A 60,948-nucleotide genomic window follows, 5' to 3' on the forward strand; every position below is an offset into this window, starting at 1 on the left:
GGCGTGGGCCGGAATGTGGAGCAGAGAAGAGTCCGGACTGGCCACTACTTGGTCTTGCGCAATCAGCATGGTTTGGTCTTCAAAGGAGTGGTAGAGTTTCCGGTGTCTTTGCCGGAATCGGATTTCTAAGACTCCTCCACCTAAGAACTCCACTGGATGCCCTTCAACCCTTACGTCAACCCAGGAAGGGAAAGCCGAAGACATGATCGAACTCAAGTTGCAAAAAAGGAAGTAGTATTGTTGATATGTGATTTTGTCTCGGAGAATGCTGTAATATAAAGGAGGTTTGGGTCTCCTTCAACGACTGTGAATCCCAATCCAGTAAGGAGAGAGTTTATTTCAAATTTTAAGTTTACCAAACCAACTGAAATTAATACTCTAACCAAATTTTGACAGAGCCGAAATATTTTTCTTTGATTTTGATTTTACCGTTGGATCTTATTGTCCAACCTAAATTTTTGTTCATTCAACTTTTTCTGCATAATATTAATTGTACATTTTATAATAATAGGTTCAGAATAAAAAAAATTTAAAAATCATAAATGTGTTTGTTCCAACGTTTCTCCATCACTGCATGCTAATACTCTTCTATCGTATAACAGTAATGTTAGGTAGCCCATATAGCGGTAACTCATGGGAGTCCGAGTCTTTTAAACGAAATTTTAAAACATTTTAACTCTCAAAATACATGTTAGACTTTAAAAAAAAAAATTACATATTCAGAATTAGTGAATAAAACTCTTTCTAACAAAATCCATTGTCGATGAGTTTTCACAGGTAAATCTTAATTCCAGTGTTTTTTTAAATGAAATTTCAAAAACAAATGAATTCATAACTAAAACAATGAATTCTACACTATTCCATTGATTAAATCAATGAAATAAACCTGTTGGGCTCCTATGCGATACCAAACTGATGGACTACATGTCATTTTCCATTGTATAAAGTTATATTATTTGGAGTAATTAAAAATACGCCCAAACACAATATTGAATCATTATATGACAAATTGTACTATATATAATCTTATCCTATACACTTGGGGCAGCTTAGAGGAGAGGATAAGCCTTCGTATAGTATAAAATTATTTTTTAACGAAGTTATTGGGTGTTTGAACAATTTATCGGGTGTTTGGATGATTTTTAAAATATTCGGGATAATATAACTTTATACAAAAGTGGTTCTTATACGATGTCGGCCGTATAATATTAAAACACCTCCAACTTAATTTTATTTTATACATGGTGCTTAGTATAAAAAATAACATGTCAAATGACAAAAAAAGACTCTCGCTCCCACTTTAATTGGGGGTATTCTAGACATATTACCACAAATCTTATAATATAGAAGCCTAATATTAGATTATTTCCAAACATTGAATATGATTAAATTATATATAAACTTATACAAGGATTAAATTACACATTGGATAGCAAAATTATATTATCCTATACGGAGCCCCAAACGGAGATGGTCCATTTAGAGGAGAAGATAAGGCTCCGTATAGTATAAAATTATTCTTTAATGATGTTATAAGGTGTTTGGATGGTTTTTAAAAAATACAGAATAGTATGACTTAATGCAAAAAAAGGAAAAAAAAAAAAAAGAAGAGCCCTTGCAACTCCTCTAATATACTAAGACATCCATGGTCAGCTACACCTTCTCACATCTCCAGAGGCCCCATCTCATCATCATTCTGACATGGAGAGATTACAACCCAGGAGTGAGTAAAGACTCAGTCGGAGATTATACTCAAGTAATGTAAGATGACACCGCACAAGTAGGATTGAACAATTATCCTATATATAACTCAGAAAAAAATTGAGAAGAATAACAAGTAAGTACAGTTCTATGTAGCCATAAGAGACGAATAAAAATAAATTGAAAGTTTATTTTTAATTCTAGTGGATTTAAATACATATACATTTATACTTTAGAAATTAACAAATACCAATTAGTAATGAACTACTACACACACTTACATAATCCACCAAATGCATTACCCAGGTGACATATTCACACAAGGGACCACACATGGTACACGGGCTATAGTCACACACATTCGCACTTAGGAGGATCCATTTAAGGAATTTGCACTCCCGACAACCAGGATATTCGGACACCTAACAAAGATTGAGCCGTAAAACCCAATCTCAACTAGCGACCAAGTACCACCACAATAACATATTCTCACCAAAACAGAGCACAGATATATATATATATATATATATATATTCATACATACACATATACATATACACTCCCAGAACATTACTTTAGCATCGATATATCAATATAAGTAAGACCTTTGAATGGTTCAATAAACAAGTCCACATCACAACTCATTCGACACCAGATCATTGTATACTCGAGCAAGTTCCAATACCCAATCACACACATACAAAGTATGGCATCTTTAGTTCACAAAATTCAACTGCAGAACTCACATGTCGTACCCAAACAAGTTTCAATACCCGGTTGTACACAGAAAAATTTCGCACTTGTTGTTCACAAAAAGTTCACACTGCAAAATGTAGGCATCGACCGAACTTTCAATATTCTAACAATGTCACTAAAAAAAAATATCACAAGACAAATTTCAAGAAGAGAAAAATAGGGATTTGGAGTCCAAAGAAGCCACGAAATTTCTAAGGATTTACAGAGGCGTCGCCATGTATCAATTGATGGAAGACTGTCAATCTCCAGTACTTGACAATCCAATAATAAAGATAGCAATTTCATGAGATGCCCCAAAAAAAAGAAAGTGAAGACCTCCAACCTCGATCAATTTTCATGGTTTCACCGTGATTTCCAAAGTACCGAACCCCAAACTAGATTTTGGATAAGGAAATGAATGAACAAATAAGGTTCAGCATCTTAAGAGAATAAAGGCCCTATTCAATGAAGGAATTCACGAAAGAAAACTTTCTTGCCTCCAATAAAAATTTGAAGGTTCTGAAGAACAAAAACGAGACCACGCGAGATGTATGGGTTTTTCTGTGTTTTTGAGAAGGAAGGTATTTGGCATAGCGTGAAAGTCTCTTCAGACGTATCGGTATTAGTTTCACTTGAAACCCTAACATTTAAGTAGTCAAACTAAATTAATGAAATTTAAGACCTACTCAAAATATAGCGATTTCAAACCCAAATTATACTCACAAGTGCACGAATCAATTATAGTATAGAAGTGGTAAATACGAGTGTCGTACCCACAAGGACTGAATATTAAATATATGCAATTCCAACTCTTCGTAATTATCAGTAGAAACAAAATGAATAAAGATTAACACAACTAGACAAACACTAGGGATCCGATTTCACCAACTCTATTGTATTTAAATTATTTAGCCAATAATTCTCATTTCATTCATGCATGTCAAAGATCAAATCCCCTAATTTATGTAATAGTCATGGGCATCTGACTTACCACGTCTATTCTCAACTGCAACCATCCATGGGCATATGGATTGGCTAGGACAATAAAAAAAATGCATTAGGACATATGGTAACTTATGTAGCGATCACAGATATCCTAGCATATGACATTTATGTCTAAGTAACTCCGGTATCAACTGCAAGAAGCTGGTCTCAAATTGGACATGGGCATATGTCTCAAGTTACATCATGGTAATCAACCCTAGATGATAGCTAAGCATCAGGATTTAATTATCAATAAAGAATAGCTAATTAACACTTGACATAGCATGAATAAACTAACAATTAATCAAACCAAATTTATTTAAACATAATAGAGTGGATCCATCATCACCCTAGTAAGAGGATTAGTTCCTCGTACTAGGTTACACAACCAACAATTTATCTCACAAAATTCTAGAAAGAATATGTGATAGAATTGCTGTAAAAGAGAAAATGAAACTCCAGAACTCTCTCTATGATTCTAGCTAACTCTCTGATATTTTTTCTTCTCTTGCTCTTTGCTTTCTCCAGAGAGACTCCTCTCTTTTTGTCTCAGTGTCTGGTCCTTTTATAGAAGTGAAAAGTTACTGATAAGCTTCACGAATGCCGTATTTTGAAGACTTTAAAGGAAAGTTGGGCTGCATACATGAAATATCAATACAAAGATCATTTATTAATGTCAGACACTTATATACATATACATATATATCTATACGTATAACTATTACGTTGGACTTTTGCATATATATATACACACATACATATATATATATCTATATATATAACTATTGCTTTGACTTTCTTACCACACACACACATATATATATGCAACTATATATATAGACTTATATATGTATATATCTACCTATAACACTGTTTATATATAGACTTTTATACATTTATCACAACCCCCAACCAGCTTATTGCTAGTCCCTAGTAATTCAAGCGTTCGGAAAATTCATGCAAAAACTGTAAATAATCCAAGTATCTCGATAATATGAATATATTCAAGAATCCATCAACCCACTATCACTAGAATAAATCATTCTGACTAAATTTCATACCACTCGTTCTTTCTTAGCGTGAGGTGTAGTGCGTAGCGAATTTAACATAAATATGTGGCTTTAATTTAAGCTTAACACAAACACTGCAATATCACAAGAATCATCAGACTCAATGAACAATTAATATCAAGGGATTTTTTTTTAATAATATATATATTTTTTATGTGACTTGTGCAATGCTTAGTTTTATTAAGCTTTCTAATTGACCCTTGTAACAAGCGTTCAACCAATGACTCCCAATCCAGTTGGCTCAGGGCATTAGGTGTAAAGACACCCCAACGGGTTTAATAACTCGAGTCAAAAAGGCTACAAAACTTCGCTTGCCACATAGGTTGATGTCTTGATTTTTCTACCTTTTTACGCGAACACTCACTGCTTACTGAGGCAAGAGGCCCGGTTACTCAGCAGAGAAACTCATAGACACTCCTGTTATTTATAATTACTTTTTTATATATATATATATCCCAAGATATAAATATTCAAAGAATTCCAAATCAACTCTAGAAAATCACAATATTCATAATTAATCTCAAATATCATACCCCACAAATAAGTAATTTTGTGCAATTAATCCAATTATTAAATAGTATAGGTGAGACAAAACTAAAGTTAGAATAATCCACAAGTGATTATGGGTTTTCAACTCAAATTATTATCCATACTTTAGAGATATTTAGACCAATTCAGAAATATGGTAAAATCATAACTTCCAAATCACAAACAATATATATATATATTTCAAATAACTAAACGGAATAAACATTTAACAACAAACGGTTCTAAGACTCAATATTCCCAAAGCACCGCAAACAAACGGAATTTGTCTCAACACCAGGATCCTTGAGACTGGATGCTAGGTTACTATCAACCTAACTAAAGAGATGTACCCCGTAGCAAAGGGTAAAAGGATAACAAGGCCTTACAATAGGTTGTCATTCTCTAAGAGTTTCTGGTCGGCTCAATGGAACCCAAGCCAAGGTCAACAGTCCTTTGTATCTCCACTGTGGGGCTTTACAATTATTGACATTTCGTTCAGTCCATGCTTAGGACTCCCAAATACCTTATCGGTGGTTGTTTCCTGGACAAACTACTAATTACTTAGCTGGTTGAGTTGGCATCCCTCCAAGAGATCAACTACAAGTGTTTCAAGCTTGCACCTAAGGTAGCATAGCACTTGCCTCCTCTAGCTACATTTTTTTTTTATATCTAACAATCATTTCCTCCCCCACTTAAAATTTCGCATTGTCCTCAATGGGAAAAGACAAAAAAAAAAACTAAATATGAAAATTAGATATGCTAAACTGTGGTTCAGAGAAATACAACCCGATGCAAAAAATTTGGACCATTGGATTGCTATGTTTTCAATGCCGTATCATATCCATGATCACGGACAACATGTGCTCTAGCCTCTGTTGTCCAGCCTATAATGTTTGTAGCCCCATCTCAAGCCGGGCTATAGCTACACTCACGTGATCTGGTTGTTGAGACACTGCAACTGCTGAGGAGGACTCTTCAGGTGGTGATGTTAAGGGTTCTTCTTGGGGCTGCTTCTTTCTAGAAGAAGATGTTTTCAAATGGTTAATGCTTTGACGCCATGTCTTTTTTTCCAGCATGGTGACCTGATATCCCGAAGATGCCTGAGGCAAAGGAGGTCGAATGCTTTTGTACGAAAGCAACCTTGTGATAAGCCGTGGGAAAAATAACTTTCCTGCCTTTGTTGGCTTCTTCTCGACGAAAGATTTGGCTGTGAAAATTATGGCCAAATAGATCTTCCCAATGTCAAACCAATACCCTTTATACATAGAGTATAAAACTGACAAGAATTTCCCCCGTCGTTCTTGCTCATGGCCAATAGGACACAGATTTTCCCTGATAGCATCATCCAACAACCACATCTTTGGTGGCAAGTAGGCTCGGCGTGTAGCATTGGTGTGTTTATTCCTCTTTCCGCTACACATATCATCAATCATTTCCTGCTTTGATGCAAAGATCGGTTGTCGAAATCCAATGGTCTTATCATATGCTGGTGGATACCCTAAGCAGCAACACAGATCTGTTGTTGTGAATTGAACAGTCACACCGGCTATAACAACCTGGTAAACAGGTTGATTCCCAGTCCACTCACTTCGTGGTAGCTCGATGAGAGTGTGATAGAAAGAACGAATGATTTGAGGATACACTAGTAAATTATCTTCTGGATCTGGATCTACGAGAAACAACAAGGAATGCTCCCTTAGGTAGTGCATCGCCCATCTGTTGATGACATCTCGCTGTATCTTTTCATCAATTCTACACTCAGGAATGATTTCGGCTTCGTTGAATAATGCAAACCTGGACTGGGATTTTGATAAGATGGTGCGTAGGCGTCTCGGCATATTTTCTGATCTTTGCTAGAGAGAAAAAAACACACTAAAAAAATTGATTTGAGATTTCGATGAATCGAGAATAATAAAGAAAAACATACTACAAGTATGGAAGAAATTTGGGGTGCCTGTCACATCACCAGTCTATTTACCATCACGCTCCACTGTTTAGTTCAATGCTCGATGAAGACCAAAATACTTTTGTTTTTCAAATAAATAATAATAATATTAAACAAAAATAAGAACAAAAATAAGACAGAAATATGGGTTGCCTCCCATAAGCGCTGTATTTATCTTCTGGGCAAGACGAAGTGTTCCCAACACTCAATTACCTTGGTCTTGGAGAGTAATGCTGGACACTGTTGTGTCATAATTAACTTCCAAATAAGGTTTGAGGCGATGACCGTTAACCTTGAATTCATTTCTCGTCTCCAAGTTTTTAATGTCAACAGCTCCATGGGGATGTGCTCGAACAACTTGAAATGGGTCATACCATCTTGAACGTAACTTCCCTGGAAAAAGTTTTAGACGAGAGTTAAACAAAAGTACCTTTTGACCAGGAAAAAATTCTTTCATTGTGATGCGTTGATCATGATATCTTTTTGTCTTTTCCTTATAAATCCTCGCATTTTCATATGCCTCGTCACGTAGGTCGGCAAGTTCATTGAGCTGCAGTTTCCTTTTCTCACCAGCTACATCGTAATCAAAATTCAACCTTTTTATTGCCCAGAATGCCTTATGCTCGAGCTCTACAGGAAGATGACAAGCCTTGCCGAAAATCAAACGATACGGAGACATGCCAATTGGAGTTTTATATGCAGTGCGATATGCCCAAAGAGCATCATTCAATTTTATACTCCAATCAGTTCTTTTGATATTCACAGTCTTCTCCAAAATTCGTTTAATTTCTCGGTTAGAAATCTCTGCTTCTCCACTGGTTTGAGGATGATAAGCAGTGGCAATCTTATGCGTGATATTGTACTTGGCAAGAAGTGTAGACACACTCCTGTTCAGAAAATGCTTCCCTTCATCACTGATTATAGCACGTGGAGTGCCATATCTTGGAAATATTACACCTTGAAGTAACCTAATTACCACCTCACTTTTGTTGGTTGGGCTTGCAACAGCTTCAACCCACTTGGACACGTAGTCTACTGCCACTAGTATATATTCATTCCCATGAGACTTGGGAAATGGCCCCATGAAATCTATTCCCCAAACATCAAAGATTTCAACCACCAAAATATTGTTGAGTGGCATTTCATTCCTGCGAGAAATGTTGCCAAGTTTCTGACAATTTCCACAGGTGGAACAGAAAATGTGGGCATCCTTGTGAAGAGTTGGCCAATAGAAGCCTGATTGTAAAATCTTTGCAGAAGTTCTCTGGGTACCAAAATGACCACCACAGGCGAATGTATGACAAAATTGTAAAATACTCCGTTGTTCTTCCTGTGGCACACACCTCTGAATGATTTGATCAGCACAATGCTTGTATAAGTAAGGCTCATCCCAGAAATAATGCTTGGCTGTGGAGAAAAATTTCTTCCGTTGTTGGTGAGTCCAGTTTTTGGGAATAACACCTTTTGCAAGGTAATTGGCAATATCAGCATACCAAGGTATCTTAATTTGTACGGAGAAAAGCTGTTCATCCGGAAAAGTTTCATTCAATGGAAGCTCCGTCTTCTCACCATCATTTGCTTGGACAATACGAGAAAGATGATCTGCTACAACATTTTCTGCTCCTTTTTTATCTCTTATCTCCAAATCAAATTCTTGGAGTAATAACACCCAGCGAATCAACCTCGGCTTTGAATCTTTCTTAGACAGCAAATATTTGAGAGCCGCATGATCACTATAAACAATCACCTTGGATCCAATCAAGTACGATCGGAATTTCTCCGATGCAAAAACTACCGCCAACAATTCTTTTTCTGTTGTTGAGTAATTGAGTTGGGCATCATTGAGAGTACGACTTGCATAATAAATGACATGTGGTAGCTTGTTGACTCTTTGCCCCAATACTGTTCCAATTGCATAGTCACTGGCATCACACATGAGCTGGAATGGTAAACTCCAATCTGGTGCCATCATGATAGGTGCAGATGTAGGTAATTGCTTCAATTTGAGGAATGCTTGCAAACACTCATCGTCAAAGTGGAAACTGGCATCCTTGGATAGAAAATTGCACAATAGCCTGGAAATCTTCGAGAAGTCTTTGATGAAACGACGATAGAACCCCGCATGTCCGAGAAAAGATCGCACACCTCTTACAGAAGTCGGAGGTGGCACTCTAGAAATAACTTCAATTTTTGCTTTGTCAACGGCAATCCCCTTCTCGGAAATAAGATGACCAAGAACAATACCTTCGTGAACCATAAAATGACATTTCTCCCAATTAAGCACCAAATTAGTTTTCTGGCATCTCTCCAGAACCAAGGCAAGATTGCACAAGCAAGTATCAAAAGATGATCCGAACACGGAGAAATCATCCATAAATACTTCAATAATGTGGCCCACCATGTCAGAAAATATACTTGTCATGCACCGTTGAAAAGTAGCTGGTGCATCGCAAAGCCCAAATGGCATTCTTCTGTACGCAAATGTCCCAAAAGGACATGTAAAAGTTGTTTTCTCTTGATCCTCCAGTGCGATCACAATTTGATTATAGCCAGAGTAGCCATCAAGAAAGCAATAATGGGAATGACCTGCCAGTCTTTCCAGCACCTGATCAAGAAATGGTAAAGGGAAGTGATCCTTTCTTGTGGCAGAATTCAGCTTCCGATAATCAATACAAACACGCCACCCTGTCTGTTTTCTTGTTGGAATGAGCTCATTGTTGTCATTAGTAATCACCGTGATTCCCGATTTCTTGGGAACCACTTGAACAGGACTGACTAATTGACTGTCGGAAATAAGATAGATGACTCCTACATCCAACAACTTCAATATTTCATATCGAACTACCTCCTTCATCGCTGGATTGAGGCGTCTTTGTGCTTCACGTGAGGATTTTGAATCATCTCCCAGTAAAATTCAGTGCATGCACATAGTAGGGCTGATGCCTTTGATGTCAGCAATGGAACAGCCAATAACACTTTTGTATTGCCGTAGCACCAGCAAGAGACTTTCTTCCTCCGAATTGGTAAGATTAGCGGCTACAATGACAGGTAACACTTCTTCAGCACCAAGATAAACATACTTCAAATGCTCCGGAAGTTGCTTCAAATCTAACTTTGGTGGATTTGCAATTGAAGGAACCACTTTCGGAAGTGGAGGACCGAGAGCTTCAAATGTACGGATCCACCTATGATTCACTGGTTGGTGTGCTTGCAAATATACACAAAATTATGCAACTTCACCATCTTCTTCAACTTGCAGTTCAGGAAACGCAAGGCAAGTTTCCAAATGGTCAGTAGATTGATGCTCCAAAAATGATTCATAAATTGAGCCATCAAAAACTTCAATGCTAAAACACTCCCCTATATCTGAAGGATGTCGAGTAGCTTCGAACAGATTAAATTCCACCGTTTGTCCTTGCACAGTCATGGACAAACAACCCTTTTGTACATCCACAATAGTTCCCGCAGTGGTCAAGAAAGGCCTCCCCAAAATGATTGGTATGTTTCTGTCTTCCTCCATATCATGGATAATAAAATCTGCTGGAAGGAGAAATGTGTCAACTTTGACAAGAACATCTTCTATGATACCTTGTGGAAATTTTATTGACCGATCCGCCAATTGCAAAGTGGTCGAAGTTGGTTGTAATTCCTTTTCGATACCAAGTTGCACAAAAACTGAATACGGCATCAAGTTGATGCTAGCACCCAGGTCTAGAAAAGCTTTCTCGAAAGAAACTTGCCCAACAGCACAAGGGATAGTGAAACTCCCTGGATCCTTCAGTTTTGGTGGTAGCTTCTTATTTAGAACAGCACTGCATTGTTCAGACAGCATAACCTTCTCGTATGGTGCCAGTTTCTTCTTTCTGGTGCAGACGTCCTTGAGAAATTTTGCATAGGAAGGAATTTGTTGAACTGCGTCAAGGAGAGGAATGTTGATCTCCACCTTTCTGAATATATCCATTATTCACCGCATCTGGTCAATCTTCTTCTCATTCACCAACCGGCTAGGGAAGGGCACATGAGATTCATTCATTTTATGCTTTGATAAGTCAGCCGGCTTGGGCTGAGTTGCATCATCAGGCTTTTATTCATCAGTTTTTGTTTTCTTCTTGGCCTCTTCACCATCATTCTCTAAAAATCCCACAGTTGTTCTACGTCTGGTGGTAATGGCGTTGATTTGTTCCTTGCCTTTTGGATTGACTTCTGGTTGACTCGACAATCTGCCCAGTTCTCTTTCACTTAATCGCTCAGCAATTTGACCAACTTGAACTTCAAGTTTCTGAATAGATCCATGTATGTTGCTAAATTGTTGGTCGTACCTGCTATTTTGCTCCGTCATTTTCTGAATAAAATTGTTGGTGTTGACAGCTAGAAAAGCCATTTGCTCCTCCAAAGAAAACTTCTTTGGTTCGGTAGGGACTTGTTGCATCATCTTCTGATTGTATTGCTTACTCTGGCCTTGTCCTCCCCAACTGAAATTTGGGTGATTTCTCCATCCTGGATTGTATGTATTTGAAAATGGATTGTTGTTGGGTTGGAAACCACCTTGCCCCACATAATTGGTATGTTCTTGTTCAAAGTTGGAAGACATAGGACATGTTTCCATGGTGTGGTTAGGTTGAGAACAAATGGCACACATCTCAACTTGGCCTACTTGTTGGGAAGATGAAATTGCATTCATTATCATGTCAATCTTCTTCTCCATGGCTTGCAACTGAGGTTGATTTTCTGCTCTGGTGTGAACTTCATACAAAGCTTTTGGAAGCTTTACCCCTTGCTTTACTCTAGATGAAAATTGTTGAGAATTTTCATTTAAAGTTTCAAATAGTTCAAAAGCTTCTTCACTGCTTTTCTCCATTAATATGCCTCCACAAGCTGAATCTACAATGCTTGTGTTTGTTGCGTCGAGTCCTTCATAAAAAGCTTGAACTTGATCATCTTGTGACAAGTTGTGGTGTGGACACTTGAGCAGTAGCTGTTTAAAGTTATCCCAAGCTTCATAAAATAAGTCCCCATCTTTTTGCTGCCATGTTTGAATTTCCCTTCTTAATTGCTTCGTCTTCTGGGCTGGGAAAAACTTCTTCAAAAATTTTGTTGCCATTTCCTCCCATGTAGTGATCGATCCTGGGGTCAAAGAATTGAACCACAATTTTGCATTGTCTTTGAGAGAAAATGGAAACAATATGAGTCGTACTTCTTCCGACGTCAAACCTTGAACAGATTGTGTCTAACAGAGTTCAAAGAATTCTCTGATGTGAAGGTAAGGGTCATCAAATGTTGTGCCTCGAAATTGTGGGACTGCATTAAGTAGAACTGGAGAGAATGTGACATTGCCTTGAACATTGGGTTGAAATGCTATGCTGGATGGTTGCTCCATATTCTGAGGTACAAATGAATTCTTCATTGCCCTCCGAGCAGGTTCATTGATTGGTGGATTTGCAATTCCAGCAAGAGCATTCTCAGGATTCTCTTATGCCATTTTTCCTCTTACTTCTCTTCTCAGTTGTGCAAGAGTTTGTTCAATCTCTGGATTGTATTTAAGAAGATTTGAACTTTGAGATCGACGTCGTTGCATAAAAGAAAATGTAAGCAATAATAATCCTTTTTTTTAACAAAATTAAAAGAGTGAAATACACAAAATAAGAAATTAATATAAAAAAACAATAAAATGGGGCATAAAGGCCAACCATAAGTATTAATAGAAATAAAAAGTTATATTAGGCGGCTCAGCCGACCACATAAGCATATATATATATAAAGGTGGGGCAGTGTAAAGCCAACCACAAATATAAATAATACTGTAAAAGAAATAAATAAATAAACGTTACTGTTAGTGGCAGAAATTTAAATGTTAGTAAGTTAGTAAGTGTTAGTGACAGTTATTATAAACAGATATAGGCGGTAGCAGTAAAACCAACCAATAATATATAGTTAGATGGGGCGGTTAAGCCATCCACAAAAAAAAAACTGAAAAACCTTCCATTAAGGAGGTGTAGGATACTAATATTAATATATATATATATACAAAAGTTAGATAACAATATATTAAATCAGTCCCCGGCAACGACGCCAAAAACTTGATATGAAATTTAAGACCTACTAAAAATATAGCGATTTCAAACCCAAATTATACTCGCAAGTGCACGAATCAATTGCAGTATAGAAGTGGTAAATACGAGTGTCGTACCCACAAGGATTGAATATTAAATATATGCAATTCCAACTCTTCGTAATTATCAGTAGAAACAAAATGAATAAAGATTAACACAACTAGACAAACACTAGGGATCCGATTTCACCAACTCTATTGTATTTAAATTATTTAGCCAATAATTCTCATTTCATTCATGCATGTCAAAGATCAAGTCCCCTAATTTATGTAATAGTCATGAGCATCTAATTTACCACGTCTATTCTCAACTGCAACCATCCATGGGCATATGGATTGGCTAGGACAATAAAAAAATGCATTAGGACCTATGGTAACTTACATAGTGATCACAGAGATCCTAGCATATGGCATTTATGTCTAAGTAACTCCGGTGTCAACTGCAAGAAGTTGGTCTCAAATTAGACATGGGCATATGTCTCAAGTTACATCATGGTAATCAACCCTAGATGATAGCTAAGCATCAGGATTTAATTATCAATAAAGAATAGTTAATTAACACTTGACATAGCATGAATAAACTAACAATTAATCAAACCAAATTTATTTAAACATAATAGAGTGGATCCATCATCACCCTAGTAAGAGGATTAGTTCCTCATATTAGGTTACACAACCAGCAATTTATCTCACAAAATTCTAGAAAGAATATGTGATAGAATTGCTGTAAAAGAGAAAATGAAACTCCCGAACTCTCTCTATGATTCTAGCTAACTCTCTGATATTTTTTCTTCTCTTACTCTTTGCTTTCTCCAGAGAGACTCCTCTCTTTTTGTCTCAGTGTCTGGTCCTTTTATAGAAGTGAAAAGTTACTGATAAGCTTCACGAATGCCGTATTTTGAAGACTTTAGAGGAAAGTTGGGCTGCATACATGAAATATCAATACAAAGATCATTTATTAATGTCAGACACTTATATACATATACATATATATCTATACGTATAACTATCACGTTGGACTTTTGCATATATATATACACACATACATATATATAACTATTACTTTGACTTTCGTACCACACACACATATATATATACAACTATATATATAGACTTTTATATATGTATATTATCTACCTATAACACTGTTTATATATAGACTTTTAAACATTTATCACCCTTCGTCCAAACACACCCTTTCATCAAAAATTTTCTTTAACACTTCAATACACGATTTCATATTAACATACTTTTTTCAAACAATTGCTTCAAAAATAAAAATAGAAATTCGGGATGTTACATCCTTCCTCACTTAAAAAGGTTTCGTCCTCGAAGTCTTGCTATATATAACATCCCTCCTCACTTAAAAAGGTTTCGTCCTCGAAGTCTTGCTATATATAACCTCTAACGTAACAAAGATAGTGTTAAACAATCATACAGAGAAGAGTTAAACGTCTGTCTTTGACCACACCGGATGCCACCTTACATTCAGATACTTTCTGTATCCACAATTACTTAGGACGCCACTAGTGAAACATATCATATAAATCCACACATAAAATCAGATGTGCATTAGATTTCAAGGCAACACACGCACGTGCCATTTTCGTTAAATAGATGGGGATAATTCTCTCGAATGGTAGATTCTAATTCCCATGTGGCATTCTCAACTCCCTGGTATTACTAAGACGAGAATTGTTTTACTAGATATTGGAAGCGCAAATTTGAAAATTGTGTCGCACACGCGCATTGTTTTATCCTTCCCGTACTTGGTGTCAAATGATAAACTATCTTCATTCTTGGACCAATCGTTACTTGATGAAAGCGAGGGTACTTACTTTCTTTCCAAAGAGTTCGACTCTTTTCTGTTCCATTAAACTAGTCCAGTTAGTGGTTTCATTGGCCCTTGACCTGGCCCCTTAACTCTAAGCCAAATACGGGTAACTTCACTTGCTCCCAACATGGAAAGTTATTATTTTCTATTTTACAGTTAAAATAGACGAGAAAGATTACAAATTTTGATCTTTTTTTGATCTTTTGTTTCATTTTATAAAAAAAAAGAAGATCAAAATGTGATACAAAATAATAAAGAGAAAATGAAAATAGTACAATTTTTTTTTTTTTGTTTTGGCAGCTCCATTTCTTCATGCTTACAAGTGATTCTAATGAATTTACAAAATAAAGAAACTACTAATTTGAGGAAAAAAAAAAAAGCTTTACAAAAAGTAACCCGTAAGCTCTAACCACGAGCCCTATGGCGGGTTACAAGCCCAAAACAACATGATAATATTTGGTTACAGATAATATTTTAACATAACATACATACAAGATCAAGTTTTAATCTTTTGTAAATATTCCTAACATACTTCTAGGTTTATATCTATAAAAAATTATATCTATATCTAAGCATACAAGCATGACATCAAGGAGTTTAGAAAACTACCAACTTCTTTAATATTGAGATCCCATACTTTCTTCTTTTCTTGATCACGAACTCTACCATCTTAGAAAACCTACGTCATTTTCTCGATATTCCCCTTAGAATATCTGCAAAAGTAAACAAAAATCTCCTAGAGGTTCAGCCTATTAGTCACATAGCACAAGCTCTTTTTTTTTTTTCTCTCCAAAGACTTTCTTAATTTTTCAGTATTTTAGTACTCTGAAAAAGTGTTAGTCTTGAGAGGAGAATAGGATGTATTTATATAAAAAAACAATTAGGAGTAGAGTTTTTAGGAATCAACTCATAATTAGAATTAGTAATTCTAATAAGGTTAGAATTAGGAGAAGGAGGAAGGGAAGTGGGAGGGAGGCTTCCATGCAGCCCCATTTGTATGCACGGCACAGCTGGCCGTGGCCCAACTATTGCCTGGCCTTGGGCACTGGCTTTATGCCAATGCTACTGTGAGTGCAATTACAACATTTTCAATAATTACATTGGCAGTGTAATTATAATATTTTCAGTCTTAATGCATCAAAGACTATTAGAACATTATAGTAATTCCTTACCGACATCCAAAAACACACCCCGTGACTTTTTTTTGGCTTTTTTTCTTTATATTCTTCTTAATTGATTTCATAAGGTTATGAGCCATGATTTTTGACTGATTGTAGTTCTTCACGTGCTCCAAATCATCAACAAATTTTATGAATGCCAATAAGATGACATCAACTCTTGTTGAAAAGAATAATGTCACACGCATAGAACATGAAATGTTTTGAAACATCATATATTTCTTGTTTGTCTCCCATTGCAGTGCTTATTGTAATGCTTGCTTTTGTTTACGGATTTCATCATCTTAATATTGTCAAACCACCTTCTATTGATAAATTCTGAATCGGTTGGCTTCTTCAATCTTCCTACCTTCATTGATTGCTATCAGGATAATTAAAACTTCAAAAATCAGCGAGATGTCGTTTTATGTGAGTGGGACATTCTCAGTTCCAAGAACGAAAGAACCATGCACGTCATGTAAAAACATCTTTATTTAGAAGGTTGAAGATCTGTTAATTGAGGGTTATGGTTTGGTATGATCAATTTTATAGTTGGTTACAACAATGGAAAGTTCAAATCTACAAGACATAAGTACAAGTTGAATTTCATGGCAATGACTGATGTTTCATCATCGATAAAGTTGAACTATCCAAATGAGAGTTTTCTTTTTGTTTCTTTTGCAAAGATAATTTCAAAGAATGATGAAGATAAAGAGTGAAAGGACTACAATGTAACATTGGAAGAAGTAAAACTAGGAATTTATTAATCTTCGGTACTTTACAAACTTATGAAGTGCATAATTTATATCATTAAGAAACCAAAACTCAACTGATTGCACTCCACAGATATCAACTATATCCTTCTGTTAGGTTGTTTGTTGGCATGTGATATTGACAAAGTTGATACATCATATGTGAAGTGCACAATCTGTTAACAAGTGATGATAGAGACTGAGTACAGAATTGAATTATCTGATGCTTCTTGTTGGTATTAAGATGAAGCTAACACTTGACTTAAGGGAGTTTCACTTGAACCAACATCTTACTCAGAGAGCTTGATTTATCATGTGTGATGTCTTTCTTATCTTCACACGGTTTTTATAGCATAGCCAAATTTATGGTGGCTTCAAGTTGTTGGCTATTTCCCTCCCGCAAACTATGGCGAGGCAGAAGACATAGTTTGGGGTTGAAAGTAGAAGAGGGTATTTTTGGACGTCGGTTTGGTTAAGATGTATGTTACTTGGTCAGTGGTCAAAACAAACTGAGTAATTAATTGGTCAAGTGATACCCGCTCACATACAAAATGATAGTGTGGTTCAATGTAATTTGTTCGTGCATGAAAGACAGGATTGATAATCATGTATAAGGCACTTAGATTGTCACAGAATAAGACCGGAGTAGAATGCAAAGGTACACCAAGATCTTTCATGAGTTAGGTAAGCCAAATGAGTTCAGCAGTCGCATGTGTCATGGCCTGATACTCAGCTTTGGTACTTGAATGAGAAAACATTTTCTATTTTTTTGAACACCAGAAGATTAGGTTACGACCAAGATATGTGCAGTATCCAGTTGTTGATCATCGTGTCGTAGGAAACCCTGCCCAATCTGCATCAGAGAAAGTACAAAGATCAAGTGTAGTATTTGAGGTAAAATGCAAGCCTAGATGAACTGTGCCTTCGACATAGTGAAGGATACGTCAGCCGTTTTTAGGTAGGCTTCTTTTGGAGCATTCATGAATTGGAAGATGTAATTGCACTGTACGAAATATCAAGATGGGTAAGAGTTAAATATTGGAAGGCACCCACTATACTGCGGAAGTAAGATGGTTCAGTGATGGCCAAGTGAGTGGAAACACCTTTTGTTTTGAACTCAATTGGTGTGTCCATGGGTTTACATTCATTCATATTTATTTTTTCTAAAATAGTTAAAGCGTAAGGAGTTTGAGAAAGATGTAACCCAGAGTTGGTAGTTGTAACTTTAATGCCTAAGAAATGATGAAGCGGCTCGAGATCTTTCATGGGGAACTCCTTGCTAAGAAGCTTGATGAATCGGTCAACAAGCTGAACATTGGACCTTGTAAGAAGCATGTTATCCATATAAAGAAATAATATTAATGAATCATTTCCTACTTGAAGGATAAATAAATATAGATCTGCTAAACTACAAGTAAAACCAAGGTTACATAAAAAAAAAAGTGCTAAATCGGTCAAATGAGGCCCTTGGTGCTTGTTTGAGTCCAAAGAGTGCCCTTTGGAGTTTGTAAACATGGTGTGAACATTGAGGGTCCTTCATTCCAGAGGGTTGAGCCATATATGTAAATTTCCTCAGTGATATGGCCATGTAAGAAAGCATTTTTTTTTTGTCCAATTGTCGTATTGATCAATTTTGAACTAGAACGACAGTGATGACCATTTGAATGATCCATAGTTTAATCACTGGTGAAAAAGTTTGTGTAATCTATGCCATCAACATGATGATATTCTTTTGTAACTAAGCGAGCCTTAAGTCTGTCTAAACTACCATCAGTCTTGAGTTTGGCTTTATATACCCACTTTGAGCCAATCACATGCATGTCAGATGTGCGTGGGACTAATGTCTAGGTGCCATTTTCATGTAGTGTAGTTAGCTCCTCAAGCATGGCTTGTTTCCAAAAATAATGAGAAAGTGCAGAACAAGCTGAGTTTGGTTCTCTTAGTATATTCTGAGTTGTGATACTCAAAGCATATTTGGAATTTGATTTGACTATGCCAACTTTTGAATGAATCATCATGATGAACATCGTTAGTGTCAAAATTAGTGTGTGAGAGACTAGAAGTTGTAACCATGGGCATAAGGGTCTCGTGAATGTGTTGTCCTATCACGTATGGGATGCTTGAAGTTGATGCAGTTGTTGGCGCATGGACAATGTACTTGCGGTATAAGGGGCAATTGGAATTTTCCGTTCATCATCACTGGTATGCCCATGTCTTGTGGTAGTGGGTTGTACAACCGAAACTTGCAGATTATCATCACTGGTATGTCCGTGTGTTGTGGCTGTATGTTGCACTGCTGGAACGGACAGAACATCATCAAGGATATATTCTGGTGTCATGGCAGTAGGTTGCGTAGGTGCTTCCTCAACCGAGGTCTGGGATTCCACTGGTTTGACAGTGGACGAGTAGTCAAATATTGATGAGGAATGTATTGATGAAGCTGTCTGGTCAGTATTTTATGTGGAATTATTACATATATCATCCATCCACTCGTTGAATATGAGGGAGTGTCCATTGAGTTGTTCTTGTTTGTAAGGGAAACTTGGTTCATCAAACACAACATGTCGTGAGATCAACAATATTTTGCTAGACGGATGATAACATTTATAGCCTTTGTGTTGCAGACTATAACCTACAAAGACACAAGAGACACTTTTAGGGTCAAATTTGCTTGTTCTTTTGACCCATGTATATGAAAAACATTTAGAGCCAAAGACACGAAGAGAGGAGTAGTCAGGCTATTTACCAAGCAGTCTAAAAAATGGAGTGTCAAAGTTTATACCGGATGATGGCAAACGATTGATTAATGTCGCAATCAGGGTCATGACGCGGACCGGCGATGAAAGGATGAAAAATGTTTAGAGTCGCCACCAATTGATATGAGTGCAACTGGACACTAAAAATGTGGTCTACGAACCAGAAAATGGGCAAGGGTGTCTATTGAGGGTGGGAAAGGTGTTAGGCACTCTACAACTCCTTAAAAGGTTGCCTAGATTGATCTATGTGCTTTTTCCTGAAAATTTGTTTGTCCCAATTTGTTTTAATGAATTTTTCATATGCCCGAAAAATCATGTATTATCAAATGGGGTGGAATATTTTCCATTAATGTTAGACCAAAGCTTTATTTTGAAAATCCCATTTTGATAGGTTTTATTGGAAATTGATAAAAAAAAATCCCACTTGAAGTGAGTTTTGAAATCTTAAAAATGGTGCACAGGATCACTATGGCCATTCCCGGCTTGACCGAAAAATGTTGTTTTGATTTGGAATGAATTTGGTGGAATTTGCAAATGGGCATTGGTTTTTATACCAAGAGGACTTCCACAATTACAAAATAAAAGTGGCCTAATTTTATTTGACGAATACAAATGGTATTTTAATTTGAAAAGATAACATGATTAAAGCCTAGGCAGGAGTTGAATGTCATCAAGTCCTCCTCCTAATTAACTTTAATTTAGTTACCATTATTTTTACGAATACAAATGATACTTTAGTTTGAAGAGATAGCATAATTAAAGTTTAGGCAAGAGCTGAATGTCATCAAGTCCTCCTCCTAATGAACTTTAATTTAGGTATCTAGTAAATTAAACTACCATTAATTTAAGAATACAAGCGATACTTTAATTTGAAGAGATAGCATAATTAAAGTTTAAGCAAGAGATGAATGTCATCAAGTACTCCTCCTAATGAACTTTAATTTAGCTATCTAATAAATTAATTTATCATTTGCTTTTCGTTTAAATGAAGATATCATAATTAAAGTCTAGACAGGAGATGAATGTCACCAAGTCCTCCTCTTAATTGACTTTAATTTGGGTATCTATTGTTTTCCGTATTTTTGTTAAAATGAAAATTTAGTGAATTGACAAATTTACAAAACTAAGCATACAATCTAACATATAATTATGCGTTGTAAATAATTTATCAACTATTCCTACTCAAGCATCTTTGATATTCTAAATTTACCAATCCCTAAACATGCATACTAATCACATTAAACATGCATAAAACTAAACTATACTACTCTACACTACTTTTTCATTATTTTCACTACCCTATTACATATTTACATTTACAAAGATATATACATATCAAAAAGAATAAAAATATAAGAAACATATACAAGGAAAATTTAAATACAAATATTATATATACAATACAAATATGGTCCATGAAGCCCATTAATTGCTCAAACCCTGTCCAATTTCCAAATGCACATTCCGACCCAAATAAGGTCCATCGCGGTCCAAGTCCACAAATCAAACAAGAGAATGAGCAAAATTAGAGGCTTAAATGTAATCAAGATTCATATTAATAACAAGCTCCCATTAAGAGTTTCTCTCATACGAACATATTTTTTATTTTTACAAATAACCAAAGCATCAAATCCGATATGAACCATAAGAGAAATATGAACTTCATGTCCAAATGGAAGTCTAGCCGAATGATAGGAACAGGAGCCAGAACCAACTTGCATCATACCTCTATAGCATATCATAGATTCAAGCAAGTATAATACCAAACGACATAGCAAAGACCATAGAATATCAACCAATAACAATAGCCAATACCATTGAAGGAGATCAAAACAAGCATGATCAAAATACTAGCAGAGAACCAGATCCCATTCCTTATACACAATACATGTTCCATTACATCATACAAAAACAAAACAACAAATATGTGGTATCACAATATCGATCTCAGCTGAAAAACCAATTACATCACAAGAATAATACATTTATCAGCAGGATACAAACTAATAGAATTCCAACCAGCATATTGTAACTCATTTCATCATTACTAATCTCACAAGGCAGAACATCGAACCACATACAAAACAAAATCAAAAGTGACAAATTATTACAAGTATAAACGAATTATTACCCTGGAGACTAGATTCGATTTGCACGAGACCCTCTTTCTCCCGGTTTCTTCTCAGATTTGCAACTGCCTCTCTCCATTGAGAAATTTGTTTCTCATTGGAATCGAGCTTTGGGCACACATATCCCTAACTCAACTGATTGTCAACTAAGCCACCTCTCGTTGGTAAATTTGATCATGATTAGAATTTTTAGCTATGTAAATGTCAATTTCATATTAAATTACCTACGTAAAACAATATGGTTTTTTTTAATCCTTTTAATATTTTTAAAATTAAATGAAGTACACATGTTTTAAATATAAAAATTTGATAACAATTATAATTTTTAGTTATGTAAATATACCTTAAAAAGATGATCTTTTATTGAATGTCATTTTTTTTTATTAGTATGCTAGGGATGGATGAAGCATGGGTATACTAATTGATTTCCTCTTTCTCCTTCTTTTTTTGCATTAGTTTTATCAATGCCAATAAATTCTTATTTTCGTCTCTTTGCAAGTTTTTGAATAAGGATTTATCATTTTGTACTTGGCATTGGATTTAGGGTTCCTGACAAAAGGCTAACAAGTACACATTCTATAAGTTCAAGTTCATTTTATATGCTACATATTTATCCGAATGTACTGCATATGGAAAAGCCAAGAAATTGGTGTGTTTATTGACTTAGATTCATGTGTTCTACTAGGGAAAAAAAAAAGAGCTAAATTGTATGATATTTTGCATGAAACAAACTAAGAGTAATTGCATGGAGTATTCTATTGATTTAAGCAAGTTCGATTTTTTATATAAATTTTTGTTTACCCTTCTAGGTATTTGTTAAAAATATTTATTTTTTGTTATAGGGAATATCCTTTTATTGTAAACTTGAACATGACATTCTAAAAATATGTTTTTTGAACTTGGTTTACCCGATTTATGTCTCTTCCTTCTCAAAACCTAATCCACAAGTTTATACATTTGTTTTCATTTGTAAATATTAAAGTACATTAACAACTCTATTTGAGTATGTTTTTATTTATTTTACTTGAAATTTTATGTTACGTGCTCAAGAAAACTATATACTCATAACTCATTTCGTATATAGCAATATTTTTTTGGATCAATATTTTATGGCAAACATAGTTATCCATACACACTTTTCTATAATTCACTTTGTGTTGGTTCTTCTATAATCAATTATTTTAGTGAAACTATAAATATTTTTTAAAAAAATTTTATTTGCACACTATCAAACTACTAATTTTACACCACTTACTCCAACCTTATAAGTTTATATTAAAATTTTATAAGTTTACACTCAAAATTTAATGAATAGGCCAAAACGCACTTGACTTGTAAAATACTAGATGGTGAGTTGGTAAGTTTACACACATGAAAACCAAAACCCACAATTATCCCCTCTCCTACTGATTTTTTCAAGATAGGCAACATCACCAAAGAAAATCTTTGTAAAGGGTTTATATGTCATTCTAAACACATTAATTTTTATTAACAAAAAAGGGTTTATATGTCATTCCAAATAGGAATATATATGTAAAAGAAAAAAATAAAAATAATGTAAACTTAATAATTTTATGGTGTGCAAAATACAATTTTTGTATCATTTATCATTAATACATAGCGCGAGTCCAAATACTAGTCACTACCGATATTACATTGATATGGTTTCCTTTGGCACATATATAGATTAGGAAATAGACACTCGTTAGCGCTAATACTCAGGCATGCATTAGTGCTAATCACTACAATTGAGTTTTTCACGACGCTTTTTATCGACGCTTCTTAGGAAGCGCCGACGCTTGTTTCATTTTACGACGCTTATTTAATAAAGCGCTGTAATGCGAAAACTCAATTGCGACATTCAAAATAAGTGTCGTTATAAGTTGTCAATAGCGGCGCTAAAGTAAAATGTGTCGTTTTGCTAAAAAAAATTCACGCTAATTAGTTGGTGCAAAAGATGTGGCGACGCTTACCAAGTACTGTCGTCAAATTTCAGCGTTTTAAAGAAGAAACGCCATCATATATATTCTATTTAGCGACATTATAATAAACGTCGTAAATAATAAAATAGGACGACGCTTATAAAAGAAGCGCCGTCAATTAAAGATATTTTACGGCGCTTTTGATACAAGCACCGTCCAATAATATGAAAGCATTATTTTATATAGTATACATTATATAATATTTTCTGATAATATATATAGGTATATATATGTATATGTACAGCTAGCTAGTGTATATACGTACGTACACGTATTAGATGTACATGCATATGATTAGATAAATATTAATTGCTAGCTAGCTATAATATATATAACTTGTTTATTTAGGTACAAGTTTATATATGCAAGGGTTATCAATTGCGGTTTAATTAAGAGTAAGACCGTCATTTAGAGTTTAGGATTTACCATTAATATTATATATTAATATTATATAAGTTTAGGGTTTAGAGTACGTATATTGTGTTTAGAGTTTAGGCCAATTTAAGGTTTAGGGTTTGGGATTCCAATTTAAGGTTTAGCATTTAGAGTATTTTTTTTAGGGTTTAGGGTATAGATTTAGGGTTTATGGTTTAGCGTTTAGAATATATTGTGTTTAGGGTTTAGGTCAATTTAGAGTATATAAACTTGAGGTTGATGTGCTTTATAGTCATAGGCGACGCTAAGATGGAGCGTTGTAATATCATATAATTGAAATGACACCGGTTTGGTTTTATATAACGACACTTATTTAAGAAGCGTCTTAAATAATGATATGTTACGGGGTTGGTAAAACGCTGTAATATCTTGGAGACAAATACGACATAGTTTTATGTTCAGATACAAGCTAAGTTTCTAATTCTGTTCATTTGCACACTACGACACCCCTCTTCGACGCCGCTACTACGGGCTCCTTCACACCGTACAACCGCGCTCCGTGGCCACTGCACACAGTGCACTTATTCGACTACCAGTATTGCTCTACGCGGGATTCTTGTTTGACGAATTGGTTCTTGGTAATTATTGTTTCGTACTTTCTAAGTTTGTAGACGATTGTTTGGATTGTCTATTGTAGCAGAATGCTTCGTGCATATTGTTCCCCCATTGTTTGTGGTTCCTTTTCAGCTATTGCAAAAGCGATAGGGTTTTTAGTTTAACTTGGGTTTTATGTTGTTGTTGGGCTATTGAATTTTTCTTAGAGGTTTTTTTCCTGGTTGAAAATTTTTATGGGGAATTCTTACCAATGTGTAGGCTTCCAGTTTGTTGAGCTCTAGCGAAGCCATATTCTTTGTTCTCTCTGTGAATCCAATGTCATTTTTTCTGTATTCTTTTCCTGTTTTTTGCTTTGATTTGATTTCACAGCAAGAGAGGATTGGTAGTTCATATAATGTTATTTTTGAAACCTTGTTCCCTTGGAGTGGTTCATCTCTTTAGGGTAATGGTTTTGTTGTGTTCTTTTGTGTTCAGTCCTTTCAATTTCTTCTCAAGCATCTTTTATGTATTTCAAATGTTTTACTAAGAAAGTGATTGTAGTTTTAGCTTGCTTGCTGGCTGGTAGTATTTTATATGAAAAATAAGTTATTTTTCTTAATAATTTATATGAAATATGGCTTGCAGTTGTAGCTTACCTGGTGGCTGGTGGAAAGGGATTGTAGGTTGGAGTTCTTAATCTAAAGGTAAGAAACCTACAACATTTCATGGAATTTCGTATTTGAAGTTTTTTTTTTCTTTATTTTTCTGCAAGTTTGCAACTATCGGAAGAAATTGCATTTTTTGTTTATCTAAATATTTGAAAATGGGGTAGTAGCAATCTTTGTTCATTAATGGCATTCTTGGGGGAAGACTATACGAAGTTGAGCAGGGGATTGTAGTTGTAGCTATACATAATTCATGTTGGTTTCTTTGAGGGATCTTCCAATGTTTTTCTTGTTACTGTGTTGTTTCCGGTCATTACATTAGGCTAAAAGGACGTGCATGCATGGTTAGTAGGTAATTATGTGTGTCAAATTTAAATATATCTAAGGTGTGGGTATTAACTTCTCCAGAGAAAAAGTTTACTTGCTATAAGTCTAGTCTATATGTAAGCTTGCACCCAATGCCATTTGGTTTTTGTTTTTTAAGGATTTTGTAGATGGGTATAATGTTTAGAAATCATGGTTACTTAAGTTAACTTGTTCACTTTTATTTACTAGATGGCCACATTGGACAAAGGTTGGATGAATATTGACAACTGTTTGGACCCTGATTATATTAGGGGAGTCGATGAATTTCTTGATTTTTCTTTTCAACACCCAAGTGTAGGAAATCTCATATATTATCCGTGTAAAAGTGCTTCAATGGCCATATCAAGAGTAGAGAGAATGTTAAGGAAGATTTGATTATAAGGGGCATAGTTCATACTTACAACTTTTGGAACTTCCATGGGGAACCACGTCCTGCTATTGTGGAAGTTGAGGATGATGAGCTTGGGCTTGAGGTGGAATGTGATGAAATTGATGAGTTGATAGCGGATACCTTATCAAGTCTTAATCCAGAGGTTTTTGTAGACGATGTATATGATGCGGACAATGCTAGCGGTAATGTGTCGCAAAAAGAGGTTGAACGAATTTACAGGGTTCTTGAAAATGTCAAAACTAGCCTATATCCTCGTTCATCTTAAAACTCTTGCATATTAAATGTGCTGGGGGATGAATAATAATGTCTTCACCATGTCGCTTAAGGAATTGAAGAAGGCTTTTCCTAGAGGTGAAACACTCATATAATAAGATAGATGTTGTGTTAATGATTGTGTTATATTTCGCAAAGAACTCACAGAAGCAGATAATTGCCCCACTTGTGGAGAGTTAAGGTGGAAAATAAATAGTGGTAGAGATTGCGATGATGATGATGAAGATAGGTATTCTAATTCTACTAAAAGAAAACGAGTCCCAAGAAAGATATTACAACACTTTCCTCTAAAACCAAGGCTTCAGAAAATGTTCATGTCTTCTAAAATTACATCTGATATGCGATGGCACAATGACAATCGCATTAGAGATGACAATCTAACACATCCGGTAGATTCAGAGGCTTGGAAACATTTTGATCGATTGTATCCTGACTTTAGTATTGAACCACGAAATGTGAAACTTGGATTGGCAAGTAATGGATTCAATCCCTTCGGCAACATGAGTCTATCATATAGTATGTGGCCTGTTATTCTTATACCATATAATTTGCCTCCATGGATTTGTATTAAACAAACAAATATGATTTTGTCTTTGCTTATTCCGGGAAAGAGAGCTCTCGGGAACGATATTGATGTTTATCTACAACCATTGATTGAAGAGTTGAAGGAATTATGGGAAGAAGGTGTCGATACGTTTGACGCATCCAATAAGACAAGCTTTCGGATGAGGGCAACTTTGTTATAGACTATAAGTGACTTTCCAGGCTATGCAGTTCTCACATGATGGAGCACCAAAGGACAGTTAGCTTGCCCAGTTTGTAATGTGCAAACATATTCAAAAAGATTAGTGCATGGAAAGAAACAATGCTATATGTGTCATCGTAGATTCTTGTCAATGGATCATAAATGACGTGATAACAAGTGCAACTTTGATGGCGAGAAAGAACAAAGACCTCCACCGATGATGTTGTCCAGTGATAGTATGCTCGAACAAATGGAAGACATGGGACAAATAGTATTTGGTAAGGGGAAAAACAATTTGAGGGAAGTCGACATCACAATTGGAAGAAAAAAGTATATTCTTTGATCTTCCATATTGCAAAGATTTGCTCATTTGTCACAATTTAGATGTTATGCACATTGAGAAAAATGTGTGTGACAATGTGATTGCAACATTGCTCGGGATTTCATGAAAGACAAAAGACAATCTCAATTCTCATCTTGATTTACAAGAAATGAATCTCAGAGAAGATTTGCATCCAATTGAGAGAGACGAGCACACTTATTTACTACCTCCTGCTCGTTATACTTTATCATCTGTTGAGAAGCTTCGTGTACTAGAATTATTGAAAGGTGTCAAGGTTCCAAATGGTTTTTCTTCAAACATCTCTAAGTGTGTTAACTTGAAAGACAAGAAGTTGATTGGCTTGAAAAGTCACGATTGTCATATTCTTCTCCAACAACTACTTCCACTTGCTATTCAAGATATATTGCCAGATGATGTGTGTGATGCCTTGATCGGTTTGAACAATTTCTTTGTCGATTTATGCTCAAAAACACTTCGTCCGGAGCAACTCGAAAGAATAGAAAGAAACATTGCATTAACATTGTGCGCTTAGAGATGATATTTCCACCATCTTTCTTTGATGTGATGGTGCATTTATTAACTTATAAGTTAAAACGCAGGTACTTGCACACATTGAAGTCTTATGTTCGGAACAAAAGTCGACCTAAGGGATCCATTGTTGAAGGTTACATACTAGAAGAGTGTATGAATTTCTATTTGAGATAATTACATGACATTGAAACAAAGTTTAAGAAAGTTCCTAGAAACTTTGAAGGTCCTGATACACGGCAGCGGGGTGGTCTGCCTATATTCTCAAGGAAGGGGCGTGCTCTAGGAAGGTCAATTATGAAAGAGATAACTAATCCAGACTGGACTCAAGCACACTGGTACATCTTACAAAATTGTGAAAATGTGATACCTTTTATGGAGTAAGTAAGAAGAATTGTTGATAAAAGTGTTTGTAATTGTCTCACATGTTAGAAATTACCTTACATGTTCACTTATTGGCAGGGAACATAAAGAATTTTTGAAAAAGTCACATTCACATTCGAGGAACGTAGATCTTTTTCATTGTCGACAGTTCTCAAAGTGGTTTGAAGATCGCGTAATCTCAAAGTAGTTTATATTCTTCTAAATTTTACTCGGATTCATAATGTGAAATTTTTAAAAATGATTGCAACTTTTAATTGTATAGATGACTACATTATGTAGAAGCACAAGGGATGAAACACTTGAAGAGCTTGAGGAGTATAAGAGAACGTCTGATGAGAGAGCAAGGAAAATGGAAGAAGATTTGACTAAGCTTACGCAGGCTTTGATGAGATTTACTAAAAGGGGCAATGGCGATAACATTTGACATGGTAAGTTTTGCTTTATTCCTTGGTAATTGTGAATTTATGATGAACTGGCTTGCCTTGTGAACCTTTTCCTATAGTATAGTGATAATGTCCTTGTATTTTGTTGATAATGAGTGTACGTTAAGGTCTGTTAATGTTTCTTCCCTTGTCGATTGGAACAGTAAGATATTGATGGTGGCTTTTGGGTATAAATCTTATCAGTAGAACCATTGCACACCTCCGTCTGCAAGTGTATCGGCAAAATTTTCCCATATATAAACATTGTCCCTTTCATTGTAATGGCAGTGAGATTCATAGCGTTAAACTTTTTTGTTTATACTTCGAAGCATTTACTCATGTTGTTGGAATTAATTTACGGGCTATCAATATCTTTAATTTTCTTGTATCTGCAGGAGCAAAGGAACAGCTACTACACAAGCTTTGGAGGATTGAGAATCTGGCAGAATTGGATCCAGTAGAACTAGTAGTATTATGTATGTTTTTGGGAACAAGCTAACTAGTTTAGTTTTCTTTATATATGTATGTTTTTGGGATATTATCAGTACTTCTTGAGAAGAGAATTGAACAATGAATATTGTTTTTCTATTATGAAGTGGAGAATGGTTTTAACTGTAATATTGTCCAGTATATTTTGATTTCAGCTGCAATTGGATTTCCATTAAATCTGCTATTTTTGGTTACATGTTTAGCTATTTACGACGCTTTTAAAGTGTCGGCAAATTTAATTTAAAATTTATTTTATTTATTATGACGCTTATACACCGTCACTAAATTTTAAATTAACAAATAAAAAAACTTTCGCGACGCATGAAAAGCATCGTCACTGATATTCCCAAAATACCCCCACTAATGGGAGAAGGCCACGTAGCAGAATAAGTTCCGGTGAGGACAATACGGGTGACGTACCGAAGGGTACACTTCGGTACTCGACCGAAGTGTATACTTCTGCACTATCAGACCGAAGACCACACTTCGATAACCGTACTACAGAAGCATGTACGCACGAAGTCCAACTGATGGAGAGTCCTCATAGGACGCCAATTCTAGACAGAGTCTTACTCCCCTTTGGAAAGGTATACGGATGGAATTTACCATCCGAGAAACCCTCTGGAAAACCAATGAGAGAGAGTCTGACTCCTACTACAACTCAAACACTTCAAACTCATATAAAAGGGGAACCTCTGCCCTCAGGTAAGCTATCTAACTCCTGCACTCTAAAATACTTACTGAGCAAGAGGCAACGCTCGAAGCAACGAGCCATCCTCCCAAGTTTAGTACCGTACTGACTTGAGCGTCGGAGAGGTCCCCCCGAGTACACCCTCGGGGCCCTACCGAAGCTTACGTTCGCTCCTTGTGTAGGAAGGAAGGAAGAGATCACGTACCAGCAAAGGAGAAATTAGTTATTTCAGCTCAGTCTGACTTGGCTGATTTATCTGATAGGGTAGACCTGTTTTAGACTTCATCAGTTTGGCGCCGTCTGTGGGAAGGAAGTACACTTCCCTAAAGAAACTCACAATGGTCAGATTGAGAAAGAATGTCGCTTCTACTTCAGAAACAAGCCGTCGAGTTAATGACCCTAATGCTCCCGACCGGGGGCAGGGTGAACACCCCCATCATGAGGAGGTAGAACACCAGGGGGATGTTGCTGACCGAACCAACCAGCATAACCAGGACGCTGGACCGTCCCAAGTACCTTGCACTCAGGAACAATTCCAACAACTTTCCCAGCAGGTGCAAATGTTGACTGAACTAATCATGAACCAACAGACACAAGTGAACCAAGAAATCCCGCACAATGAGGAGGTGCGAAGTTCACACTCAGGTAGGTCTAGAGAACCAAGCCGAAGGGTGAATCCCGATGGTACCATTGGAGAAAGTACTAAAAGGGGAACTACCTACAATGAAGATGTCGGTCGACACCTAGATGAGATGAACAAGAAGATTGCAGCACTACAAGGAGTGTCCCCAATGGAGGGAGTGTGGGACAGTACGTTGACCCCTTTAGCTCCTGAAATACTTGAAGCTGAAATGCCGCGTCACCTTATTGTTCCAAAGCTGGAGAAGTATGAAGGGTTAACTGACCCCTGTGATCATATCCAGGGTTTCAAATCAATGATGGAGTGTCGGGGGGCAAATGCCCTGATAATGTGTAAGATATTCCCATCAACCCTTTTTGGACCAGCAAGAACTTGGTTCAATCGATTACCGAGACACAGTGTGACTAGTTTTGGAGACTTGTCCGAGAAACTTGCGCTTCACTTCTCCGCCGCACGAAGGACGGCAAAGACTAGTTTGGATTTGATGAATCTTGACCATGAGCATGGAGAATCACTTCGATCATTTCTTGCAAGGTTCAATAGAGCATGCTTGGAAATCCCACATGTCCAGGTAGAAGTAGCTATTTCGGCCCTGGTAAGGACAGTAAGGGATGAAGCGTATGTACGCTCATTAACGAAAAAACGCCCGAAGACTATGGGAGAACTCTACGCTAGAGGAGATAAGTTCATGCAGTCAGAGGACATGATGAAAGTTTCTCAGTTCTCTTCTTCCTCGGCCCCTGCCAAAAAAGGCTCGAGCGCCCTGGGAAAGACGGAGAAAGACTTACCCCCTCCAAGCAAGAAGCAAGGAAGAGTAGAAGGAAAGAATGACAAAAAGAAGGATGATCAATCTAGTAGGAAGACTGACCAGGGTCCAGTCCCTCGGTATAGTTCCTATACTCCTCTTAATAATTCATTGCATAATATCCTTCTTGAAATAAGTAACAGGGATATACTGAAGTGGCCTAAGAAAATGAGGGCCCCGGCAGAAAAGCGTACTTCAGATAAGTATTGCCTGTTCCATAGGGATCATGGTCATGACACTGAAGAATGTAGGCATCTCAAGGATGAGATTGAAGGCCTCATAAGGCGAGGCTACCTGAAGCAGTTCACTTCAGATAGAGAAGAAAAGAGAAGAAGAACCGATGGTGATGATAGGGATAACGACCGAAGGAGACAAAGAAGAAGGGATAGGTCTCCTCGTCACCAAAGGGGGACTGCTGGGACAATCGGAGTTATTGTAGGAGGTCTGGCCGCAGGAGGAGAAAGCTCCTCCGCTAGAAGGGCTTATGCTCGAATAAATGCAGTAAGTAAGGAAAGAAAGAAGCTGAGAAGGGATGAAGAAAAAATTATTTTCTCAGAAAAAGATGCTGAAGGTATCCAGGATCCACATGATGATGCCCTAGTGATAGAAGCAGTCATCGCAAATTTCACAGTGAAAAAGGTTCTGGTGGATAATGGAAGTGCAGCAGATATCTTGTTCTATCACGCCTTCAAAGAGATGAAGATCTCAGAAGAAAAATTGAAGAACTTTTCGGTTCCTTTATATGGGTTCGCAGGGGAATCCATAGTTCCCAAGGGAGTCATATCCCTACCTGTTACTCTGGGAACCTATCCAATGACGGTTATGCATATGATCGATCTTCTTGTAGTAGATGTTCAATCCCCCTACAATGCCATCATTGGCAGACCATTGCTGCACAAGGTTCGGGCGGTGGTCTCTACTTACCACCTCAAAATGAAGTTTCCAACTTCTAATGGGGTAGGAGAAGTGAGTGGGGATCAGAAGTTAGCTCGAATGATGTACTATACGGACTTGAAGGACAAGAAGAAGACCTCCATATCAGTTGGAAGCTTAGATGTTCGGGAAGAAGAGAAGATACTGAAGCCAACACCGGTTGAAGCACTTCTTCCAATAATTGTGGAGAAAGGAACTGAAAAGAAGTTATTTCTAGGGTCTCTGTTAAATAATAAGTTAGCTAAGGAGGTAACCAAGCTCCTCCTCTCTAACATAAAGAACTTCGCATGGAGTGCGCATGAGATGCCAGGAATTAGTAGGGAAGTCATCTCCCACAGTTTGAGCATCATACCGGGGACTAAACCGGTCAAACAGAAAAAGCGTAACTTCGCCCTAGAGAGACAAGCTGCTATCAAAGAAGAAGTGGGGAAGTTACTTGAAGCCGGTTTCATCCGAGAGGTGCGGTATCCAGATTGGTTGGCCAATGTGGTCATGGTAAAGAAGGCAAATGGAAAGTGGCGTATGTGCGTTGACTTCACGGATCTAAACAAAGCTTGTCCTAAGGACTGCTATCCTCTTCCTAAGATTGATCAATTAGTGGATGCAACTTCAGGCCACGAACTCCTTAGCTTCTTGGATGCTTATTCGGGGTACCACCAGATCAAGATGAACCCAAGAGATGAGGAGAGCACCTCATTCATAACTCCAGAAGGGACATATTGCTATAAGGTTATGCCCTTCGGACTTAAGAATGCTGGTGCCACTTATCAAAGGTTGATAAACCATGTCTTTGCTGATCAGATAGGAAAATCAGTAGAAGCATATGTAGATGATATGGTCGTGAAGAGTAGAAGGGCGGAAGATCATCCTTCAGATCTTCAAAAAGTGTTTAACACTTTAGATAAGTTTCAAATGAAGTTGAACCCAGACAAATGCGCTTTTGGAGTAAGCTCAGGAAAATTCCTGGGCTTCCTTGTCACTAGTAGAGGAATCGAAGCAAACCCAGAGAAGGTTGAAGCCATTCTTCAGATGGAACCTCCGAAGTCTCCGAAAGAGGTTCAGAGATTAACGGGAAGAGCAGCGGCACTTGGGAGATTCCTTGCTAGGTCGGGTGATAAGTGTAGACCCTTCTTCCAGGCCTTAAAAAAGGCCAAGGAATTTCAATGGACTGAAGAGTGTCAGAAGGCATTTGAGGGTTTAAAGGAATACCTCGGACATCCTCCTCTACTAACATGTCCAAAAGATGGAGAGGTATTGTACTTGTACCTTGCTACGACAGATCAAGCAGTAAGTGCAGTCCTTATCCGGGAAGAAGATAAAATTCAGAAGCCAGTGTATTATGTCAGTAAGGTCATGATAGATGCTGAGACTCGTTATACCGAGGCAGAGAAATTTGCTTTAGCATTGGTTACTGCGGCTCGAAAATTAAGACCCTACTTCCAAGCCCATACTGTAGTAGTTCTTACTGACCAACCATTGAAGAACATACTTCAGAAGCCGGACACATCAGGAAGATTGATAAAGTGGTCCATTGAGTTGAGTGAGTTCGACATTCAATATAAACCAAGACATGCGATTAAGGCTCAAGCCTTAGCAGATTTTGTTGCTGAATGTCGTCGCCCAACCTTAGTGACACTAACCGAAGAGGACTACCCAAAATGGAACCTTTACGTTGATGGTTCTTCTAACCAAGAGGGTAGCGGAGCCGGAGTACTCCTCTTTGGTCCGGGGGGCATATGTATTGAACATGCACTTCATTTTCACTTCAAAGCGTCAAACAATGAAGCAGAATACGAAGCGGTACTAGCTGGATTGAGACTTGCTGTCGAACTTGAAGTTAAGTATTTGTTGATCAACAGTGACTCTCAGCTAGTAACTGAACAAATGAAGGGAGACTATGAGGCGAGAGGCTCAAATATGGTCAAGTACTTAGCTGCGGTTAAGAAATTACTGGCCAAGATTCCCAAGGTAGAGATCAATCGAATACCTAGGGAGGAAAATGCAAAAGCAGATGTCCTTGCTCGATTAGCTTCAGCCTGTTCAGCCAAAGGACCTACTTCGGTCAGAATTGAAGTACTTCCTCAACCAAGTATTTCGGCTGAACTAGAAGTTGCTCCGGTTGAAGCTGAACCAAGTTGGAAGGACCCAATCAGAGAATTCCTGCTTGAAGGGAAACTTCCTGAAGACAAGAATGAAGCAAGGAGTCTCCGGAAAAGGGCAGCAAGATATACTCTGATTGATGGAGAATTATACAGAAGATCCTTCACACTTCCATACCTGCGATGTTTGGCGCCCAGAGAGGCCGATTATGCCCTAAGGGAAGTGCATGAAGGAATTTGTGGAAGTCACATAGGGGGAAGAACATTAAGTTATCAGGTGCTACGTTGTGGATACTACTGGCCTACAATGGTGTCGGACGCCAAAAAGCTTGTTCAAAAGTGTGATAAATGTCAAAGGCATTCTCACGTACCCCACCTTCCTCCTAGTCAGATGGTGCCCATTCAGAGTCCCTGTCCATTTGCTCAGTGGGGTATGGACCTTCTAAGACCATTCCCACCAGCATCGGGTCAAAGGACATATCTTATAGTAGCCGTGGACTACTTCACTAAGTGGGTAGAAGTGGAGCCACTTGCCACTATTTCTGAGAATAAGGTAATAGACTTCATCTGGAGAACCATTGTCTGTAGATATGGGATACCAAGAGCCCTTATTGTTGATAACGGTAGACAATTTGTTGGAGGAAAGATGAAGAAGTTATGTGAAGAATTGGGGGTTGATCTCAGAGTCACTTCGGTCAGTCACCCACAAGCTAATGGGCAAGCCGAAGTGACAAACCGAGTGATCCTCCAAGGTTTGAAAACCAGACTGGATAGTGCCAAAGGAAGATGGGTGGAAGAACTACCGAGTGTGCTATGGTCCTATCGAACAACAGCACGGACTTCTACTGGAGAAACACCCTTCTCCCTGGCATTTGGCTCCGAAGCCGTGATACCTGTAGAAATTGGAATCCCATCTACAAGGATCATTAACTTCAATATCCAAGAGAATAATGAAGCACTTCTGAATAATTTAGACTTGGTGGAGGAAGTTAGAGAAGAGGCTCGAATCAGAACTGCTGCGTACAAGCAGAGGACGGCCCGGTATTACAACCGAAGGGTCAAAGAAAGAAAATTCAACCCAGGGGACCTTGTCTTAAGAAAGAAGGAGGCCGCAGGACAACACCCCGGAAAGTTAGGGGAGACGTGGGATGGACCTTTCAAAGTAATTGAAGCATTCAAGGAAGGAACCTACAGGATTGAAGACCCAGAAAACCCTGGGAAGAAGATGCGTCCTTGGAATGCTGATAATTTACGCAGATATTTTGTTTAGTTGAACAAAAATTTTTCAATAAGTTGTTACTTGTTAATCAGCTTAATAAAACAACAGTTCAGAAGTTGTTGCATAATCTCTTCATCCCAAAATAAGACCCTTCGGTCCAAACAGACCTTCGGTCCAAACAGGCCCTTCGGCCCAAAACTTAGAAAAATTTTCTAAGTCTCAAAATTAGGCCATTTCGGCCCTTAGACCCTTCGGTCCAAACAAGACCTTCGGTCCAAACAGGCCCTTCGGCCCAAAACTTAGAAAAATTTTCTAAGTCTCAAAATTAGGCCACTTCGGCCCTTAGACCCTTCGGTCCAAATAAGACCCTTCGGTCCAAACAGGCCCTTCGGCCCAAAACTTAGAAAAATTTTCTAAGTCTCAAAATTAGGCCACTTCGGCCCTTAGACCCTTCGGTCCAAACAAGACCTTCGGTCCACATAAGGCCCTTCGGTCCAAGCAGGCCCTTCGGCCCAAAACTTAGAAAAATTTTCTAAGTCTCAAAATTAGGCCACTTCGGCCCTTAGACCCTTCGGTCCAAACAAGACCTTCGGTCCACATAAGACCCTTCGGTCCAAACAGGCCCTTCGGCCCAAAACTTAGAAAAATTTTCTAAGTCTCAAAATTAGGCCACTTCGGCCCTTAGACCCTTCGGTCCAAACAAGACCTTCGGTCCACATAAGGCCCTTCGGTCCAAGCAGGCCCTTCGGCCCAAAACTTAGAAAAATTTTCTAAGTCTCAAAATTAGGCCACTTCGGCCCTTAGACCCTTCGGTCCAAACAAGACCTTCGGTCCACATAAGACCCTTCGGTCCAAACAGGCCCTTCGGCCCAAAACTTAGAAAAATTTTCTAAGTCTCAAAATTAGGCCACTTCGGCCCTTAGACCCTTCGGTCCAAACAAGACCTTCGGTCCACATAAGACCCTTCGGTCCAAACAGGCCCTTCGGCCCAAAACTTAGAAAAATTTTCTAAGTCTCAAAATTATGCCACTTCGGCCCTTAGACCCTTCGATCTTGAAGTGTATACTTCATCCGAAGCCAACCCTTCGGCCACGACAAGTACTTCACGCACGAAGTACACTTCAAGCATTCACAACAAAGTAGAGCGAACTGAATATGAAAAGAGAAAGATATCATTACCAAAAGATACTTAATCGTTTACACAAAAAAAAAAAAAAAAAAAAAAGGAGCTAAATATCTTCAACTGAAGGAGGCAGTTCAGTCTCTGAAGGTTCATGCAGGCTAGCTTCAGGCTGGATAAGATCAGGAGGATTTGAAGGAGGAACATCCTCAGGAGTAAAGGCACGAACTTCACCTGGCTCAGTTGCTTGAATAGGAGAATCACCTTCAGCAGGGATGACACGAGGAGGATCTTCATCGGATGTGATTGCGGTAAGGTCAACAGTTGAAGGGAGTTCATCCCCCTCCTCGAAATCTTCTTCAGAGTCCTCCTCATCTTCAGCCTGGCCACGTACTTCATCCTCAGCCCTAGCAAGTTCAGCATATATGTCTTCCTTTGATTCCTCCAGTCCATCCTTCCCAACAAGAACGGGGCAAAGCTTGTCAAGAATACTTGGATCCTGCCCAGCATCAATCAAAGCCTTTCTAGCCATCTTGAAGGCACCACGACCACCAAAGTAGCCTTCTTGACGAAGAGTCAATTTGAACTCCTCTGAAGCTTTGAACTCCCGGACCCCCAGGGCCTTGCCTTCAGCAATCGCCTTCACTCGGTCAACTTCAGCAGCTTTTGAAAGCCTAGTAACCTCAGCCTCCAGCCTGGATTTTTCCTTACGGTATTTGAGCTCCTTGGCGTTAGCAGCATTTAGAGCTTCGGTCCTCTCAGTCAGTTCGGCCCGAAATGTCTCTAGCTCAGCTTCAGCTTTCGCCTTCGCCATGGCAGCTGCTTCGGCCCTTTCAATTGCTGCCGTTTCATTGTGAGCCATGTTCGCTATGCCTCCAGGAAGTGTAGCAAGAACAGAGACAACCTTCATAGGCATAATAAACTTCAGTACTTCGGGACCAATTTCATCTGTAAAAATACCAAGTCAAAAAAGGAGAACCGAAGTTAAATAAAATTATTATACCTTCATAGCTGCAACGTTCAGCTCTGACACCTTGTCTGACAAAGCAAGCGCTTCGTATCGACTGAAGTCAGCCGGAGTTGGAGCCTTCGCAACCATCCTACCCGCAATGGTTGGGTTATTGGCAGAATCACTCACCAGAACATCCCAGTTCGGGGTATGAACAGTGAGATCTTCAATATCCATCCTTCGTGGAGGTTGGGTCACTGGAAGAGGGATGTTGACATAATCTGAAGTCCGAGAGGGGTTCGAGCTCAGTTGAGTCACCCTGATCGAACTGTGAACAGTTGTGGGAGCGTTGAGCACGTTGGCTGCAGCAGAAGTCTCTCCCGTTGTATTCTTCCTCGAACGCTTCGGGTTCGGCTTCCTCCTGTTTCCCTTACCAATGCCGTGCTTCTTGCCCTTCGAAGCCCCAGCGCTGAACATGTTGACGTAGTCCTCCATGCTCGCCATATCTGCACAAGGGATGACCGAACATGTTAATAAAGAAGTAATATAGACAAGTGAATTTCTCTAAGTCTAAAAAGACCAACCGAAGCACACCTCTCTGAAGAATGACCGAAGAGTAGGTATACGTAGAGTCAATCTTACTAAAAGATAGGTTGACCGAAGGGTTGGGAGGAAGGTAGGATTTTAGTCGGTCCAGTAAATCCCTATCTGTCTCATGCCTTAGCTCGCGAGGGTTATTGAAATGAAAGATGTGTGGAATGCCGAACTCAGTTCGAAAAGGGAGTTGTTCTCCAGGTTGAAGAGGCGCCTTCACAAAGAAGTAACCCTTCTTCCAATCCCTGATTGAAGCCTGATAACGAGGAGACTCAATGGGTGGCCGAAACTGGAAGTAGTATAGACCGACCTCCCTACCATGGCGACTTAATCTGAGAACGTGTTGGATGATAAAAGAATTGAAGGGTATAGTATATTTGACACAAAGGTTAAGAACGGTATTAAGGAAGAGCCAGGAGTTCGGGGCTAGAAGTGCGGGACAAATATTGAAGATACGGAAAAAACTTGTCAATGCAGGAGGATATGGAATCCTTGCACCGTATTTTATGGAATGGAGCGAGACGGCGAATTCCCCTTCCTTTGGATGAAGGGGGTGTTCGTCTGAAGGTATACGACGGCATGCCCAGGGGATACCGAAGTCCCTCTTGATATTTGACACCCCATGATCATCCAATCCTGAACCGGATAAACATGTCGGTTCGGAATCAACCTCGTCTCCCCCCGCTTGTTGATTTGGGGGAAGCTCACTTCGATCAGCAACTTCGGGATAAGAGAACTGAAGGACTGAAGCCTCGTTAAGGCCGGGGGTAGGAGAATCGATGATATTCACTTCAGAGTCAGACGCAGTCCGTTCACTCGAAGTAGAGGAAGAGGACGCGTTCCCCGAAGAGGAAGATGAAGTGGAGGAACTTAGAGACATAATAAAAACAAAAACAATAGAAGGAAGTAAAGACTGACCTTATGGTATGGAAACTGAGAGAACTAGAGATTGAAGTATGTTCGGTTTTGCAAAGGAAGGCTTCGGTCGGTCAGTCAGATTAAACGCTCTAAATAGTAAAAATGAGGCGAGTAAAAATCGAAGAGAACTGCAGGCCACCTATTTATATAGGAGGAAGATCTGATCTAACGGTGCGTAGGTTGAGACGCTCTGCATCCTTCGATCTTGTCCGCAAAGATGAACCGTCGAACAAACATTATTACACTCATACTCAGTTCATCATTAAGATACCTCGGTACGAGTGTGGGGGGCAACTGATATTCCCAAAATACCCCCACTAATGGGAGAAGGCCACGTAGCAGAATAAGTTCCGGTGAGGACAATACGGGTGACGTACGGAAGGGTACACTTCGGTACTCGACCGAAGTGTATACTTCTGCACTATCAGACCGAAGACCACACTTCGATAACCGTACTACAGAAGCATGTACGCACGAAGTCCAACTGATGGAGAGTCCTCATAGGACGCCAATTCTAGACAGAGTCTTACTCCCCTTTGGAAAGGTATACGGATGGAATTTACCATCCGAGAAACCCTCTGGAAAACCAATGAGAGAGAGTCTGACTCCTACTACAACTCAAACACTTCAAACTCATATAAAAGGGGAACCTCTGCCCTCAGGTAAGCTATCTAACTCCTGCACTCTAAAATACTTACTGAGCAAGAGGCAACGCTCGAAGCAACGAGCCATCCTCCCAAGTTTAGTACCGTACTGACTTGAGCGTCGGAGAGGTCCCCCCGAGTACACCCTCGGGGCCCTACCGAAGCTTACGTTCGCTCCTTGTGCAGGAAGGAAGGAAGAGATCACGTACCAGCAAAGGAGAAATTAGTTATTTCAGCTCAGTCTGACTTGGCTGATTTGTCTGATAGGGTAGACCTGTTTTAGACTTCATCAGTCACTTATAATATAAACGGCGATTTTTTAATTGGTGAACAACAATCCTACATTCTAAATAACGCTGATTTTTATTGCATTTACGCCATCTTTAGAGGCGCCGTTAAATATAATTATTATGACATTTCTTCTAAAGCATTGCTTTATCATTTATGATACGAATATTTATGATGCTTTGTTCGGCGTTTTTCAATTTGTTCGACGTTTTTCAAAACGCCGATAATTACTTTAACGACGCTTTGTGCTTATTAACGACGTTTTATAAGCGCAATAATGGACATTATTGTTGTAGTGAATACTCTCACAATTCACGTAATAATCTATCAAATCGTTTACACCGATTTGCTTTATAAAGTACATAATCAGAATCAGGAATAGATTGATCTGTCTGTCTGTCTGAGCAGTGAATCTGAATTCACAGTCATGTCGATGTTCGATTCCTTCCTCAACAAGGGTTTCAAAGCTGCCAAATGGTACCTTTGTTGTCTTTGATCCTCTATCCTCTATCCAGCTTGTGTTTTGCTGCGACAAGATGTGCCGATCTGACGGAATTGCTGCAGTTTCAAATGCTATTCGCATCCAAATATGGAAAGGAATTTGTATCAGCTGCAACTGAGCTCATGCCTGATTGTGGTGTTAATCGCCAGGTTCTACGAATCTCTGACTCAATAATGTGCATCATTGTGTTGATAAAATCTCATTAGCAATTTAATTATCTCCCTTGCCTAATATAAAATGATGTTTATGCGTAACTTAGAATTGGTAACTTGCAGAATTAGTATCAGACAATTACAGAGGAAAGAAAGGAGGAAGAAGAAGACACTGTAGAGAGGGAATTCATTTGATTCAAAGTTCAAAAGTGAAAGTACATATGGCTAAGATTGCCATAAATAAGTCAGTAGCATGTTTGAGAGAAGGGTGTTGCTATTCACACCCCTACTTTTACTAGTTAAACCCCCTATTGATTAGATGCTTCATCTCTAAGAAAAAAAGGTACTTTGAAATGACAATCGTATTCTCTAATAATTTTGACTTTAGTTTTGCATGAAATGACAATCGTACCACATGTGCGACAAACGAGACACTTTTTTTCTTTTTTCTTTTTTGATATAAACTTTGGTCAAACAACGTCATTATTAGGTTGGTTTAAATAAGATTCACACTAAATTTACCATGATTAGCTGAAAATAACATAATGACACAAAAAATTATTTTCATTTTCATTTTAAGATTTATTATTTTTATTTTTTATTTGTATTTTTAATTTTTTTTCATTTTTTACTTCTGGTCTATTTGACTCCCAAAAGTTTAATGAATTATAAATGGAACATGCCCGATCATAATCACCAAATAACATTTCGATACTCAAACAATTGATGTAAATTACAACACTGTGATTTCGGGAGGAAATATAGAATGTCTACACTTAATAAATGCTTCTAGTTGTTCTGTGTACGTCGTAACCCATGCAGCTGCGCAGTCGTACCTGTATCTAAACCATTGAACCATAATGGGAGGCATCAGGTAACCGTTTGTCAAGGCAACTTGGACAAAGTGATTATTGTTAACGAACCCGATAGTAATAATAACGTGTTCATGCGGCGGTGGCGGCATTGATCGTTGTGGCAAAAATGTCAAGCACTGTTCAGAACTAAGAAGATGTAATATGACATTGTATCTTGAAGCAATCAAGTGACCCATGTCTGGCATTGTCATCCAGTTCTGAAGTGGTGCCGGTCTATCTGATTCCCAGAAGTTTAGTGAGTTGTAAATGGAACATGCCTGATCATAACCACCAAATAATTCAACATACTCTGCCCAAAATGTCCTCAACTCGTCAATCAAATTTTGCCGGACATTTATCCATGCATCCTCTCCAAAACCAAGTAATCCAGCAATAGCCCGAAAGCCACAGATGACACTACTGACCTTGGATGAGCTGATGAACAGATGACACTACTGACTCCAAGTCTGATTGAGGTGTGCCCAAGTATCGTTTCAACTTCGAATGCTGACTCTCGGCTCTGTTAGTGGTCAGGTTGCCGAAATGCATGTACGTGTCTGTCCAGGCAGATATGAACATCTCCTTATATGGCGTCAACCATACATCTTTAATATAATTCATGACTTTGAAGTAGTTTTGTAAAACCATCTCAAGAGCAGATAAATTGTACACATACACATTATCTTTCATAAACATTATCTTTCATAAACATTATCATGCATAAACAGTATGTTTCATAAACAGTATCATGCATAAATAATATCATGCATAAACAGTATCTTTCATAAACAGTATCTTTCATGAACAATATCATGCGTAAACAGTATCTTTCATAAACAGTATCATGCGTAAACAGTATCTTTCATAAACAATATCTTTCATAAACAATATCATGCGTAAACAGTATCTTTCATAAACAGTATCATACATAAACAGTATCTTTCATAAACAGTATCTTTCATAAACATTATCTTTCATAAACATTATCATGCATAAACAATATCTTTCATAAACAGTATATTTCATAAACAGTATCATGCATAAATAATATCATTCATAAACAGTATCTTTCACAAACAGTATCATGCATAAACAATATCTATCATAAACAGTATCTTTCATAAACATTATCTTTCATAAACATTATCATGCATAAACAGTATATTTCATAAACAATATCATGCATAAATAATATCATTCATAAACAGTATCTTTCATAAACAGTATCTTTCATAAACAATATCATTTGTAACATCCACTTCAATGTCTTCTTGACCTTCGTTTACAAGATCAGGTTCTTCTTCTTGTTTTATTTCATTTATATCAATATCATCCTGCCAACAATACAAATTCAGATTAATATATGCTATTAATCAAAATAATTATTAAAAAAATAAAATTGATATATTTACCTTATCACTAGAACCACTAGAACCACTTGACAATCTTAGTTCTTCACCCCATAATTTCAGATGATCCATAGGAGAGATGGTTGACTTTACAGAAATGAAACTAGTGAAGTTTTCCTAGAGGCTTCAAGCTAGAGAGTAAATAGCAAAATTCTCTCCCACTTTGAGTTAGACAATACCTGATGCACTGGGCTGCTTTGAAAGGTATGGGGCAGATCCAGTTTCTAAAGCCACAGAGGCAAAAGCCATTGTTAGTCTACGCAAAATTGTCATTACTGATTCTTAGATCAATTGGTTTTCAATAACAAAATCTTAGTGAGTAAATAATGCATAGTCATTGATAAAGATATATATAATAAACGGATATATATACTAAACGGACATGTAGAGACATCAGTAAGCAGAAGCACAATTGTTCTTAATATATTTAATTCACAAATGACAAATTAATGGAATTTATTTTTTATTTTTATAATCCATTATTTTTCGTGTTTTCTAGTATTTAGGTCTTTAATTTATTACAGCTTTGAAAAAAAAATAAAGGCAAATTGACACATAACATCCTCGTTGGTTGGTCAGACTAACCTGAACTCTTAGCATATGACCTCCCTTGTTGTAATGCGATGTTTATGTTTCCATCTCCTGACCATGATAACCTATGAAGGCCAATCTCTCGACTGGTTCGATCGTCTATTCCTTGATGTGTACCCAGAAGATCGAAAAAGCTTAAATTTTGGCCAGAGAACCCTGAATCATTTAGAGAAGTTTTAGAGGACTACACTGCCAAGATAAAAATGCTAACATAGATCACCTCAAAAGCCATGTCAATGTCATTAAATTTGGAAGAAAAAATGCTTATTGGATCAGTTTGGCGAACAAGCAGTCTTGCAGAGAATTTTAACATGTAAGAAGTTAAAATGACAAGACAATAAATAAAATTACTAACTATTATGCGAGGTGGTGGCGAAATTTAACCACATAGGGTCCCTTCATCCCAAGGGATTGGTGGACATTTGTCACTAAAAGGAATAAGATGAAGGGGACCATGGGACATCATCAAAGCGACCTGTCAAAAGTGGACGCTTATTTCCATGCTTTAGCAAACAATGATAGCATCTTGTAATGTGTACGGGATATATATGCGCATGCGGTGCACGTTAACAAGGCTATAGTAGCCTCGACATTCGCAACAACAATTGAGCCCATAAAATTCCATTATATTTAATAGAGTAGGGGGACAAAAGTCATTTCATGTCATTTCATGAGGGGTGAAATAAGTAAAAGTAGGGAGTGAGAATAGCAACGCCGTTGAGAGAAACGGCTACTGACTTGGACAAGACAAGTAAAGAAATAAAAACAAAGTATAAAAGAAATACAATTGGGCTTAGAAATTAAGAAGTCCATAGAAACAAAGAAAGCCCCAAAACAATATGTAAAGAAAAGCTGGCCCATGAACAATGAGACCAAGAGAAAAACCCAAAGAAAAGCACTTAGGGCAATAGAATAATCGTGCTTCAGAGAAGCTTCTGGAGAACAACACACCAACAGGAGGCGATGGAGAAGGGCATGAATCTAACACCCCCCCACAAGCTGAGCATGGGAGGAGATCATGTTCAGCTTGGAGATTAGATGATCAATCCGCTGGTTGATCATGCGTAGACAAATGGGTAAGCTTAATCAAACCTTGTTCAATCTTCTCTCTGGTGTAGTAGAGATCTAGCTCGATGTGTTTGGTCCTCTCATGGAAAACAGGATTTGTGGCAATGTGCATGGCTGCCCGATTATCACAGAATAAATGCATAGGAGTTGTTGCTTTAATCCGTAGTTCTTTGAAAAGACCATGAATCCATGTTAATTCACTAGTTGTTGATGCAAGGGCTCTATACTCTGCTTCTGCAGAGGACCTTGAAACAGTCTTCTGCTTCTTGGATTTCCAGGAAATGAGGGCATCTCCTAATTTGATGAAATATCCAGTAACAGACCTTCTAGTATCCGGGCATGTTGCCCAATTCGAATCAGAAAATCCTTTGACCTGTAGAGTGTTAGTCGAAGGATAAAAAAGACCTTGATTTAGAGTACCTTTGACATACCTTAAGACTTTGTTAGCTGCCTGCATGTGTAAATCTGTTGGCTTTTGCATAAATTGACTCAAATGGTTAACAGTAAAACTTATATCTGGTCTGGTAATGGTAAGATGCATAAGTCTACCTATTACCCTTCTAAAACAGAAAGGGTCTTCCAGAGGTTTTCCTTGATAACTAGATAATCTAACATTGGTATCTATGGGGGACTTGCTGGGTTTAGCTTCTGAAAGACCTGCATCATTTAACAAATCAGTAACATATTTTATTTGGCATATTGATAAACCTTTATCTGTCGTAGTAACTTCAATTCCCAAAAAGAATTTTAAAGGACCTAAGTCTTTTACTTTAAAATAAGAACCTATATAAGTCTTGACTTCATTAATTAAATTGATGTTGTTGCTACCTATGGCCATGTCATCCACATATAATAAGAGTACTATGTTGTTTCCATTTTTGTTATAGTAAAATAGAGAATAGTCTGCCCTACTCTGAGTAAAACCGAAATTGATTAAAGCCTGCTTACATTTTACATTCCATTGTCTAGAAGCTTGTTTTAAACCATAGATAGATTTGTTTAGTTTGCAAACTAATTTGTTATTTTTGTTCGGAAAACTTGGAGGGAGTTTCATATAAACATCCTCCTTTAAATCACCATTTAAAAAAGCATTTTGTACATCAAGTGATGCACAATCCATTTATTCATGGCTGCCAAAGCCAAGAATATCCTAACAGTTGTTATTTTGACTACAGGAGCAAATGTCTCCTTGTAGTCAAATCCCTCATGTTGACTAAAACCTTGAGCTACAAGTCTAGCCTTGTACCTCTCAATACTCCCATCTGCATTGTACTTAATTTTATATATCCATTTACATCCAATTGCTTTCCTATCCTTAGGTAATTCAACTAATGTCCAAGTCCTATTATCTGTCAAAGCTTTCATTTCAAGATTCATAGCTTTACACCATTGTTCATCTTTTAAAGCCTCTGTGTACTTACTTGGTTCTTGGTGTTTTGATATAGCAGCAAAGAAAGGCAAATAAGATGAATGCTGTGTGGCAGAAATGTCACAGACATAATCTGCAAGGTGTGCAGGTTTCTTTCTAGTTCTTGTATCTACTTCTTTACGTGTTGTATTGACATTTTCTGTAATGTTGTTTCTAGTATTCACTGAATCATTTTGAGCATGTGATGTTATCAAATCAGTATTATGTTTGAAGGGAAAAATGTGTTCTTGAAAAACAACATCTCTAGATGTAAATAACTCATGTGTTTCTAGATTAAGTAGCTTATAACCCTTAGTTCCTATTGGATATCCTAAGAATAAACAAGGGACACCTTTAGGATTGAATTTAGATCCTTGAGGTTTGTTGTTTTTAGCTAGGCAAAAACATCCAAACACTCTTAAAATGGTACAATCTATAGGGATCTTATATAAAATTTCATGAGGTGTTTTATTGTCTAACACTCTAGTTGGTAGTCTATTGATCAAGAAAGTTGCAGTTTGGACACAATGTGCCCAAAAATTTTCTTGCAAATTACTTTGTAATCTGAGAGTTCTAGCAACATTTAACAAATGTTGGTGCTTCCTTTCCACAACCCCATTTTGCTGGGTTGTGTAAGGACAACTTTTCTGATGAATAATGCCTTCTAAGGTAAATAATTCATACATGAGAAACTCTTTACCATTATCTGTTCTTATTGTTTTGATTCTTTTTGTAAACTGAGTTTTAACATAGTTGATGAATCCTGTAATATATTTTCTTGTCTCATCCTTAGAATGCATTAAAAAAATCCAAGTCATTCTAGAATAGTCATCCACAATTGTTAAGAAATATTTATAACCTTCAATAGAAATTACATTGCTAGGACCCCAAATGTCCATGTGGACAAGTTCAAAACATTCCTTAGAATGAGTAGTACTTAAACAAAAAGGTTTTCTTTTCATCTTGCCCAAATGACAATCTACACAATCATGTGAATCCTCTTTTATCTTTAGGGGCAGGAGCTTGGACACATTCCCAGAAGGATGTCCAAGTCTCATGTGCCATATCTTAGAGCTAATGATTGAATTCACAGAACTCCCAAAAACTAAATTCCTTCTTTGATCATGATTCAGCAGATATAATCCCTTAACAGTCATTCCCATCCCAGCATTCTTCATAGTGAGTATCTCCTGCAATTCACATCTATTTTTTCTAAAAACTATTGCATATTTATCATTGCTAGTTAATTTGCTAACAGAAATCAAATTGAAATTGAAAGTAGGAACACACAAAACATGAGTGAGAGTGATATGTTCTGTGAGTTTAGTAGTACCTATGTGAGTTATATTATGTCTCTGTCCATTTGGCAGTGACACAAATGCATTTGTGATAGTAAGATATGTATCAAGTAAATGTATATCACACACAACATGATCAGTGGCACCACTATCAATAATCCATTTAGTGGGAAATTTAGTAGAAGAGGAAGAATTGTTACCTGCCACTGCAGCTGCAGTGGTCACATATTGATGCTCTTGGGTAGAGTTGTCAGAATTGACCATTTTTGCTTGAAGAAAAGATATGAGCTGCTGGCACTGATCATTGTTCAAATCAGCAGAACTGTTCTGGCCTGAACTTTCCACTTGATTGGCGGAATAGCTCCTATTGTTATTGTTGTTATTTGATTTGAACCTCTTTGATGGATTGTTTGGATTACCATGAAGCTTGTAGCACTTCTCAATAGTATGATTGTCTTTTCTGCAACATCTACAAAATAGTGCCTCTTTGTTTGCTTGAGCTGGTCTGAAACCATCATTATCTCTTTTGATTCTGTCTGTGTCTCTATTTGGTTGAGAATTCTTGTAATTGTTCTTTGTGCCTTGGCTTGCTTGAGTATTGTTGAATTTGTTGAAAGCCATAGCCATGACATTAGATGGTACACCTTTCTCTGTGCTGGTGACCTTTTGTTTCAATTTTTCTTGTAATATCACATTGAATGCCGTCTTTACATCAGGAAAAGGCTTCATCAATATAATTTGACTGCTAACATGTCGATACTCCTCATTTAATCCCAATAAAAATTGCATGAGCTTCTCTTTATCTCTCTTTGTTAGAACCTGCCTGTGAGTGTCACAATGATTGCATTTTGAAATCTGCTCATACTCTTGGAGTTCTTCCCACAAAGCTTTGAGTTTGGAATAATATTCTGTGATTGTTAGCCCCTTTTGCTTCATGTTTCCTAGTTCTCTGTAGATTTCAAAAACCCTAGTTTCATTTGCCACTGAATATCTGCCTTTAATTTCTGACCACAACTCCTCTGCTGTGTCTGAAATAGAAATGCTGGAGAGGATACTTGGAGCAACACAGTTAGTGATCCAAGCTTTGATCAAGCTGTTTCCTTGTTTCCAGACTTGGAAATTAATATCTTCAGGAGAAGGAACATGTAAGCAGTGTTGTCAAGAGATGGCCGGGCGCACGCCTAGGCGCCCCGGGCGAGGTGAGGCGCAGCCTAAGGGACTCGCCTAGCCTTAATCGCCTGGCTTCAGCCAGGCGTGGCCTAGGCGCAGGCCTCAGACCAGGCGCAAGGCTAGTCGGGCGTGCGCTTAGGAGAAAAAGGGAGGTTTACATGGGTTTTTTTAAAGATTATTAAAAATTTTATTTTAAAGAGACTTCTAGATCTAGGAGAAAATGGGCCACGTGGGTCTCTATTTTCTAAGATCTATTTTTTTAATGTTATTTTAAAGAGACTTCTAGTTCTAAGACAAAAGGGTTAGGTGGATTTTAAAGAGACTTCTGTTTTTTGATGTTATTTTAAAGAGACTAGTAGTCAAACATCTTTGCCACCTAGATCGACTTTGCTGTCTCTCGCGGGTCTCTGCTGCAGCATCTCTCCGTCGTCTCTCCTCTCTCCTCTACTTAGTCTCATCTCTCCTTGCTGCTCTTTCTTATTATTTTTCATGTATAATACAACTGAACTGCTCCTTCGATTGTTACAGCTTCAAAGCGTTCTGCAAAATTTACAGCCTTCGATTGGTTCCATTATTAAGAACAAATCGACATCCATTTATTCATCATCTTTGGTTCTTGATACTTTTACTACTAAATGAAATTGCATGTATGTTTGCAATCTAGCCAATATAATATATTTTTATTTTTTTTAAAAATATTGCGCCTAGCTTCGCTCGGGCGTGCGCCCAGGTGTGCGCCTTGCGCCTCGAGCATTTGAAGGGCTGTGCGCCTTTCGCCTTTAACGACACTGCATGTAAGGTTCCATCAATGAACCCTATTTTGTTTCTGATTTCCAAGGAGTTTCGAAAATTTGCACTCCAAATATGATAATTGGTGCCATCAAGCTCCAAAGGAATGAGTTTGCTAATAGCAAAGTCATTAGGAAGAAAAGTATATGGATTACTAAAAGGATTTGGTGCTGGTGTTTGTGCCGGGGTGGAAATGATGGCTGGTGGTGTTGTTGCTGTTGCAGGGTTAGGAAGAATGGGAGGGATTACAGACATGGAGGGAACTGCAGGAGTTGCAGGCATGGAGGAAGGCATTGCAGGCATAGGAAGAAAAGGTGATGGATAAATAGGTGGTAGATTAGATGGTAGTGGATTAGTGTAACCGATATATGAAAAATGAGTACCTGTTAAAGATGGACCTGAGAATGGTACATTTATGTAGCCATTGGTCATGAAATTCGTAGCTTCCATTGTAGGTGGTGGTGGGATGGGTGGCGGAATTCCAGGAGGAGTCATTGATCGGACCTCTATTTTGAGGTCCTAATACCATCGAATTAGGAGGTTCTAGTGTTTATAGTAATGCATTTGTGTTTAAATAAAGTAATTTTACCCTTATACATGTTTCCCGTTGGTTTTGCAGGAAATCGGGCTTAAATGACTGAATTGGGCACCTTTGGAGCTGAAAGAAGAAGCTGGGATTCAGCAAGTGTCCGGACACCTGTCCGGACAGTGTGTGTCCGGACACCTCAAGTGCCGTCCGGACGCTTTCTTCACAAACTGAGACAGAGGCTTCAAAGTTGATGGACGCATGAAGTGTCCGGACACATGTCTGGACACCACCGCGGAACTGCAATTTTTCTGCACTAGAATTTTAAGGGCATTTGGGGTAACTCATGCTTGTAACCAATGGGGAACGACTTTATAAGGGTAGATAGGTATTTTCTATTGTAAAAAGATGAGAAAACCCTAAGATTGGGTCTTTTTCCTTATAATTCATCTCCTCCAACTTCTTGCCTCCATTGTTTTTCTCTCTCTTTCTCTCTCTAGGGTTTTACTTAGTTCTTGTGATTTTGATTGTAAACATTGGTTTTTATCTATAAAATTGATGTTTATTCTCATTATAATGAGTGGCTAAGTTCCCTCTCTAGTTTCTAGTCCCGAATGGTGGGTGCAAGGTTTCGATTACTCAAGGTATGCTCAAAGAATCGTAGCTTCGATTTCTCTTTTTTAATTTCGTGATAGTTGTGTGATTGGATCTATGGGAATGACATATTTGATTGTATTCTTGGATTGTCTAGTCTAGGGATTGCATCTAATGTGTTCAATTGAGAATTGTTAAACCCATTGCATGATTTCCTTAATTAATTGAGTTTTTCATTGCATAGCTATTAATTATGTGTATTGATGATGGGGTTTTGGGTTAATTTAGGAATGTGCATGGGAGAGTTATGGTTAATTGATCTTTGAGTGTGAAACTAGGGTGTTAGCCAAACCGAGCCCCAAGGGGGAACATTAATCCATAATATTTGGTGCTTATCCCTTTGTGTTCATCGTAGATTAAGAGACCCGATGGCCTACATGTATGAATTGAAGTCTTATATCCTAATTCTCTTTGCATATGCATGATTGATAGTATCACACAATGCATTGTGTATGGTTGTGTGTGTTTGCAATGATACCTTGAGTATGAGAACCGAGTAGCCACCGGGACGGACTAGAGACTAGGTTTTTAATTAATTGTTTTAAATCCAATTTGTGCTTACTTTGATTACAAAATCGCTCATGCTACCGAGTCATTCGGCCCATTTTTTTTACTTGCTTTTATTTGAAATTCATTGTGTTTATTAGTGTTAGCTAGTCATTTGCATATCATTCACTTCAAATTTGCATTGCTTCCTCGTGGATCGATACCGGACTCATCGGTTTATTACTTGACGATACCCTACACTTGGGGTAAGTACACACACACACTTTGGTGTCGGTCAGTCATATGCTCCGATACCATAATATAAAATGATGTTTATGCGTAACTTAGAATTGATAACTTGCAGAATTAGTATCAGACAATTACAGAGGAAAGAAAGGAGGAAGAAGAAGACACTGTAGAGAGGGAATTCATTTGATTCAAAGTTCAAAAGTGAAAGTACATATGGCTAAGATTGCCATAAATAAGTCAGTAGCCTGTTTGAGAGAAACGGCTACTGACTTGGACAAGACAATTAAAGAAATAAAAACAAAGTATAAAAGAAATACAATTGGGCTTAGAAATTAAGAAGTCCATAGAAACAAAGAAAGCCCCAAAACAATATGTAAAGAAAAGTTGGCCCATGAACAATGAGACCAAGAGAAAAACCCAAAGAAAAGCACCTAGGGCAATAGAATAATCGTGCTTCAGAGAAGCTTGTGAAGCTTCTGGAGAACAACACACCAATAGGAGGCGATGGAGAAGGGCATGAATCTAACATTGCCTTATTGACATTTTCACATCGGAAACACAGTTGATAGAACTGTTGTCAGTTCATGCCCCATCACCTGAAACAAAACTGAAGCTTCTGAAAGAAATTGCGGAGGAGCATCAATTGGATTGGGATCCCGCCCCAGCTGAACTTAATTTTTTTAAACGGCATGAAGATTTATTGGTAAGTAAAATGATTCTCCTACCGTGATTAACGTGCTCTCTCTGTCCTAACATATGTTTTCATAATGTCAGAATGGCCCAACGCAGTTTGTTGGTTGGTCCAAGTTGCCACTTCCCACAGAAGAACATGATGAAACACTGAACACTGACGAAGGCCATACAGAGCAGCCAGATTCTGATTCAGACTCTGAGCTGTTGGATTTTCCTGAAGTTCCTAGGGTTTCATTACAGTTGAGGACAAATGATGCCTCAGCACCAAAAAATGGTTCTGTAATAGCTGCTCCATTTCCTGAAACTGATCATGAATCATTACACTATTCTGAGCATGAGAATCTGACACAGGACGGGCACTTAAAAAAAACTGAGGAATGGACGAAAGAAGAGTTGGGAGCTAGCAAATATGAAATACCCAGTGCTGCCATTGACGCCTTGGCAGATAAACAATTTTTGCCATATATTTCTCCCCCTACATTATCATCTGCATCATTCTCTGCACAACAGCATATTTCACCCCCTTCCCTCTCAAGTACCAAAAATGAGGCGAATGTTGATTTACTAGATGTTTTAGCTGCTGCTCAGGTTGCTGCTGAACATGCTGCTGCAGCTGCTCGCTCGGCAACTATTCTTGCACAGGTTACAAATTCAGAATTAGTGAGCTCACAGAAAAAGAAACGAGAGTAGCAGCGTGAGAACCCATTTCATGCAAATATACCCTTGATCCGTTAGCTACTAGAGATGATCCACGGTTCAATCACCATAACTCTTGAAAATCCTGATGGTGTTCTAAATTGTCCGGACTCTTATCATATTCATAAAGACCACAAGGTATCAAAGTTCCCAAATATGTCTTCGTTTGACCGAATGAAATTGTCTGATGATATATTCCTTTTTTTTAATGAGCATGCTCCGGTAGTTAATGAGGCTGCTCCTCGCCAACTTTAAGTGTGTTTGGATTGAAGGATTTGGGGTAAAGGAATGGAAGAGAAAGGAGAGAATTTTGATAAAAATTTAATAAAATCTTCTCTCCAATTTCTTTCAAATCATTCACTTTAATTTTTTATAAACTATTTAAACAAGAGAATTTAAAGGAAACTTCATTTCACTTCCCTTCCCCCAAATCCCTCAATCCAAACATACTCTAAAGATTGACATGAATGGATGATGACCCATCCTACTCATCCGATTCTATTTTCATCACAAAACTCGTATCTCGAACCTGATACTCAATACCTAATGGACCCGATCCACACATCAGCTATGAGTTACTAGTTGTACGTTGCTTGATCTCAATTTCAGGCTATGTTAGTGGCAGGACTTTCTATGGCATCAGTACAATGTCATGTGGAGTTATCAACAATGCCAAGCACACATACCACTAGAAAAACAAATAAATTACTTGAAGCCGCTATTACCACAGCAATTACAGGCAAGTAGACAAGCAATATTTGTTGTGTGGAAATACTTGACCAGTAAATAAATCAAGGCACAAGTTGCTTTGCAAGGTATCCCGAGTCCTAATAGCTGTGTATCAGAGGATAGAAACATAAATCAATCCAATGTAACAACAGGGTTTTACCATAGGTAGCCCTCTCAACTAGCCCAACCCCCTCCTCTTCTATTCAAGAAACACCGCACTGATGGGGGTACATAAACTTTCCGTAAAAAAAAAATCTAAACTGCCACAACTACATCAGTAGAAGAGTACGAAGGCTGTGTCGAGCCACGGGAGATGACAAGATTTGCACCTCAATTACAAGACTGATATGCACAAATGTAATGAATACAATGCACAGAATGAGCTTCACAAAAGATTAATTGGGACAGAGTCATGAAACCGGACCAAAGAAAAGAAAATTATGATTAAAAAATAAGTAGTACATATCTCCCTTCTTACTTTGTAACTGTGCCAGGGTCATCTAGGACCAGACAACTCAACTGCATGCAGATTTTCTGTTGAGTCTACGATCCAATCAGAATTGGGATGTGCAGTCAGTTCCACCTCCTCACGCAGAACTTCAACCTTTTGCCATTCATCCCACCTCTCAGCCAATCCATCACCTTCAAGCATCCTCACCACTTCTGACATCTTAGGCCGGTCCATTGGAGAGCCTTGTGTGCAAAGCAGTGCAACCTGGATCAACTGCTCCACCTCGGGTACGACATAATTATTTTGGAGATCAGGGTCAACCAGCATTTCTAACTTCTTCTCCTTTAAAAGTCCTTTGACCTATGAAGATAGCCGGTTATATGAGTGCATTCAAGCCTCCAATCATAAACATACGTAGAAATAAAGAGGCTGCGAAACTAAACGAGAGAAAATACAGAAGCCAAACAGATACTATAAGCTAAACAAAAGGTGGACAGGCATTAAGAATTAAAGAGAAACTAACAGTCAACCCAAAAGTACAAGATTTCTGCTGACGATATTGATTCAATTATTCCTAAACATCTCCTGATTCTATGAGATCCACCAACTTCAGCGAAACCATGTGTCAGTGTACTTGGGCAGTCGGCAGGATAAAAATTGCTTTCCCCTTACCTGGTTTAGTGAACTTCGCATTTTCCCCTTTCTAGCATCATGAAAATGTAATTTCTTGAGAAAATTTTATCAGCTGCTGGAAAGAACTCAATCGCATTCACTCTTACAATAGTTCATATTTAATTCCCTCGTACAGTTCACATACTTTCCCTCATACAGTTCACATACTTCTAGCACAAGTAAGCAGGCTTTACAACTGCATCTTCCTAACACTCACACCTTGGTCAGCAATCTTAGACTCCTAGCTCATACTCATTGTCGTAAAATTTAGCAGGAAGAAATCAACTGGGAGAGGACCAGTTGATATTCTACTCTTCACCAAATAGACACGATTTCACTATGGAAAATGAATTGACTGGCTGGTCAATAAAAACACCATCTCAACAGAAAAAGCCAAATACTACGGGGCCAAACTAATTCTAATAGTAAGGGAAGGCTCCAACGATGTATTGTGTAGTATCATGTAGGCAGAAAAAATTAAATGCAAGAGACCACGCTAAATCTAAATCATGAACACGGCATATATACAAAATATAATGCATACCCAATCAAGTAACATGACGTCGTCATCATTAGCAAGCCTAGCAAGGTCAAAGGCTCTTTGCCCAGTGATCAGCTCCAGAAGCATGATCCCATAACCAAAAACATCAGTTTTCTCTGAAGATTTCCCAGTAGACAGGTATTCTGGAGCAATATGCCCAATTGTACCACGTACAGCAGTCGTGACATGGGTATCCTTGTAGTCCATTAGCTTAGCCAACCCAAAGTCTCCCACAACAGCCTCAAACTCCTCATCTAACAAAATGTTTGCAGCTTTCACATCACGATGTATAATCTTCGGATCACAATGGTCATGGAGATAAGAAAGGCCTCTTGCAGATCCCAATGCAATTCGTTTCCGTGTTGGCCAATCAAGAGGAAGCTGTGAAGCAGGGCGTTCTACAAAAGGCATCCATAATATTATGACTGGGAATTCATGATGTGAAGCTGACATTAAATGCTATAATGAAGCCAACGGTGTGAAGCAGCAATGAATTGTTGATTTGAATGGATACGAAATGCATCAATATAACTTAACCGGAGGTACAATTTGATTCACGTAAACCAACTTTACCTCTCAAACATGATGCAACACTTCCATTAGCCATGTAAGGATAAACAAGTAATCTTTCAGTCGGTGTCATGCAGAATCCACGTAACCGGAGAAGATTTCGATGAACAGCCATGCTGATCATCTCCACTTCAGTCTGGAATTGGAGCTCACCGCCAGGTGTACGTTCTTCTTTGAGTCTTTTCACAGCAACCAGAGAACCATCTGCCAGGCGTCCTTTGTAAACCTTACCAAACCCACCTCTCCCCAGAATGTTTTTATTGCTAAAAGTGTCGGTCGCAACCTGTAATTCTCGCAATGAAAACCTTTTAAGCTGTCCCAGATGAACTTCAGGATCCTCCTCAGCTGCAGACACATGATAATGACCTTCAAAACCAACTACCAAACAAAACTACTATCAAATTTCAGCTAAAACACTGACCAGGAACATCAAAGAAAAACTCTCGAGGTTTCCTTCTCCGCCACCATGCAAATGCTATTGCAGGGGCTGCAAATAGTAAAGCTGCACCCGCAGCAACTCCTCCAGCAATTGCTCCAGTAGCACTGTTCCCTCCTGAAAATTAACATATTATAAAAATTCCCCAACAAACTTTTCCATCTCACAACTTAAAACTTACAAGCACCACAAATACATTGCGACAACCTCTGCTGCATTAATAGTCACAAGAATGGGTGAAAATAAGATGTGAATATATTCAAGCATAAGATAACCATTTACTAGCCAGTTACTTCCGACTCAAAAATTGAGCATTATGATTAACTACATACCAAAATTGAGAAAATAAAGCTCATGAAGATCATGAAATTTATAGGAAAACAGTTCAATGCACAGTGAAAATGTGTTTGCTCCCCCAGATGCAGGAGGAAGACGATGGTTCCAGCTGCTTAGCTGATACTAATTTCCAGAACAAAAGGTTAAGAAGAAAGAAAATAAAAGCAAGTTAAAAGAACACAGGATCAAACCAGATCCAGAAAATTGGCAGCAGTAAAGCCCCCGAGTAAGAGTGCACTGCCAAGCATCCCCTTAGATTTATAAGAGAGTACGAGACTATGTAACTTTTCTTTTATGCATAACACGGATATATGAAAAAGCAAAAATATTCCATAAGAGACAAGATGACAAGGCTCAGAAGAATACCTGGTGTAGAAATAGGGGGTGGTGGTACAAATGGTGGAGGAGGGGAAAATGGAGGAGATCCAGGGCATGGCCGCCCAGTGACAGGGCCACATAGATCCAAGTTGTTAGCAAAACTGCATATAGAAAACAAGCTGTTCACCATATCCTCAAAGACATGTAAGAGGAGGAAGAGCCTAAGTGGTAGCAAAGACCTGATGGGAGTGAAAAGCGAGAAAGAACCATTATCTGGAACCACTCCTGAGAGACGGTTGTTAGACAGATCCCTGCATTATGAAGCACAATCTATGATTAAAACTTTGTTATCATCAGAAGCCATTTCGTGCGACTTCATGGTTGTGTGTGTGTGCGTGTGAGAGAGAGAGAGAGAGAGTCTAAAACAACAGAGTGAACATGTTTGAACACTCACAATACTTGCAGTGCTGTGATATTAGTCAAGGACATAGGAATGGGACCCGTCAAGCTGTTGTTATTAAGCCGGCTATCCTTGCACAAACATGCCAGTAAATTTTAAGTGTTAACAAGTAGAACAAAACCAAGAGACACTATTCGAGACGCTATTTCAAATCAATGATTCAATATCCTATGCAAACATCATCATAGAGACATATTATGCTTGAACATAAGCCGTTTTTCACTGAAAAATCAGTCCTGTTAGTAAGCATCAATATGCCTCTACAAAATATTGAGCCAGCACAGCCCCTTAAGCTGTCTAAAGATAGAAGGCTTAGAATTAGGAAGCACGAAGCACACATCAATCATTTAATTTTGTCAAGCCCAATCAGCACAATTTCCAAAAATCTCATAAAAAATACTTCAGAAACTGACGCAATAAAAAGGTCTCAACCATAACTGCAAACAGACAAATCTCTTGTTAATAATGTGATTCAAACTGACATCAAGAGATGTATGGTTCTAACATATCTACTTCTGCCATCTAGTTTGAACTAATAATAATAATAACATACATCATACCACAAAATATTGCACAACAGAGACCAAAATGAAATAGTCGTGATATGATACATAAAACGAATACTAAAATAGTAAGCTCAAAGTATACTCACAGGAACCGCAGTTTTGACAGCTTCCCCAACGAGCCCGGTATAGGACCAGTAAAACTATTTAAGTAAAGATCCAAGCTCACCAAGTTAGTTAAATTCCCAATATCACTGGGAATTGGTCCACTAATATTATTACTGTAGAGCTCCCTGTCATAAGCAAATTTGATTTATGTTTTAGGGAAAAATGGGTTCAAAATGAAATGAAAAAGGAAAACTTATAGCAGCGGTATTCCTTTCCAGAAACAAAGATGATTCCCCAAAATGAAAGTGAATAAACCAAAACTCAAAAAGTATTTCTTGCACCAGTTTAATAAGAATACACCAACACTAAAAAAAACCTCAGTGAAATCTAATTTCTACGAAGTACCTAATTCTGAGCCTAACTTTTGGGATAAAGGCTCGGATGATGATGATGATGACAACGACGACAACCTAATCCTGAGCCTCTAAGAAGTCGCACACCCTACCTTCCAATTCCTACACAGTCCACTACAAACATAAGTTCAATTGTTCAATGTGTGAACAGTGTAAATTTTTCTCCTTGAATAGGAATTTCTCAAAGGTAACTTGCTTTTTACAGTCTGATATAATTTACACAGAACCAGAACATTGAAGAGCTGGAAAAGAAAGTACTATCAATTTAATTACTTTACTACTCTCATTTTCTTTCTCCACAGCATGGGCAAACTACAAGGAAAAGGATTTACAAGGTCAATAATTTTCTTCTTTTATCATTCCAAGCATATACCTAGTTTCATTGGACCTTATATTCTCTAAAGTAAATTTCTATCACAACATCAAAGATTTCAGTAAAGATGCATTTTCGAAGAATAAGAGTAGTCGGGAAAAACTTTTTAATACGTTAAATAAGCTCTCCATTGCAACAAGTCAACAACAGCAAACAAATAAGAAAGCGTGACTTACAAGTATTGCAAATTCTTAAGCTGGCCAAGCTGTGGAACTAATTGACCGGACAAAGCTGCATTCCCTAGGTCACTGAGAAATTGCATTTAAAGAAATATCACTAGCGATCATTTTTAAACTACTTGATACAAAATTCCAGAGTACTCGTGAGAATGGACTCAAGAAGAATCTAAAAGAAAAATCTTACACTCTTATAACACTGTTATCATTGTTGCACGTGACATGAAACCATGTGCAGGGGTTGACAAGAGTAGGATCCCAACTCTGCAGGACATTGTTAGGGTCATTCAAGTTGGACCGCAGACTATGCAAAGCATCACCTGTCAAAAATGCAAGTAACATATAATAATAAGGAGCTGACAATACGGACAGCCATAAGTCTATTACTGCATATCAAAGACATCCTAATAAAACACTTTGCATTATACAGTGACTTCAAGCTGCCACAGACGTTATGAAATCCATTATTGAAATGATCACAAAGTGATATGTAAGACAGAGCAATATTTCATATACTAAAGCTTCAAGGGAAAAATCTATGATCCTCATAGTTTGATGGTGATTCTACTACCTAAATCATGCTATTGGTTGAAGGGGTTGCTTGGAATGCATAGGTATTGACGCCTCAAAATGATTCCTTTACATAAAATTTTAGCAGGGCTTAAACTTCGAGTTAAAGACGGTGCAAAGAATGCTTGATTACTGTGGCATGACAACTAAACCCACACCATCAACCTGTTACTAGAATACGTATACAAATGAACACACCCATGGCTAAGATGTTGCATTAGATAAAAAAAAATATCATTAACACAGCATTATCCTGACACATACTTGCCTAATTTTAAGCAAAGCAATGGAGCAAAATTCGAAACTTTTGTTTCCCCATTGACGCCCAACTTGTCAACAATATTTCTCTAGTAATTTTGAAAACATTGAAATTTAAAAATCATCAAACAACAAAAGGATACGTACTGGAGATCAAACACTTGTATATTCCAAAAGAACATATACACGAAACCAGATAAAAGATAAAAATGCAACAAAAAAGGGATTTTTAAAGAAAAATCCAAGTACCTTCCATATTACCCAATACTAGGCATAATGGATGCAGTAGCAGGATCACCCACGCAGACATCAAGGAACCAACTTTCCCCTCCATGTCGCTCCTTTAAGTTCTCAATCTCCTCAGATTCAAACTACGACACACCAAAACCCATGAAACCATCACCGAGATACCCACAAAAAACCCTTATCCAAAATCTCACCTTTTTGCCTCTAACCCACCATTACCACCCAGAATCACTCCCACAAATAACCGTCGCAAAACCCACGATCTCCCTTCCTCACAATCGCAAAGAACGCACACAAAAGCAAAAATTACGTTCCCCAGGAAAAAAAAAAATGGCAATGAAAGAAACCCAGAAAATTTCAAAAAACACTTTCACTGCATCCCTTTTAGCAATTATACTCTCGTAAGATAAACAAACTCTCCTTTTCGCTTAAACTTTTTTTTTTCCTCAATTTTGTTTCTTTTCGAGTCTGTTGCTGCTAGAGAGAAATTATTTATCTTTCTTTTTTGTTTAGCGGCGTGCACACAGACAGTGGTGTGGGGGCTAACCGAAACGGGAAGAGTCTGAGCGCTGCCCGAAGCGCAGTCAAAAAACGCCTTGGCGCTGCCTATAACAGTAACATGGAAAGCGACGTGAGCTTCCAAAACCCCGTTTTCGGTCAAATTGTCAAACTGTATCTGAATTGTGGGACCCACCACCCTTCCACGTCCCGATTCGGTCGAAAATCCATGCTTTAGCTTAATGCTCCACTTTTGATGACACGAAACACACTCTCTTTGCCTAAAATGATCATCATAACCAAGCATTATCGTTGGACCCCACATAACCGAAACACAAAGATTATATTCCTACTTTTCATGGGCCCCGCCCCAAAATCCACATTTGCTTTCTCTATTTGTAAGAAGAATTAAATCTAACCAATTATATATAAATATACATAAATTAATAAGCTAAAGCATTATTAAACTATAATTATCTGTGGCTTTAATTGTAGACCATAAATAATAAATCACCCAAATAGTTAAAGTTAGTTGGTAATAAATTCAAAGTATTTAGCAATTTATCTCACATTAACAATAATGATCAG

The 60,948-nt window shown here is 37.9% G+C and overlaps 2 protein-coding genes and 1 long non-coding RNA gene across 3 annotated transcripts; 2 read left to right on the top strand and 1 right to left on the bottom strand.

The window, feature by feature from the left end:
- The first annotated feature begins 24,577 nt into the window (after nt 1-24,577).
- Nucleotides 24,578-29,363, top strand: LOC120016807. The gene is made up of 4 exons (XR_005472054.1): nt 24,578-24,695; nt 25,297-25,355; nt 28,609-28,774; nt 29,164-29,363. It is a non-coding gene; the product is annotated as an uncharacterized LOC120016807 (long non-coding RNA).
- Nucleotides 29,364-40,631: 11,268 nt separating this feature from the next.
- On the top strand, nt 40,632-52,957 carry LOC119979832. The gene is made up of 3 exons (XM_038822459.1): nt 40,632-40,808; nt 51,876-52,016; nt 52,088-52,957. The coding sequence occupies exons 1-3, from the start codon at nt 40,632-40,634 to the stop codon at nt 52,694-52,696; spliced, it is 927 nt and encodes a 308-aa protein (XP_038678387.1). The 3' UTR covers nt 52,697-52,957.
- A 718-nt stretch (nt 52,958-53,675) lies between these two features.
- Nucleotides 53,676-60,401, bottom strand: LOC120016806 (somatic embryogenesis receptor kinase 2). Its single transcript, XM_038869728.1, has 11 exons — nt 59,866-60,401; nt 58,976-59,108; nt 58,789-58,860; nt 57,868-58,011; nt 57,210-57,281; nt 56,995-57,066; nt 56,804-56,916; nt 56,087-56,218; nt 55,669-56,010; nt 55,099-55,493; nt 53,676-54,242 (listed from the first exon to the last, which is right to left on the bottom strand). The coding sequence occupies exons 1-11, from the start codon at nt 59,948-59,950 to the stop codon at nt 53,928-53,930; spliced, it is 1,875 nt and encodes a 624-aa protein (XP_038725656.1). The 5' UTR covers nt 59,951-60,401; the 3' UTR covers nt 53,676-53,927.
- Nucleotides 60,402-60,948: the final 547 nt, after the last annotated feature.

The sequence above is a fragment of the Tripterygium wilfordii genome, chromosome 15 (assembly GCF_013401445.1).
Source record: "Tripterygium wilfordii isolate XIE 37 chromosome 15, ASM1340144v1, whole genome shotgun sequence".
Classification (NCBI taxonomy): domain Eukaryota; kingdom Viridiplantae; phylum Streptophyta; class Magnoliopsida; order Celastrales; family Celastraceae; genus Tripterygium; species Tripterygium wilfordii.

Excerpts from the sequence above, each read along its gene's own strand:
- LOC119979832 (XM_038822459.1), top strand. The coding sequence starts at position 40,632 with ATGGTACCTTTGTTGTCTTTGATCCTCTATCCTCTATCCAGCTTGTGT. Across the intron at positions 40,809-51,875 it reads ATTGTGGTGTTAATCGCCAG|TTGATAGAACTGTTGTCAGT; the intron begins GTTCTACGAATC and ends TCGGAAACACAG. Across the intron at positions 52,017-52,087 it reads AACGGCATGAAGATTTATTG|AATGGCCCAACGCAGTTTGT; the intron begins GTAAGTAAAATG and ends TCATAATGTCAG.
- LOC120016806 (XM_038869728.1), bottom strand. The coding sequence starts at position 59,950 with ATGGAGGGGAAAGTTGGTTCCTTGATGTCTGCGTGGGTGATCCTGCTA. Across the intron at positions 58,861-58,975 it reads GATAACAGTGTTATAAGAGT|TGACCTAGGGAATGCAGCTT; the intron begins GTAAGATTTTTC and ends GCAATTTCTCAG. Across the intron at positions 54,243-55,098 it reads ACGTCATGTTACTTGATTGG|GTCAAAGGACTTTTAAAGGA; the intron begins GTATGCATTATA and ends CTATCTTCATAG.